At 47.9% G+C, this 70581-nt stretch overlaps 3 protein-coding genes and 2 pseudogenes across 3 annotated transcripts in view; 4 read left to right on the top strand and 1 right to left on the bottom strand.

The window, feature by feature from the left end:
- Positions 1-1905: 1905 nt before the first annotated feature.
- Positions 1906-2022, top strand: LOC136643451 (5S ribosomal RNA; annotated as a pseudogene).
- Positions 2023-19079: 17057 nt separating this feature from the next.
- Positions 19080-29218, top strand: LOC136640481 (tripartite motif-containing protein 10-like). The gene is made up of 7 exons (XM_066615647.1): positions 19080-19487; positions 21156-21251; positions 23206-23436; positions 25365-25387; positions 26313-26431; positions 28227-28259; positions 28955-29218. Exons 1-7 carry the CDS (start codon positions 19080-19082, stop codon positions 29029-29031), a joined length of 987 nt encoding a protein of 328 aa, XP_066471744.1. The 3' UTR covers positions 29032-29218.
- A 7278-nt stretch (positions 29219-36496) lies between these two features.
- Positions 36497-36616, top strand: LOC136642599 (5S ribosomal RNA; annotated as a pseudogene).
- Positions 36617-55245: 18629 nt separating this feature from the next.
- LOC136640450 (zinc finger protein RFP-like) lies at positions 55246-66279 on the bottom strand. The gene is made up of 8 exons (XM_066615596.1): positions 66093-66279; positions 65345-65776; positions 64018-64113; positions 61152-61382; positions 60465-60487; positions 59205-59323; positions 56626-56658; positions 55246-56159 (listed from the first exon to the last, which is right to left on the bottom strand). The coding sequence occupies exons 2-8, from the start codon at positions 65759-65761 to the stop codon at positions 55651-55653; spliced, it is 1428 nt and encodes a 475-aa protein (XP_066471693.1). The 5' UTR covers positions 65762-65776; positions 66093-66279; the 3' UTR covers positions 55246-55650.
- Positions 66280-66621: 342 nt separating this feature from the next.
- The window catches only part of LOC136640418 (zinc finger protein 436-like), a 13290-nt gene continuing 9330 nt past the window's right edge, over positions 66622-70581 (top strand). Inside the window, exons 1-2 of the mRNA XM_066615541.1 lie at positions 66622-67048; positions 70047-70142. Of these exons, the coding sequence (XP_066471638.1) occupies positions 66632-67048; positions 70047-70142 (513 nt within the window). The 5' untranslated portion in view covers positions 66622-66631. The remainder of the gene's footprint in view (positions 67049-70046; positions 70143-70581) is intronic.

The raw sequence follows: 70581 nt of genomic DNA, 5'->3' as shown, positions 1-70581 counted from the left end.
ACAACTGGAGAGTCAAGATTATCTGTTAATCTCCTGTGCTGTTTCTCACTTCCGATATTTGCTTGCTTATCTACTCAACTTCTACCATATCTTTCTGTTCTAAAGAGTGCTGTTTACAATTAATATAAAACCAATATTTAATACAAGTTTAAAATGAGAAATGTGTAGTAAGACACCACTAAATGATAGCGCAGAAGAAGAAAAAAATAACAAAGGTACGAGCTTAGGAGAAGAAAGCAATCCAACGGGGACTTCTGTTTTCTCTCCAGAATCAGATCAGTCGCTCCTTGGAAATAATGAGGAAGGAGAGAGAAAATACTTTACTATGTAGAGCAAAGAATGAGCAGGAAGGCCAAGACTTGCTTGTAAGTATTACTAGAATTATTCATATTGGGAAATGGAACACACATATGGAATTGAATGTAAAACGAAGAAGACTCAAGAGCCACGAGGAAACTCTGGTCCTCAGCTGTGTGCATTATTGGGAATTTGGTTGGCAACCTTCAGTCTCGAAAGACTATGGTATAAGCCTACAGCACCCGGTATTCCCAGGCGGTCTCCCATCCAAGTACTAACCAGGCCTGACCCTGCTTAGCTTCCAAGATCAGACAAGATTGGGCATGTGCAGGGGAATTGGGGGTGACCTAATCTCACCCAGGAAATGCTCATGAATTGATCTTCGGATTCTGAAGGCCTTAACTCTTCCCCTGATGATTGAGGGCCCAATCCAATATAATGGTCACCGCTGGCGCGCTATGTCGCAAACCACTTACCACCCAGCCAATGCAGGTTCTGGCTCAGCATGAACCAGTGCCAGGCAGAAGATGGGCAACCGCTGCCCAGAGCTCCAGGAAAGTGCCAGGTGGCGGAGAGGTGAGTGGGGGCATGGGGGACATGTTCTGGGATGGGGGAGGGTGGGGAGAAGGTGTGGCAGGGGAGAGAGTGGGGTGGGAGGGAGGAGGGATCCGCTGAATCCATAGCCCCACGTCAGGCCTCTCAGCCCAACACAGGAGACCTTTACTCTGCACCGGCTGAACAGCCAGCACAGATTTGAGAAGCCCCTTTGAAGGACTGCTTCCCTTACTTGGGGAAAGGGGACAAATGTCCTCTTCCCCTGAGGAGGTATTGGGATTTGCCCGGGGCTGCCCAATGTCCATAGGACGCAGTGGCAGCCATTTCGGTGTTGCTGCAGCCTTGTGTGCCAGGCAGCTCAGAATTGGGCTGTAATGCTGATACAGGCTGCAATCCTATCCACACTTACCTAGGAGTAAGCCCCATTGACTATAATAGGACTTACTGCTGAGTAGACATGCATAGGATTGGGCCCACAGTCTGCTCCAAAAGGCCCAAGTGCCCCGTGGAGTCCTCTTAACTGGCCTCCAAACACTGCAAGACTGACCTGCTTTTTCTCCTCTTCCATGTTCCTGTTGCAGAGACAAATGGAAGAAGAGAAGGAGAAGACAGCTGCTGCCTTCAGACAACTGCACCAGTTTCTGGAGGAACGAGAGAAGCTTCTGCTGGCCCAGACGGAAGAGGTGGAGAAGGAGATTTCAAGGAGAAGGGACGAGCACCAGGCCAGACTTTTCAGGGAGCTCTTCTCCTTTGACAGTGCATCCATGCAGGTAAGTCAGTGGCCTTGTCTGCCCTTGCAAATGGCTGAATGTGCTAGTTGTCTCCCATACATGAAGATTTCAGGGAAGTAAAACAATGGATGACTATATTCATCAGGAATTATCTTCTGTGTTCAGGAATCAACAGTTGCGCTCACTTGCTCCCGAAGTTGCCTTTATCCAAGTTTCAGAATGTATCTGCTGCCTTTGGGTGGTTGCTGGAAGTTATGAACAAGAAACTTGTGCCAGAGGAGGAATCAAATGCCCACATTCACTGTGCCACAAGGTCTGATTTCCCAGCAACTGTTACCCTGCACATGCCCGATCTCGTCTGATCTTGGAAGCTAAGCAGGGTCAGGCCTGGTTAGTACTTGGATGGGAGACCGCCTGGGAATACCAGGTACTGTAGGCTTATACCATAGTCTTTCATAAGAACATAAGAACAGCCCCACTGGATCAGGCCATAGGCCCATCTAGTCCAGCTTCCTGTATCTCACAGCGGCCCACCAAATGCCCCAGGAAGCACACCAGATAACAAGAGATCTCATCCTGGTGCCCTCCCCTGCATCTGGCCTTCTGACATAGCCCATTTCTAAAATCAGGAGGTTGCGCATACACCTCATGGCTTGTACCCCGTAATGGATTTTTCCTCTAGAAACTTGTCCAATCCCCTTTTAAAGGTGTCCAGGCCAGATGCTGTCACCACATCCTGTGGCAAGGAGTTCCACAGACCAACCACACGCTGAGTAAAGAAATATTTTCTCTTGTCTGTTCTAACTCTCCCAACACTCAATTTTAGTGGATGTCCCCTGGTTCTGGTGTTGTGTGAGAGTGTAAAGAGCATCTCCCTATCTACTCTGTCCATCCCCTGCATAATTTTGTATGTCTCAATCATGTCCCCCCCTCAGGCGTCTCTTTTCTAGGCTGAAGAGGCCCAAACGCCGTAGCCTTTCCTCGTAAGGAAGGTGCCCCAGCCCCGTAATCATCTTAGTCGCTCTCTTTTGCACCTTTTCCATTTCCACTATGTCTTTTTTGAGATGCGGCAACCAGAACTGGACACAATACTCCAAGTGTGGCCTTACCATCAATTTGTACAATGGCATTATAATATTAGCTGTTTTGTTCTCAATACCTTTCCTAATGATCCCAAGCATAGAATTTCGAGACTGAAGGTTGCCAACCAAGGTCTGATTTGTGGGCAGAGGAAATAACCAACCTGATCTGTGTTAAGAATGGGCATGCTGAGATCAGGCTTTACTCTGAAGTGCGTCTGTGGTGGAGAGGGGATAGAAACAGGCTCGTGTGCATCTCTCCAGGAGAACTGGCAACTAGGGCCAAGGAGAAGATGCTCCACCGCACATCTTAATGGGGGAGCACTTCGTATTGCTTTGATCAGTAGATGCACATCTATGTTTCTGCTACTGAAGTTTTTAGTTATTTTATTCATTTAATGCATACTAACCCAACTTGCAAGTTATATCATCTTCTTAAGGGCACAATCCTATCTAACTTCCCAGCTCCAGTATAGCCACAATTAGCCCTTGGTAAAAGAACACATGTTCCCATACCTTGAGAAGACCCCAGTGACTGCCCCTCCACCACAGGATGCAGTGTACACCCCACTGGCACAACTGCACCAGCACTGGAAAATTGGATAGGATATCCAGTTTTCCAGTGCTGGTGTAGCAGTGCCACTGGGGCATGCACTGCTTCCTGTGTTGGGAAGGCAGTCACAGAGGCCTTGTTTGTTCCGTTATCTGGGGGCTGTATTGTGGTTGCACCGGTGCTGGAAAGTTGGATAGGATTGGGCCACAAGGATCCAATCGTATCCAATTTTCCAATGCCAGTGCAACTATGCCAGTGGGGCATGCACTGCATCTTGTGGTGGGGCAGCAGTCACAGAGGCCTCCTTAAGGTATTTCTCCAGCTTCCTGTATCTCACAGCAGCCCACCAAATGCCCCACGGAGCACACCAGATAACAAGAGACCTCATCCTGGTGCCCTCCCTTGCATCTGGCATTCTGACATAGCCCATTTCTAAATAGCCCATTCCTATAAATGTATATAGGATTGCCCTAATGCCACCAGCTGCTCTGCTGGAATGTCTTCATTGTATGCTCGGAGTGAGACAAGGAGTGAGTTTGATGGATGTCCTCAGGGAGGGAGCTGCACCGTGTGGCATTGCCCCTAAGAAGGTTCTGTTCCTGGAGCCCAGGAAACATACTTGAGCTGCAGATGGGTCAGAAAGCAGCACATGCAAAATTGATCTTCAGCCTCTGGTAAAGATTTTTTGCTGCTTAGCCAGATTTCATTGTCTCATAAAGATTTTCTTTGCGCTGTGACAGGTGCTGAGTTTTCTTTCTTTTGTTTCTCTCTAGAATATTGGGGATACCTTGGAGAGGTGAGTGGAACCCACAGTTGTCTCCATGTGTCTCCTCGATTCAGGGTATGGTCTAATTCACCCCTGTTAGCTGGTACAAATGGGCAGAGAGGCATCTTTTAAAGTAGTGCTCCTCTTATATTTATCAGGGTGAGAGCAACTGTTGCTCTTCAGCCCAGTATGGCATCTTTTCCAATGGTTGCTACAGGTATCTCTCCTGTATTTTTTTTTAAAGATTGTGAGCCCTTTGGGGACCTTTAATGGAAATGTGCAAGATCCCTCGAAGGGATAGGGTATGGTCTCCACAGTGGTCCCTTGCTTTGACGGTTCTGGGAAGCATGGAGTTAATACCAGGGCATGTGCTGCACAGCTGCAGCCACTTGGAGGCAGCAAGGCTCTCCAGGATAAAAGCAGAACCTGGAGGAAGGAGAGATTATGGGTGTAGAAGGAAGGAGCTTGGAGGAAAGAGGATGGGTGAGCTAACTGACCAATTGGCTGGCTGATGAACTGAACAGAGACTGCTGGAGACTGGTGTGTGGCTGGCACACCCAAAAACTTCTGAGAACCAAGGCTGCAGTGGCTGGAGAAGCTGCTGGTGGGAGAGGGGAGGAAGGAGGACCTCTGCAGGTTAAACTGGTGAGTTTCCCTGGTGGTGGGGTCTAGCAGTACTTCTCCAGCTTGTTTGCTGGAGAGTAAGGGAGAGAGTTGTTTTACCTTCACTCCTTGAGATAACCAGCAGCAGTAGCAGATCTTGGGCAACACCAGCTCTTGAGGGCAGCTTTAGCCCGGTTAGGATGAGACTGCAAACTACTAGGAAATGAGATACCAAGTCATGCTGCAGAGACCCAGCTGTGGCTTGGCTCTCTGGAGGCCAGTCTTACAGAATGATGTAAGGCAGATTAACTTGGCCAAAGTTCATCCCAAGTGGGGATTTTGCTCCTTGCCATATAATGCTCTCAATGGATATATCAGAAAGGCAAAATGAGGTCTGTGTGCTCTTCTGTAGCCCATACTTTGGCCCATTTCACAGATTGGTTAAAAGGTTTGCATTAAGGGGAGGCTGGAAGAAAGACTTCCACAGTTACTGCTGAAAAATAAATCCAGCAAAGCATACTATCTGAAAGTAGTACACACCCTAGACTAGAAACATCAGTCTGATGTGACTGATTTAGGGGAAAGATGAAGATAGCTGGGAAGGGCTCTGCAGTTAGGTACAGCGAGCCCTCCTTATCCACAGATGTGTCATCCATAGATTTGAACCACTGCAGATGCCTCCCCACTGCTCAGAATACCTCCAGGAAGTGACCGGAAGGAACTTCTGGTTCGCTTCTGCAACTTCCGCTTGCGTCTGGGAGGCATTCAGAGGTGCTGGGAGTACAACAAAGCCCCAGTGCAATCTCTGAGTAAGTTATTGCATTGATGTGACTCTGCCCTACCTTGGGGTGCCAGGATCTGTGGATTTGGGTATCTGTAGCAGGTTCTGGAACAATCCCCTGCAGATACCAAGGGCTCACTGTGTAGTTCTGCTGTGATATCTAAGGGAGTCCCACAGGCCCAGGTAGCTGAGTTTCCTGTGCCCCCATCCCATTCTATAGAGCATGTCTAAGGCTACTCACCAGAGAGCATACACTCCTCTGTGCTACACCACTCTGAGCCTTTAGAATTCCTGCTCTTTTCTTCCACTTCCTTCCTTCTTTTTTTCTGCACCTAGGAATTTTGGACTGTATGGAGGAGGACTTGACAGTATATCTCTCCACCAGGTGGATGAATGAGTGGTCTGACAATCCCGTGGCATTTTGTGCTGCACTGAAGGCCAGGATTCGTGAATTGCTGTGCTGTAAATCCCTGCCTGGAGGCCTTCATGAAGCAGCTGAAAGGTAAAAACAATGGCTACATTACTCTGGACATTACATAGGTGAAGATAAGGACATGAAAGGTTCCTAGTTGCTTGTAGTGTCAGAGAATAACAGGAAAGTCAGTGCTAGTTGATAGTACAATAATCTATCCCCCCACCTTCCACTGGCACAAAAAAGGCTACCACAGCAGTCTGTGGGGTGGGGCAGTCTTGGAGGTCTCCTCTGGGTAAGGGAACATTCCTTCCTCGACCAAGGGTGACAGATGTCCTCTTTTTCCAGGACATGTCCTCTTTTTTTAGTTCTTGTGTCCTGGAAAAGAACTTAAATGTTCTCCTTTTCCCTTTGAGAGGCCCTGCATGCAGCGCATAGCCTTCTTGGAATTAATAAATTATATGTAATATAGTTTTAAATTTAATAAGTAATATTGTGTTTTAATTAACCACATGAAATTCATATACAATTGTTTTTAGCTTTTGTCATTCCCTACATTTTTCTTGGCTGTCCTACATTTTGGAGTGCCTTGCTCTTTTTTACGGTTATGACATCTGGTCACCCTGCCCCTACCTGGTGGTAAGCCTCTGCATTTCAGGGGAGGCTACTCAGACTTGCACCAGTGAAATCGCTGGTGCAAGTCTGCGTTAACTCAGGATGGTGGATCAGGCCTGGGAAGATGGTTAGGATTCAGCTGATGTCAGCATGCACGCACGCATGCACACACACACACCAGCACTGCCCTTTCCTGCCCACCCTGCTATTCTATTCCATTGGCAGGTCCAGGGCTCTTTGTATGGGATGGCTCCACCCCAACACTGGCACTCTGTGTGCTGCTGGAACTGATTTTCTGACCTATGTGAGGCAGGCTGTGTTGGTGAAACTCTAGTTCCACCAGCGCTAACATAAGAAGAGCCCACTAGATCAGGCCAAAGGCCCATATAGTCCAGCTTCCTGCATCTCACAGTGGCCCACCAAATGCTTCAGGGAACACACTAGACAACAGGCACAACCTGGTGCCCTCCCCTGCATCTGACAGTCAGAGGCAGCCTATCTCTACCTTGCACATACCTACCATGACTTGTAATTCGTGATGAACTTTTCCTCCAAAAGTTTGTCCAATCCCCTCTTAAAGGCATCTAGGCAAGACACCATCACTACTTCCTGTGCCAAGGAGTTCCACAAACTAATTACACGCTGGGTAAAGAAATACTTTCTTTTGTCTGTCCTAATTCTCCCAACACTCAACTTTTGTGGATGTTCCCTGGTTCTGGTGTTATGTGAAAGGGAAAAGAGCATCTCTCTATCCAGCCCCTGTATAATTGTGTATGTCTCAATCATGTCCCCAGTCATGTCCCTGTGGGCTACGAGCCCATAGGATTGGGTGGTTATTCACTCAGAACTGGTCTCCAGGGGCACTATTCCAACTGCATAATTTTATGTGAGTTTCTTCATTTTCCTCTTTGGACACTTGTAACCTATGATGCTTACAAGTCCGTCGTTATTTAACGAAGAGGAATGGATAGAACAGTATCAAGAAGGAAGTCTGGGAGTCTTGGGGCCGAGAACATATTATGAGAACATATTTGTGGCATTGCCCATATTTTAGCAGCTGTTTTGGTATGAATGTGACCAAACTGAGTCCATCAAAACTAGCCTATGTGACTAACTCCTCTGGCTTGAATGTGTCTTAGTTGGGCCTCATGATTGGACTGATGGTGACTGACATTTGACTTTGGGGTTGGAAGTTCCTGGGAATCATGCTACAGATGATCCTGTCCACAGTTTCAGGCCCGACAAGCTGAAAAGAATCAAAAAGAACCGGACCCACAGATTTCCCAGAGCCCTCAGTGGGACTTGCAAATACAGAGTGCAAGTCCTGGTGGATGCAAGTGATGTTTATCTTCAGAGTGCCTGGTGCACCTGTTACAGTGGACTCTTCTGTGTTCCGATCTCTCCACCATTGGAGGCAAATTGAACAGGCCCTGCACTAGGCAGAATAATTCTGCTAGATGCATTTGTGGGGAAAAACAAAACAAAAATATCAACCTTCTTCACTGCCTGTCCCCACCATGGAATAGGCCGTCAAATCGGCTCAACTTCTGTTTGGTTGGGCTTGTTACGACTCATTCTGCATTGTCACTCTGAGAGCATCTTCTCATTTTGTAGCCCTCAACTCCTCAATATAACCTCAGTAGATCAAGGAGTTTCCCTAGCTCCACAGGACAGGAAAGGTATTGAGAACAAAACAGCTAATATTATAATGCCGTTGTACAAATCGATGGTAAGGCCACACTTGGAGTATTGTGTCCAGTTCTGGTCGCTGCATCTCAAAAAAGACATAGTGGAAATGGAAAAGGTGCAAAAGAGAGCGACTAAGATGATTACGGGGCTGGGACACCTTCCTTATGAGGACAGGCTACAGCATTTGGGCCTCTTCAGCCTAGAAAAGAGACGCCTGAGGGGGGACATGATTGAGACATACAAAATTATGCAGGGGATGGACAGAGTGGATAGGGAGATGCTCTTTCACTCTCACATAATACCAGAACTAGGGGACATCCACTAAAATTGAGTGTTGGGCGGGTTAGGACAGACAAAAGAAAATATTTCTTTACTCAGCGTGTGGTCGGTCTGTGGAACTCCTTGCCACAGGATGTGGTGCTGGCGTCTAGCCTAGACGCCTTTAAAAGGGGATTGGACAAGTTTCTGGAGGAAAGATCCATTACGGGTTACAAGCCATGATGTGTATGTGCAACCTTCTGATTTTAGAAATGGGCTATGTCAGAATGCCAGATGCAAGGAGGGCACCAGGATGAGGTCTCTTGTTATCTGGTGTGCTCCCTGGGGCATTTGGTGGGGCCGCTGTGAGATGCAGGAAGCTGGACTTGATGGGCCCATGGCCTGATCCAGTGGGGCTGTTCTTATGTTCTTGTGTTCTTATGACAGCAGACGCCACTCAGGATGAATCTGATTCAGGGCCCAAGTTGAACTTGGGGTCAACCAAAGTCTTAGATGAATATCTGGTTAGGAAGTCACTTAGGGAAACTCATGTTGGCTCCTGTCAACTCCATGGAGGAAGAATGGGAGAGAACTATAGAAAATGGTTCACCTCTGCTAATAACAAACACTGATCACTTGAGCAAATCACTTTGGCATAAGAAAACCACCAGAATTTCAGTTTGCAATGTTCACTTACATATGCAGTTGGACAACCCTCTGACTGAGCTGGGCAGAACTGGCTTCCTTCTCTGACTTCCAGACAGCACATGGTCAGATTGGCATCTTTCTGCAGGCAGTCTTCCTGGCTATTCTCCCTGAAGGTTCACCCTGGCTTAAATGGCTCTGGATTGTTCCTGAAAACCCCAAACTTGAGTTCTGAGGTCCCAGCATGGAGTTTTGCCGAGATGCAGCTTGTGCTTTTCAGGCTGGACTTTGGAAGGGACTTGTGTAGGACCCCAATTCAGCTAAAGTTATTGACTGTACCCCATTGAGCTGAATGGAAAAAATTCTTGTGACTAATTTAGGGTGAAATTAATGGTTTCAATTCTATTCAATCATATTATGTTTATCTCATTTGAACCTTTAGACCAGTGTTTTTCAACCTTTTTCATCTTGCAGCACACTGGCAAGGCACTAAAATGGTCAAGGCACACCATCAGCTTTTTGACAATTGACAAGGCACACTGTGCTGTCAATGGGGGCTCACATCCCCCAATGGTCCTATTGATAAATGACCCTCTCCCAAATTCCCGCAGCGCACCTGGGGACCATTCGCGGCACACCAGTATGCCACGGCACAGTGGTTGAAAATGGCTGCTTTAGACCTTGGTCCTTACTATGAATTGTACCAAATGAGTCCAGTTCCAGGGGATTTAACTTCCAAGTAGCCATGATTAGGTTGATCTATAAATGCTTTAAGTCTATAATTTTAAGTGTTGACAGGCCAAAATTTGATCATTTTCCTCTTGGTTTTCCTTGTAAATTCTGGCTGAGGGATCATAGGGATAGTTGAAGAAATATCCCTTAAGAGAAGACAAGTGTGATTATCTCAAAAGAAATCAGAATTTGGGGAGGGTTTTGCCCCTCCCCCATCATTCTTAACTTTGTGATTTGAATTAAGAGAAATTAGATGCTATCATCAACAGCTCTTTTTTTCTGCATAGCATGTGTTCTCAGCACAGAGATATGATACTTCATCTCTGTTCTCTTTTCCACCCCAAACTCTCTGGTATCTGGACTTCAACTTCCAGGAAGTAAATTGTGGGGTGAGATGGAGACAGAGGGGGATGCCTCTGGAGGGTGTCTGCAAGCCTCGGTAAGTCTAACAACAACCCTGTTTACCCCAGAGCCAGCGCAATTGCAGGAGCGCCGGCACTGCCCCTTCCCAGGCCCGCGAGGACTTGCAATGTCCCAAACTCTCCCAGATTAGAATCAGAGCCGCTGTTCTAATTGACTAATGATAGTTCCATGTTGGTAGCCTGAACTGAGAAGAGATGATAGTTGGTGTTGGTGCAGATTCTGGCCTGGTATGTCAGGAAGGGAGGTGGGACAGATCCCTTGCAGCACAAATGGGGCTTTAGCAGGGCTGTCAATATCTTGCTTCCCAGTGCTACAGAGCTGGTCTGCAGTGATGCTGTTCCTAGTCCAGGTCACTGCAACTGGGGGGGGGGGCTGCTTTCTGTTTCCCAGTACTGGAGCTCTTTGACTTTCCCTTGGAGTCACAAGAGTCCCGTTTGTGCAGAAGAGGGAGTGTCAAGGGAGAGGGAATGCTTTTCTCTTCTGCCCACCTCTCTCCCTTTGCTAACTTCCTTAAGAAGCAGACCAGAAAAATAGTTTTAAATAAGCCAGGTTTTGTTTCCAGGCTCAGTATTTTAAAGATTTATTTACCACTGCCTTTATCAAGGCAATTAACAATATTAGGATGTCAATCAGTCTCTTAGCTAATTCTGCTTCTCTTCTCTTCCCTCCTCTTTCTGCAGAGAGCCCCATCTTTGATTATTTTGAGGATTAGAAGGCCACCTAACCATCTGTCCCCGAGACACTCAAGGACTGCGGAGAACTTACTTCCTAAAGAGGCGCCAACATATTTGTAATTCTAAACTCTGATTGGGTCTGGCACTCTAATAAAAACCACTGATGTTAATTAAAGGCTCTGGTTGAATACAAAGGATTTAGGCTGGGGTCTAAATGAGAACCATTCAAGTTCAGGCAAACCTCAGGAGGAAGGGAATTCCAGGAAAGGGGAGCCATGGCAGAAAAGTCCTTTTCTTCAGTTTTCCCCCCTTTACTTCTAAGGGAGTGGAATCTGGAAAAGGGACCCAAGAGATTGTGGGTCTAATTCTAAATAAAGCATGCCAGCTCAACACTAGTGCGCATTGTCGCAAATGTGCCATAAAGTATGTTTGCGGGCCCTAGTGCCAGTGGAGCACTGGCCCTCCGCTGCTTAGTGGTCGCACGGACTGCTGGGCAGAGGAGAGGTAGATAGGGTCATGGGGAAGGCAAGGAGGAGGTGTCCCAGGGTGGGAGGTGGAGGGAGGGTGGGGAGGAGGTGTGCCAGGGGGAGGTAGTGGGGTGGGAGGGAGGGAGGCAGGATCCTGAGCTTCGTTCTATGCCAACCTTTGGGTGGTCATAGAATTGCATAGCCTCATTGCAGGGCTACTTGCTGTACCTAGGGCAGGTGTGTCCACAGTTTTTGGCAGGAGGGCCACATCATCTCTCTGACACTGTGTTGGGGGGCCAGGGAAAAAAGAATTAATTTAAATTTAAAATTTGAATAAATTTGCATAAGTTTACATAAATGAATATATTAAAGATGAACTTGTATGAATGAATGGAGGTCTTGCAATAGCTCAAGACCTATAAAAGGCCTTGCACAAAGCAAGGCTGGCCTTTCCTTTGCTGCCTTGACTGCATCACAGACGTGAAACAGCAAGCAGTGGAGGGAGCCCTCGTCTCACAGCTCATGCGAGAGGTCACACAGTCGCCCTCACGCTGAGAGCAGTTGCGTTGGGCCAGTGCGGGCTCCAACAAATCTCCGGAGGGCCAGAGGCTCATTGGAAACGGGGGGCTCCCTGAGGGCGGCTTCTCTAGATTGCAGAAACTTCACCTCCTTTTTTGCCACTGATCTGCTCGTTACACTTTCTGGAACCAGAAAGTGAAACTTTCCCAGCTTTGGGAAGTTCCTACTTGCCAGAAAACAAATCTGCTAACATCTTGGTGTCAGGCAGGTGGTTCTATGTATGGCTTGCATTAATGCAACAGGACCTATTAATTTTTTGTGGTTTTATTTGAATGCTGGTCAGGCAAATGGACAAACGTTGGTCAGGGAAATGAAAAATAAAATTTTAGTGGCAACCCTGTCCTGTGACATTTCTGGTGTAAGAAAGGAATCCTAATGTGTGGCGTTGTGGACCACAGTAGGTGTTTAGCTGCATTTATTATTACATATTCATCTTATAATCTGATAGTTTGAGCAGGAGTTGATTTATAGTAGCATCCAGAGTTATCCCTCCTTTGGTGCAAGAAAGCTCATTGCTACGCTGGCTGCCCATTCATTTCTGATCCCAAAGTGCTGGTATTGACCTTTAAGGCCCTTCATGACTTTGGTCCAGGCTATCTGAAGGACTGCCTTCTCCCATACACCTCAGCCTGCCCTCTTAGGTCACTGGAGGGGGCTCTTCTAACAGTGCCACCTCTGTCCCAAGTGAGAAGGGTGGCGACTTGGAGGCAAGCCTTCTCTGTAGTGGTGCCACAACTATGGAATTCCGTTCCAGGGGAATTAAGAACCACCCCCTTCTTCATGGCTTTTCAGTAAGGGCTCAGACCATACCTGTTTCTTCTAGCATTTGGTTTCTGAGTGGATATTTCCCCCCCGTGCCTCTGAAATAGTGGTGTGGCTTGACTGCATCCCTGGACTAATTTGTCCGCACCCCCATATATGTTGGGTTTTGATTTGTTTTAATTTTTTTATGTTAATGATTAATATTAAAATTAATAATGGTCTGTTTTAATTGTTTTCTACTTATGGTTGTGATACATTTGCACTTTTATTATGGAGCTATGCAAGCTGCCTTGGGCATTTGCTTTGGCATGGGAAAGGCGGGATATAAATTTTTCAAATAAAATAAAAAAACTCCTCTCTATTTGGCTGTGGAGTTCAGTGATGGGCCTTGGACAAGGGACCAGTTTTTATCCTTGCAAGGTTGCTGTGAGGCTAAACAAAACTCTTCTTCAATGGACAAAAGGTGGAATAGAAATGAAATGAAGTCTCGTCAATTTTTGTTCTGCAAAATGGGCTTTGTGAAGAGGCAAAGGCACTCTGCATTTAGACAGAGGAACCCTTGCTCTTGCCCACATTTAAGGGCTGCAAAGAGTTGGCATGTGTGACACTCCATTAGAGAAGATTGGTCTTGACAGCTGGAGGTGCCACTGGAGAGCTGCAGAGTGATATGAACAAAGGAATGATGGAGTCCCACTGGCCATGCATTTGAACTTTCCCTTCCCAAGCCCCCCATCAGCCTTCACTCCTTGCTAGAGGGGGTACTCTACTAGGCTGTGATCCCTTACACGTTTACATGGAAGTACGTATATTGAAGTCAGTGGGGCTTCTTTCTGAGTAGACATTCATAGGGTTGCGCTCTAAATCAGAAAACATGGCATTTCCTCTTTGGACTACAGGTATCAATGTTTCACCATGAAGAACCATACCTTGTGTGTGTTATCAAGTAATCTGCAGGTGTCTACCTTCTAACATCATTTGGGAGTGATGCCACAAAGTCACACATGATGTTGTTCCTTTTCCTTTTGAGAACACCTACCTAGTAGTGCTCTCATCTCTGCACTGGCCAGTGAATCCTGCTATTGTGTCATTTGAACACACTTCGTTTGTCACCTAGGCAGGCAGGCAGGCAGACACACAGGTGTTTCCAAAGTGTTAAAATATCCAGTGCATAGATCTCCATGTTCTAGCACGGTGCCCCCATTTCACCATGAAAGACTAAACAGGAGCAACTTGGTGTCAGTAACAATTGTGCTGCTCCCACAGGATAGTGTTCAGAGACCAGTTATGCAGACAGTATATTGCTTAGGCCAGGCTATCTTTGAGAAGCAGTTGCACACTGCAGCAGGCACAAAGTACTGCATCCAAGCTATTGGGTGCCGCACAGAGTGAGGGTGTCACTCCAATTTGGATATAGCAGAATTGGCTCCCCAGATACTTCAAGGTGCTGGTTATGATGTTCAGAGCCCTCAGTGGTCTGGACCCTAGGAGTATTAATACCGCTCCCCAGTGATATGACCCAGCAATCAAAATACTCTAAAGAGGCTTTTCCATGCACACATTCAAGCCACGGCTCAGTTGTGGTGCACTCAAGACAGGGCCTTTTTGGTGGTTGCCCCTAGACTTTTTGGGAATTAAAATATCTGTCGTGCTGGAGGCAAGTAACAGCCACCCTTGACACAGGACTCAGCAGAGTTCCAAAGGAAGAAAGAAGAGGGGGTGGTTGTAACTGGGGGTGGGGGAAGGAGAAGAGTGCAGTAGCCAGAAATGAGTCTGAAATTGTTTCCTTATATGGTTTCAGACCTGAAAGGGGGGTTTGTTAATCAGTCACCTGGTTTTCCCTCCTCTGGTCCCTACATTCAGGCAGTTGGCTAATGAGGTCCCTCTGATCTCAGCTTTTAAAACTTACTACCCCCTGCACCTGCCTCCTTCCTCATTCCTCTCCATGCCTGGATTCCCCTGCCCAGCCTCCGTGGAAACAGAGATGCTAGAGCCACTCAGTGCAAGTCACAAGATGTGTCTCTCTGTCACTTCCTGTAGCAATAACATGAGATATGCTGCAGTTTGGCCTTCCTGGATTGAGACCTGGTTGAAGACCAGGAAACAGAGAGTGGGTGTCAATGGGCAATTGTCACAATGGAGAGAGGTGAAAAGCAGTGTGCCTCAAGGATCTGTCCTGGGACAGGTGCTTTTCAACCTGTTCATAAATGACCTGGAGACATGGTTGGCAGTGACGTGGCAAAGTTTGCAGATGACACCAAACTTTTCTGAGTGGTAAAGACCAGACGTGATTGTGAGGAGCTCCAGAAGGATCTATCCAGACTGGCAGAATGGGCAGCAAAATGGCAGATGCTTTTCAATGTAAGTAAGTGTAAAATCATGCACATTGGGGCAAAAAATCAAAACTTCACATATAGACTAATGGGTTCTGAGCTGTCTGTGACAGATCAGGAGAGAGATCTTGGGGTGGTGGTGGACAGGTTGATGAAAGTGTTGACCCAATGTGCGGCGGCAGTGAAGAAGGCCAATTCTATGCTTGGGATCATTAGGAACAAAATGGCTAATATTATAATGCCGTTGTATAAATCAATGGTAAGGCCACACCTGGAGTATTGTGTCCAGTTCTGGTCGCCGCATCTCAAAAAGGACATAGTGGAAATGGAAAAGGTGCAAAAGAGAGCGACTAAGATGATTACGGGGCTGGGGCACCTTCCTTATGAGGAAAGGCTGCGGCGTTTGGGCCTCTTCAGCCTAGAAAAAAGACGCCTGAGGGGGGACATGATTGAGGCATACAAAATTATGCATGGGAATGATAAAGTGGATAGAGAGATACTCTTTATACTCTCACATAACACCAGAACCAGGGGACATCCACTAAAATTGAGTGTTGGGCGGGTTAGGACAAACAAAAGAAAATATTTCTTTACTTGGCGTGTAGTTGGTCTGTGGAACTCCTTGCTGCAGGATGTGGTGACGGCATTATTATTATTATTAACAGTATTTATATACCGCTTTTCAGCTAAAGTTCACAAAGCGGTTTACAGAGAAAAGTCAAATAACTAAATGGCTCCCTGTCCCAAAAGGGCTCACAATCTAAAAAGATGCAAATGAATACCAGCAAACTGCCACTAGAACAGACAGAGCTGAGGTGAGGTGGGCCAGTTACTCTCCCCCTGCTAAAAAAAGGAGCACCCACTTGAAAAAGTGCCTCTTACCCAATTAGCATCTGGCCTGGACGCCTTTAAAAGGGGATTGGACAAGTTTCTGGAGGAAAAATCCATTACGGGTTACAAGCCATGATGTGTATGTGCAACCTCCTGATGTCAGAATGCCAGATGCAAGGGAGGGCACCAGGATGCACGTCTCTTGTTATCTGGTGTGCTCCCTGGGGCATTTGGTGGGGCCGCTGTGAGATACAGGAAGCTGGACTAGATAGGCCAATGGCCTGATCCAGTGGGGCTGTTCTTATGTTCTGCCGGCACCAGCGTCACACTACCGGTAGTCTGGCGCTGCCTCGGCGGCCACCAGGGGTTGCGCTCCTTGCCCTCTGCCTGCCCAGGCGGCCCGGGGGAGGCGAACTCCTGAGCTCAGGAGCTGAACCTCCCCCGCTGGTGCGCCACTTGCCTGCCATTGCTGCAGCCTATTCAGGACTCCCCTTTACCTGTCGTGAGGGCGGGGCCTCCCTCCTCCAATGGGCGCTGCACATGCAAATGAGGGCGCTGCTGCCTGCATCCTCACCTGCATCCCTCTGGCTGAGCCTCCCCTGGACCACTCGCTGGCTGGGCAGAGCCACACTCAGGGCAGCAGGCGGAAGGCAGCCTCTTCTTTCCAACCCCCTGAACCCCCCCCAGCTCAGAGGCAGAAAGAGGGGCACCAACCATGAGGAGCAGATCCCCATCCCCGTTATCTCCCTCTGTTCTTGTCTCTTGTTTGGTTGTGGGAACCAAAACAGGAAACGCCTGTGCTATCAGGGACAGATTGAGCATCTAGTCCAGCCATTTTCAACCAGTGTGCCATGGCACATTTGTGAGCCACGTATGGTCCACAGGTGTGCCATGGGAATTTGGGGGAAGGTCATTTATTAGTAGGGCCAATGGGGGATGTGAGCCCCCACTGGCAGCATGGTGTGCCTTGTCCATTGTCAAAAGCCTGATGGTGTGCCTTGACAATTTGAGCACCTTGTCAGTGTGCCATGAGATGCAAAAGGTTGAAAATCACGGATCTAGTCCACCTTTCAGAGTGGTTGCATTCTCACATCATATCAACGCCTGCGCAGTTGCAAGGCCTGGGGTATTTCGGCCCAAGAAACAGAGAAAGGCAGAGCTGCAGCCCAACCCTGTCAGTTGATCAAGACGTTGTACCTTCTGCTCCTTTCCAGCCTTGCAATGCAGGACGACGAGGTCTGGTTTACAAGCACTCCATCAGTGCCATGAGGGAAACCAGAGGATGAAGCAAGCAGCAGTGAAAAAAGTTGGGGGGGGGGGGAGAGAATCCAAAGTTCACTGCAATCATCACTGATGCTGAGAAGGAAGGACTGATGCTGAGCTCTTCTGCTGAGAACAGGTAGAGGACACCTGGCTGGATAAGCCCCCATCCTGGGTATCCTGCTGACTTCCATTGCTGCCTCCAGCAGTCGTCTGAAGGCTTTTGTGGTCTGACCATCTCTTCTCATGTCCTCTCCCTCTCTCATCATTGGACAAACATCCTGGGGGGAATGCTTACCACGGTAGGAATCATATCCAGTGTGATTTATTGCATGATGCTTGCAGATGCCCCATGCCCATGTGCCATTTGTTTTGGGGGGATGATATTCTTCCAGGTTCTTTGGAGCCCAGGCATTCCTTGGGAGGAGGAGACCAGGGGACTCAACACCAGAATGAGGGGACATACACTAAAATTGAGGGTTGGAAGAGTTGGGACAGAGAAAGGAAAATATTTCTTTCCCAGTGTGTGAGTGGCCTGTGGAACACCTTGCTACAGGATGTGGTGATGGCATCTGGCCTAGATGCCTTTAAAAGAGAAATTGGAGGAGGAAATTTCTGGGGGAAATGTCCATCATAGGTTACAAGTCATGACGGGTATGTGCAACCTCCCGATTTTAGAGGTGGGCAACCTCAGAGTGCCAGATGTGAGGGAGGGCACCAGAATGCAGGTCTCTTCTTGTAGTTTTGTATGCTCCCTGGGGCATCTGATGGGCCACTGTGAGATGTGGGAGGCTGGACAGGATGGGTTTGTGACCTGATCCAGCCGGGTTTTCCTTATGTTCTCTCTGTTGCTGCCTTGGTCTCCCCTGGAACTTTGCATCCGTGACTTGTGACTGGAACTGTCGCTTTTGTTTTCTGCTCTTTGTATCTCTGCGACTAATAAAATGCACAGTTGCAAATCAAAATATGAACTTTTAAAAGCACATTTGTTATTTTGTAACCAGGGTATATCTACTAAAATTGAGTGTTGGGAGAGTTAGGACAAACAAAAGAAAGTATTTCTTTACCCAGTGTGTAATTAGTCTGTGGGACTTCTTGGCCCAGGATGTGGTGATGGCATTTGGCCTAGATGCCTTTCAAAGGGGGATTGGACAGATTTCTGCAGGAAATGTCCAACATGGATTACAAGCCATGATGGCTGTGTGCAACCTCCTCATTTTAGAAGTAGGCTAAATCATGAAGTAGGCTAAGAATGCCAGATGCAAGAAGGAGGCTTAGATCGCCAGATGCAAGGGAGAACATCAGGATGCAGGTCTCTTTGTGTGCTTCCTGAGACATCTGGTCAGCCGCTGTGAGATGCAGGAAGCTGGACTAGATGGACCTTTGGCCTGATTTAGCAGGGCTGTTCTTATGTTCTTATACACTCCTTCTGTATATTGGAAATTTACAGAGCTGTCTCTTCTCCACAGTTTTGCCTGTACCATAGAGGAGGTCCAGGCCTAGGAGAGAAATGCATGTCCCTATGCACCCAGGATGGTTAAAACTGGCAGAAGCACATAATACATTTATCCGACTGTTAAAGTTTTCTAAATGTAATTAAAATAAAGATCACAGGTGTTTTTTTTTTTTTTGGGGGGGGGGGCTGTAGAGACCATGGGTCCCAGTGAGAGAAACTTTCACATACGTACACATTTCACCTGAAATTTGCAACTGGTAGCTGTAAGTGACATACATTGGCCTCGCCTGGGTGAGTTCTTACACTAGTAGACACAAGGCTTTCCATGCTGGGGAAAGCTTGTCAGGAAGGCCAGGTGGCCCTCCACTGAGAGAGACTTCCATACAGCACCATGACAGAGATGACAATTGTATTCAGGCCCCTGAATCCCAAGGAAGGATTGTGACATGGTTATGACCTATGACACATAGGCTGCCATAGCCACTATCTTCCAGGCATTTCTTCCTTTTCTAGCCTATCTTCCAACTGCACATTGCACAAACCGCTCTCCTATCAGCAAAGCCACTGAAAGTCCATCTGTCATGGCCTCGGCCACGCCATCCTCAAGCGTCGAACAGGAAGTCATATGCCCCATCTGCCTGGAGTGGCTGACCGAGCCGGTGACTCTGGACTGCGGTCACAACTTCTGCCGGCGCTGCAATGTCAAGTACTGTGAGAAATGGGAGCATCTGGGCGACCTGGAGTGTCCCGTCTGCAAAGCTCGGATGAAGAAAGGGAACATACGACCAAATTGGCAGCTGGCTAACATATTAGAAAGGATTAAACTCCTGCCGTTCAAAGTTGAGTCAGATACATGCATAAAGCACAAGGAAAAACTCAACCTGTTCTGCAAAGAAGATAAGGAATTGGTGTGCGTGCGTTGTGAAAGATCTCCAGAACACAAATCACACACAATGCTTCTGCCAGAAGAGGCAGCCCAGGAATGCAAGGTAGGAGATCGCCTGAATCTTGGGGTCATGGGATCCTTTCATTTCCTGCAGAATATGTACATGCTTCCCAGTATGAATGGTAAGCATCACCTCCTGGGGTTAAAACAAGATATTTTGTGTCCTAAGCAATTGCACTTACTCTTACACCACCACCCCCCATACACACACAAAGAGAGAGCAAGAGCGGACTTGTTCAAGTCTACTCCCCCCATATTCTGTACCCACAAATCTTCCCCTTCCACCAACGCTGAGTTAAGCTTGAAGAACCCCAGCAGAGAGTCAGCACCCTCAGAGCCCACCCGGTATCTGGCCTTTCCTCTTAAGGGAGATGCCCCAGTCCATAAATCATTTTGGTCGCTCTCTTCTGCACCTTGTCCAGTTCCACGCTATCCTTTTTGAGATGTGGCGACCAGAACTATACGCAAAACTCCTTACAGGTCCAGCCTATTTATACACGGATTTTTTATGCACGGGTTTGACTCAACACGAATGGCCTCTGCAAATGAGAAGGAATGTGTTGATCCCTGGAGAAGAGGAAAAATGCATCCCTTTAAAATCAGTTTAAAAAACTGAACAGTCCTTTAACAACAGCCTCCTTAATGAGAGAGAGAGGGCAACTGGCTGACAATCCATCAATCCTCCTCTCTCCAGGCAACCCCTCCCTTCCCCCTGAGCATGGAAAGAAAGGTGATCACTTTGCAACAACATACAACATACCTATAACAAACCTTTATTAGGCATATAGTGATCACTTTGCATTGGTGAAGGGAGGGAGGGAGTGAAGCGCTTGGAGGAAGACTGATTGATGGATTGTCTTCTTAATGACTCTTATCTTACGTCACAAAGGTCAGCAAGGCTTTTTTAAATCACTGGAGCAAAGAAACTTTGTTTTTAAATTGATTTGCTATAGTGCGTTTTTTGCCATCCACCTGAGTGTTTGGAACGGAACCCATGTGAATAATGAGGTTCAACCTGTATGTGACCTTACCATCAATTTGTACAATGACATAATCATATCAGCTGTTTAATTCTCAATCCCTTTTTTAATAATTCCAAGCATGGAATTAGCCTTCTTCACTGCCACTGCACACTGGGTCTTTCATTGATCTGTCCAAGATCTGATCTGTCACAGACAGCTCAGAACCCATCTATGAAGTTTTGAATAATTTTGCCCCAATGCGCATGACTTTACACTTACTTACATTGAAACGCACCTGCCACTTTGCTGCTCCTTCTTCCAGTTTGGAGAGATCCTTCTGGAGCTCTTCACAATCCTTTCTGGTCCTCACCACCCGGAAAAGTTTAGTGTCATCCGCAAACGTGGTCATCTCGCTGCTCAACCCTGTTTCCAGGTCATTTATGAAGAGGTTGGTTGAAAAGCACCGGTCCCAGGACAGATCCTTGGGGCACTCACCTCTCTCCACTGTAAAATTGCCCATTGTCACCTCTGGTCTTCAACCAGTGCCTGCTCCATAAGAGGACCTGTCCTCTTATTCCCTGACTGCAGAGTTTTCTAAGCAGGAGGTTGGCACCAGGTAAGGACGGCAGCATTTGGCATGCCATCTCAGGGCCTTTCGCTGACCCTGTATCTGTATCTAAAGATGCAGAATCGGTATCTGAAGCACACCTCTAGAAGAAACCCATCTCAAAGTTTTGTTTTCTCTTTAGGAACTGCTGCTGAATAACCTGCACGTTCTGAGGAAGGATAAAGAGGAAATGATGGCGTATAAAGCAGACACAGGGAAAGAATACCGATACCTGCTGGTAAGGGCAAATATAATCACGAGGCCAATAAGTATTTGACTAGTTAGAAATAATAATAATAGTAGTTGGCAACCTTCAGTCTCGAAAGATTCTGGTATACATGGGTATACACTCTGGTATACCTCTGAAAGGTGGTTCTGGAAAAGCGTCTAGTGTGGCTGAAAAGGCCGATTCGGGAGTGACAATCCCTTCCACACTGGGGAGCAAGTGCAGTCTGTCCCTGGCCTGTCTCCCTGGCTATGGGCCTTCCTTCTTAGCCTCTTAGCCTCAGACTGTTGGCCAAGTGTCTCTTCAAACTGGGAAAGGCCATGCTGCACAGCCTGCTTCCAAGCGGGCCGCTCAGAGGCCAGGGTTTCCCACTCGTTGAGGTCCACTCCTAAGGCCTTCAGATCCCTCTTGCAGATGTCCTTGTTTCGCAGCTGTGGTCTACCTGTAGGGCGCTTTCCCTGCACCAGCAATATGGAAAACTGAATATAAATGCAGAAGACTCCAGTCACGAGGCAGCCTTGCTCCTCGGAGCGCCTCTTATCTCTCAAAGATTGGGGGGGGGGGTGAAGTTGTCTCTTTTTACAAGAGGAAATAAAAGTTAAATCCCAGTAATATTTTAAATACTGTTAAAATCCAGATTTGGACAGGTAGTCTTCTTTCCAAATTGTTGTGACTTGCTAAAATAGTAGCCATTGGATATATAAACATATGAAGCAATGTTTTGCTAAGTCCAACCTTTGCCTCTGTCCACCTCTGAGGATACACTGATGGGTAGCGTCATTCCAAAGTGGTGTGTCCAGGCTGCAAGTGGAGGCCTATCAAGGAGAGACTGGGTGGGTATAGAAAGGGGAAGACAGATCAGTGTCACAGTACCATGAAAGGCTCCAAAGGGACAAGTTGCTCAGACAAGGGTCAGATGCATACTGACCCTTTATATACATCTGCCCTTAGACTATCCTTCCTGGACTTGACCTCCCCGCCTAGAAAATGGAGGTCTTAAAGAAGCAGCATTATGACCTCAAAACATACACTTCTCTCCTCTCTGCCCTGCCTAGACCATTGCCAGCATGGGTGCTGGGAAGTGTGAAGTCCTGACATAAGAGGGGCTCTGAGGGTGTGGCGGTGGCATCATTAGGAGGGTGCGGGCTGCACCAGGTGACACACACAGAGGGGGTGACACCACTACTTGCCAAAATTTTAAAAATATTTGTATGTTACCCTGCACATGTCCGATCCTGTCTGATCTGGGAAGTTAAGCAGGGTCAGGCCTGGTTAGTACTTGGATGGGAGACTGCTTGGAATACCGGGTGCTGTAGGCTTATACCATAGTCTTTCAAGACTGAAGGTTGCCAACCAGATGATGCCACCATGGTATATATCATTCAATGCGTAATTTCATGCAGAATACAACGAAACAAATGATGTTGAAATATCTCTATTCTATGACACGTTACAGCAAGAAAAACAGTGGGGGTGAGGCAATGGTACATCACCATGCCCACTGCCTAGTGTGTTGCCCTCTCACTGCATGGGAAGAAGTCCATCATAGGGATGATGCACTGGCCTTCCATACTGGGTGATACTAACCCTAGTGATGCCACTGGGGTGCAATCTGGGTTTCTTCAGGCTTGGCTCCGTGTTGGGGCATTGAACTGAGTACAAGGGTGGGTCCGCCTCCTTGGGAACAGACTCAAAGGCGCTGCTCACCTTTCTATGCTGCAAGTATCTACCAGGAAAGGCTAGTGTTTTGCAAGGGGTAAGAGAGTAGCAGAAAGATACAGGCATCAAGTTATCTTGAGTATTCCCTGAGGCATCTGGTGGGCCACTGATCAGGCAGGGCCAGCGAGAGAGACATGGGGAGGCATTTGGCTTGTCTCCATCTCCGTCTCCTTCTTGATGATGCAAAGGCTGAGCAGATTCCTTCCTGACGTGGGCCTGCTTTCCTCTTTCCATCCACTTATTGTAGAGGCAAACGGACAAAGAGAAGCAGAAAACGGTGGCTGAGTTTCGACAGCTGCGCCAGTTTCTGGAAGTGCAAGAGAAACTTCTGCTGTCCCAGATGGAAGAGGTGGAGAAGGAGATTGTGAGGAGGAGGGACAGCTACATGGCCAAAATCTCCAAGGAACTCCACTGTCTTGAAGGTCTCATCCAGGAGACAGAGGATAAGTGTCAGCAGTCCACGTTCAGATTCCTGCAGGTGAGCAGGCAGCAGAAACCATCCAGGCTCCCCACTGGGACAAAGCCGGCTCCAGAACTTTGTGTGCTTCCTACATTTGCAAAAGAAGTGAAAAGATCCAAATTACTATACTATGCTATACAGGCTGGCCCTCATTGTCTACAGGGGATCCACTCCTAGATCCCCCGTGGATACCGAAATTCGTGAATGTTGAAATCACACAGAACGACCCTCATAGGATCTCCAAACACCACCTGAAGTGCCTTCTGGTTGCATCTGGAAGTATTCTGAGGTGCAGGGAGGCTGCACCTGGCCTCCTCATGCCTCAGAATGCCTGCCAGAGGTCTCTGCGAGGAAGCATGAGGAGACCAGTCATGGCTTTCCTGCATTACAGAAGGCCTCTGACGGGCACTTCCAATTTTTCAAAAAAACTCAAAATGCCTCTCAGGTGCCTTCAACAGGCCTTCTGATACACAGAGGCTGGATGCAGCTTCCCCACATATCAGAAGATCTCTGAGAGGTACTTCAAACCAGAAGTGCCTCTCAGAAGCCTCCAAGAGGCCTTCTGAGATGCAAGAAGGCTGCACCTGGCCTCCCCACACCTCAAAACACCTTCTAGACATGACCAGAAGATACTTTGGCCACATCCAGGAGGTAAAGTGAAGTTCCCCAGGTGCAGGTTGGGGTCACACACACATGCACACACACTTTTACTGTGGTGTGGACCCCAAAACAGATGAGACAACCTCAGAGGAGGTCAAGTGGGACCCCATTGTTGGCCCCAGTACCAGATGATACAAAGGGAGCCGACATTCAGGGACAGCCCAAGGCAGTTCCCCCATCCAGGGAGGCTGTGATATCAGGGGACACGATGCCTTCCAGCTGGACCTGCCAGTGTCACTCCCAGAGGCCTATGGGTAAAGGCAGTGGTAGAACTGAAATGCTGCTAATGGCTTCCCTTTTCTGAGTTCCTCTGAGTTTGGGAGGAAGACAAAAGCATTAGCATTCTCTGGTTTAGGGCCCTGCTAGTCCATTAGGATGGGGTGAGGGCTCAGTGTTAAACTTCTGACTTACTGCTTTGTGACTACCAGTGCAACAGCTCCTCATGGACAGCTCTCCCCACCCGTTAGCCAGGACTCCTTACCCAGGATCTGTCCCTGCTGCTGTCAGACAGCTCCCCCCACCTCACCAGTCCACGTGGAGGTGATGACATTGTGGCTCATGTCAAGCTTTGGATGTTGGCCAGGGCTAGGGTTCCCCAGCAGCGTGCCCTGGAAACCTGGTGGTGGAGATGGCCAGAGGCTCAACAGCTAAGTGGAAAGTACTTCTGGAGTGGCTCTCCAACGTGTATCTGTGGCTTAGCAAAAATCTTGGCACCTTAGGATAACTGGAAACTGGGGTCATATGCAAGATAGTTCACCCATTTGGGCAATGCTTTCAACTTCTGACTGGCCTCTCGTGTCACTCTAAAGAATTGCATGATCATGATGAACACACACCCTGGCCCCTTCCCTTGCACCTGGATCTTGTCCCAGCTATTTCCCCTAAAAGCAGGTCTAGCAGTGCATGTGGAGGGGTTGTTCAGAAGATGCTCCTACCCACACACCCACTGAATTAGGAGAACCAACTGGGTACTAACTAGAATGGAGGCAAGCTGGGATGCATGCTTGCTCTGAGCAAGCTCATCTTCAAATACATCGGTTGGACATTTGAAGTATTGTCCAGACTGTCCCTGTGCCTTTTAGAGAGGTGTTTTTGTGTTGTTCATCTCCTTCAAATAATACATTTAGACAGACCTGTGTGTACTGCACTAAAATGGCTCCAATTGGCCTGCTGATTCCATCCACCCATAAGTTTGCCGTTGTCCATTTACACCTCCAGCCCTCCGTCACTTTCCAGCGACTGCGGGAGGCACTGAGTTCCTTCTTCTTTCTCTCTTTTCCCTCTAGGATGTCAGACACACCTTGCAGAGGTAAGTGGATGCCACTCATTCCTCAGTGCTGGGAAGGGCCTTGATAGCAGGGGAAGAACATGGCCCTCATTTCCACCGCCGGTGTCTGGAACACTTGTGATGATATCACCATCACTGCTGACTTCCAGGAAACTGAGCTCTGAGCTGCACAGGGCTTGGTTTCAAGCTGCGTGACCATGTAGCCGCACAGCTTAGCGGGAACAGTGCCCTCCAGAGCCTAGATTCCCATTTTAAACACTGCACTCATTTCTGACAAGACAAATCTTGCCATTTGGTCTCCCAGACCAAAAGCTTTTGTTGGCCCTTCTAGGACTTTGGTGGGCTTCTAATTTGGCCACTTGGGGCCAGTCTAGGGCCAAACACCATGCTGGCCCCTCTGTCCAGTCTCATATCCACCACCTTACCTCCTTCCACGGAGAACTCTTAATACTGCTCATGAAGGACCAGTTGTGGGAGTTGCAGAAACATAGCAAACTGCCTTATATCAAATCTGACCATTGGCTCAGGATTGTCAACACTGACTGGCAGTGGCTGTCCAGGGACTCAGGCAGGGATCTGATTGTTGTGTGTATCATGTTCTTGACCACCTTCCTGCCTCTACAGTAACCCTAAAACATGCTGTTCAGATCAAAACAAAGTCTATGAGGACTATCAGACTATCAGATAGCTATTCGCAACAGGAGTAAACCCCTCCACAGCAAACACACAGGTCATCTTTCAAACCACCATAGGTGGTGGTGAGGAAAGATGGAATTGCTGTAACCTTGTCCCTCAGGTGCCAGCCTTTGGATCTTAGGAACTACAGTTGTCTCCAAGGAAGCTCCATCCTTCTGTGTCATCAGGCTTTCTCTTTTTGTTCTGTTATTTTGCTCCTTTTGGGAACATTGGATTTAAAAAATGGTAGAATAACATTGATTCTCCCCAGTTTTAAGGAGAAGGAGAAGTTTGAGAATGAAGTGGTGTTTCCTCCTGAGCTGAAGCTGAGGACCTGGGAATTCTGTGACATAAACCCCTTTTTGGAAAGCATCATGAATGAATTCAAAGGTAATGAACAACAGTTGCCAATTTAAGAGATGTAACAGCTATTAAATGACCTAACGTGAATATAACAGACCTGTAACCAGAGCCACAAGAAGTATCCCGCTTTCATTTCATGGTACTGCTTTTTTAAGTCTCCAACTATCCACAATATACAAAATTATGCAGGGGATGGATAAAGTGGGTAGGGGGGTGTTCTTTTCCGTCTCACACAGCACCAGAACAAGGGGACATCCACTAAAATTGAGTGTCGGGAGAGTTGGGACAGACAGAGATTAGGACAGGTGTGGTGATGGCATTTGACCTGGATGTCTTTAAAAGGTGATTGGACAAATTTCTGGAGGAAAGTTCATCACAGGTTACTGTGCCCGTGCAACCTCCTGATTTTAGAAGTAGGGTACCTCAGAATGCCAGATGCAAGGGAGGGCACCAGGCTAAAGGTCTCTTGTTGTCATGTGCTCCCTGAGGCATCCGGTAGGCCAATGTGAGATACAGGAGGCTGAACTAGATGGGCTTTTGGCCTGATCCACCCAGGCTTTTCTTATGTATGCAATTAACTCTCTGGTCAGCATAAAATGATAGCTCTTACTTGAATGAAGCATGGCTGGGTTAAAAAAAAATTACTCAGGTGACTGGCATACATGCACATTTGAACATGATGACTGCCTTGCTGGACCAAGCCAAGTGTCCATCCAGTCCAGCATCACTTTCCCAACCAGGTGTGAAGCCCATCGCAGCACATGAATGCAGGAGCCACCCCCTCCTCTCGTCCAGCGCATCCATGAAGCAGATGACACAGCTCACCTGAGTGGCAGGGGAAGAAGCAGTTCAGTTCGCCCTTCACCCAAGTCTGGGCCTTCCCCCCAACGGTCTATATTCCATACTGAGACCAGTATGCTTAGGGAAATCTTGGGTTTGTGGTGGACAGCACAGGCCCAGCATCAACTCCATGTGCAGTAGCTGTGAAAGGGCAATATTCCATGTCAGAGATGATTAGGAAAGAGACTGAAAACAAAATGGACAGTATTGTCATGTCCTCATATAATTTGCAAAATATGCAACCATATTTTGAATGCTGTGACAGTAATAAAACTGAACTGAACTGATTGAATGCTGTGCAATTGATCCAGTTGCTGCAGTTGGAAAAGGATGTTGTAGTGCTGGAAATGTGTAGTGATTAGAGCAGAAGCACGCTTTGGTTTTAGTGAACTTGGCAACACAGGCAGACACATCTGCTTTGGCCAGAACACATTCTGAGTCACAACCTTGTTCACTGCCTGGTACCTAGAAAACTAGATGAGTCTTAGTGTTTTAGAGACGCGTCCTTATCTCAGGAATGCGTTGTGGTCAGCTAGAGCCAGCTAGTGCTATCTCTGACCGACAGTAAACTCAGCTTGCTCTGTACTGCTTGAGAGTCAATAAAAAGGCTTGGAGGAGGCTGGTCAAGGAGCTTCCAGCTTCCGGTTTCCGCCCTGCATCCACATTTGAAACCTGCCTGCCGTCTCTTCTTTGCTTTTGCTTCTGCGCCTGCACTGCATCCAGCAACTGGACTCCTGAGAGTCCAGGTTGCTTCCAGAGTCATTGCAACAGAAATGGGACAGAAAAGAACAAGCAGGATGGGGTCTAAACTGTTTAGGGTTGCTTTGGTTTGAATTTGTTTCAGCTTCTATGCAGTTCTTCCCTGGAAAGAGAGTGGGGAGGAGATGCTGGAATGCTATGAACAGATTTTTTGTTCGGAAAAAAAGAACATTATAGGCATGATGGAGCCTTATTTCATATTCACTTCTTTTTCCTTCTGCAGACAATCTGGTGTCTCGAGATCAACTCCCAAAAGGTAAATGAAAGTCCACATTGATGGAGCAGGAGAGGGAGAAAGAAGAGATTTTTAGTTTTTTCTTTGTGAGCAGATAAAGCTGCCAACCTGGCTCCTGTGAGCATCTTTCCAACCACAAGCCATCATTTGCCCCCACTGAGTCCATGCTGCAAGCTTGCTTCTGCTGTTCATGTCTCAGTCAACTGGCATGCATGTCCCCCTGCCCCTTTCTAAGTGCTTTGCAGGGATGAGGTGAACTCTCTCCTTTGGCTTCCCTGCCTGCACTGTTAGATGTTAGTGCAGTAGTTCTCAAACTTTCCAGTTACCTCAGTCACAAAGAGCTTAATACTATGCCTATCTACTCAGAAGTAAGTTCCATTATAGTCAATCGTGTTTACTCCCAGCCTTGGGCCTATGTCTTACAAAGAGCCTCCACATGTTTGGGTATCCTGAAGTTGCAATTAATTAATCAGTCACCAGTTGCTGCCAAGACTCTAGCCAGGACTGCTGTCTCTTCAAATTGAGGGGACAGATGGACGGACGGGGAGTCTGGAAGAAGAGAAGGAGGATCCCAACTCTGAAACCTGAGCATGAAAAGCCTAGTGATGGAGGAGGGGAATGTGATTATTCTTGTGTCCTGTCTCCAGCCTCAAGATACCAGTCAATCTTCCAGCTGATTCTAATTTTTTTCTTTCTTTCTTCATCCCCTTCCCCAGCATCTGCATCTGTGCGGGTAGAGACACTGTCACAGGCCTCCCACCATTCAGCTGCCTGGAAGAAAGAGGCAAATTAAAAGAAATAAACTGTGAAGGAGTTAAATGAGTTTATACTGTTGCAGCAAAGAAACTCTGCATGTGCTCAAATGCATTCTTGCTCTGCCCACGTCCAAGGGCTCAATTCTGGCAAGAACAGACCCAAACTAACTCTGCTAGGAAAGACTGACACTCGCAGCAGTATCAGTCACTCCAGACTTGAGCAAAGTAACATGATTTAACACTTAACCATTTCTACAGCATTTCCTGAGTGTGCAAAGTGTTTCATCTTGATGCACTCCTTACAGCAGTTCTATATATTGTGTAAGTATTATTATCCCCATATTACAGCTAGGGATGACTGAGAGTAAAAGGGAGAAGCTTGCCTAAGCCCACTTACAGCACAATCCTATGCATGTCTACTTAGAAGTATGTCTCACTTAAGTCAATAGGACTTACTACCAAGAAAGTGTGCATTGGATTGCAGCCTTAGTGAATTCATAGGAGTGGGGAGATGTGAACTAGGGAAGTCTGGATTCTCAGCTCAGCCTCTTAGCCCCTGCACTCCTTAAAAAACACTCCCAAAAGAGCATTACCCAGTAGTAATAGCTCAAAAATCTCCTTGAATGGGAGCCTTCTGGGGAGGGGGGTGATCAGGACTTTCAAATGCATCTACCTGAGAGGAGGAGCTATCTGGAAGAGGCAGAGCTAGTAAGGATTTGATCTGGGAGAAACTCATTTGGAAGCAAGAGGAAGAGACAGCAGATGGAATCCAGTGAGCGCTGCTCCCCCCTAGGCCATCCCACCACATGAAAAATGCTCCCTGCAATCTTATGCCACCATGACCACCTTGTTTTGGCCTCTTCTCCCAGCTAGAAAGGGCATCCATCACCCACAAATCTGCAGCCCGGGAGAGGATGAAACATGAATGCACTGCCCTCTCCACAGTAGTCACTGTTATTCCATATCAGAACATGTGGGGTGTGTTTCCTCAGTGCATATTTTGGCGTCAGAGTTTCACCATGAGTATCTTGACTTTAGACATCACCTGACATGGCTTGCAGGTGTCTCATCTGTACAGTGCTGAGGTTGATTCCTAGGTCCTACGTACAGACATAGGCACCCCTATTATCAGAAGATGGTTGGATTAGTGGAAGATGCGCAAGCGTTCCAAGTGACCTATTTGTGCAAATACATTTTAAAAATGATGGTCCCAAGCAACACATACAAATTAGAAACTGGGAGCTAAAATATTTGCCCCCCCCCCCGAAAAAAAACAACAACATTCAACAGCATAACCAAGGGCCAAATCCGTTTCAGCTTTCCAAAGCTGCTGAAGCCATACCAGTGAAGACACACACACTGCAACTTGTTTGGGGGGGGGCAGTCATGGAGGCCTCCTCAAGATAAGGGAGCATTAGTTCCCTTGCCCTACCTCAGGGCAGCATTGCAGCTACATCAGCACTGAAAAGTTGGGAGAGGCTTGGACCCCAAGAGACTCTGCTGTATGCTAAAGTGTTTGGTTTGAGGCTCTGCTTTTGCCCAGGACAGTCCCACAGCCCCTAGTTCAGAAATGTCCAGTACTTATATGAAACACCTGCATTTCTTCACTGACTGCCAACTGCCACTTCCAACTGCCATCATAAAAATGCACATGTACGAAAGATTCAAGTCGGGCTCCCCATTATACATCTCCTGTTACACGTTTCTGTAAATGTAAGCAGTGGTGTCGCTTGGGGGGGTGCAAGTTGCACCATGTGACACACTTGGGGGGTGACAGCACTACTGGCCAAAATTTTTAAAACCTTGGTGTTTTTGAATAATACCATCAAATTATATATCATTTGATGTGTAATTTCAAGCAGAATGTAATGAAACAAACCACGTGGAAATATCTATTCTATCAAAAGATATAGTCAAAAAACCAGCAAGGTGGGGCAATGGTGCATCACCACACCCACCGCAATGCCACACCCACTGCAAGGGAGGAGTTCCATCAGGGGGTGACTGGCTGGCCGCCCACACCTGGTGATGCAAACCCTAGTGAAGCCACTGAATGCAAGTCTACCACTTTTGGAAGACTGGGACATTCCTCCACTGTAGTCCTTTACCTCCTGCATGTTGGCCTTTCTTAGCCTTGCAAGGAACAGCCCTGGATCAGGGCAGCTCTGTCTGTAGGCTCTTTTCACCTCCAGGCTCTCACAGCGCTGGATATTCACATTTTGCCATTACTGTGGCTGTGTATTGAATTTTCCTACTTGATGATGTCACTTCTGATCGTGACACCACTTCTGGTGGGTCCTGACAGATTCTCATGCTTAAAAGTGGGTCCCGGCCCTAAAAGTTTGAGAACCACTGATGTACAGAGTTACAAAACAGTATTGCCAATGCTGGTGTGCATTGTGTTTTGGTATTGTCATTAACTGAAGTAACAGGGAGTGTCAGTTGGTGCAGTCATTTGGTGCAGAAATCATCTGTTTTTCAGACATAGATATTTGATTCTCATGTGGCTTGTTTTTGGTTCTGCTGCATTTTTAACTTTGATATTCACTGCACGGAAGACTTTTATAGTGAAATAGCCTGTCGTAAACTCCTGGAGTTTTGGGGTGCTCAGAGTTCTTGGTTCTCGAACCCTAGAGCCCTCAAGGATCCCTGTTCAGTAGGACAGGGGCAGTAGAGTAGTAGGGCAGGCGGTCTGGTCTAGAGGGTAGAGCCTCCGTTTGCCTGAAGATAACATCCGCAGGTCGCCAGTTCGAGGCCACCGGCAATGTGCGACCTTGAAGCAGCTGACAAGCTGAGCCGAGTTATTCCATCTGCTCTGAGTGTGGGAGGATGGAGGCCAGAATGTGAAACCAGATCAGAAAGAAACATCTGAAATGTTGTGGTTCTTGAAAGATAGAACCTTCTTTCAATTGTAAAAATTCCTATGGGGATTTAAATAGCCTGCCTATGTAAACTGCCTTGAACAAAATCTGAGGAGAAATCTGATGACCAAGAAAGGCAGTATATAAATACCTGTATTATTATTATTATTACTGCCACCACCCTATATGTGTCAGTGACTCGTCCAGGGACACTGAGACCCTCTAGGCCAGGGGTGCTCAGTACGTCGTTCGCGATCGACTGGTAGCTCACCAGGCAAAATGAGTCAATCGCGGAGCCCTGTCTCTCCAATCTAAAATAACCCGGAGTTGCACTCTGTGCATGTGCGGGTGTGACTCTAGCAATGAAGTCTATATAGCCGCTATAGACTTCATTGCTAGAGTCACACCCGCACATGCACAGGGTGCAACTCTGGGTTATTTTAGATTGGAGAGAGCGCCATAGAAGGGGGCGGGGTTCGTCATGCACCAGGCTCGAGTGTCTTTTGGAGCACGTGGTTGATCTCATCAGCGCATGCATGTGCCACCTGGCAGTAGGAGTCCCGTCTGTGTGCGCGCAGGGGAAGGAGCACCCACGCGGCGGAGGGAGGTTGGCGCGCGCTCTGCTCTCGCTCTCCCTCTCTCTGCCGCGGTCCGCCCGGGCGCCCAGCATGGCCGATTACCTGATCAGCGGCGGCACCGGCTATGTGCCCGACGACGGCCTCACCGCCCAGCAGATGCTCAACTGCGGGGAAGGCCTCACCTACAAGTAAGGCTGCGGTCCCACCACACTCACGGGAGTGGCCCCCTGCTTCCTTAAATGTTACACCAATTTCTGGGTATATTTGGGGTGCTGATTCCAAAAATGGCATCCATTTTGCCCTATCATGTCTAGTTTTGGAGATACGGCATAGCCTCATTAGTGAATGGTTCAAGCAGCTTCCTCATGAGGAAGCCTGCACCATGGCTTCCTTATGAGGAAGCTGCTTGAACCATTCACTAATGAGGCTATACTATATCTCCAAAACTAGACATGATAGGGCAAAATGGATGCCATTTTTGGAAACAAGGAAACAAATTCCCCATCCCCACAACAGCCTGGAGAACAAGTTAAATGGAACTGGTTTTTTCCTTCCATTTCCCAGAGTTCTCTGTTCACTTTGAAACTTACTTCTTCAAGAGGCGCCAACACATTTCCAATTCTAAACTCGGCTCTGTCAGAATGGATCTGGCAATCCTGTGCATGAAAATGTCCCATTGAGATCAGTGGAATCTACTTCCCAGAAAACATGAATAGGATTGCAGTCTAAGTGAGGGCAGAGCTGTCCACAGGTGTCAGGCTGGCCATCCCAGCTCCATTCTCCAGGACCTTTAACCCTGATTTGTTTCCTTCTCCTCCTCAGATGATGGTGTGAAGTGGTTAGCCATTAAGTTGATCCAGCAGTTAAATTTTCAAGAGAGCCTTTGTTTATTCTTTTGTAAAGTATATGGACATGATCTGAGGATTTGCTAATGTATTGAAATGTGACTTTTAAAATAAATATTTCTCTTCTGAGTCAAAAGATTACCCACCCCATTCATGTATTTGAGGAAATGTCTGTTCTGCTATGTCGTGAATATGTACAGTTTAGGCCTAGTAGCATGTAGAGCCTGAACCAAACTAAACCAGTAACAGAGAAGTGGCTTGCAGTTCCTAGCTGCAAGGATGTGAGTGACAACAGCCAACAAAATTAACAACTCAATGGAAGGTAAGAATGTAGCACCTATGCAGACAGGAAGGTGCCCATCAAGGATGGAATGCAGCTGTGGATCTCCAGTGGGGAGGCGAAGAAATAAGAGGGCTAGCATCGAGCCCCACTTCTGGAAGATTCTGTCCCCAAGAGTTTCTGATTGAACAGTTTAAATAAGTACAGAGTCACCTCCCTCCTGTTAACCTGAGAAGATAAGAACAAAGCCTGAGGGGTGTGTTCTTTCTTCCTTCCTGGAAAAGGTTGTGGGTGCAACATCCTGGAGGTTGAGAGCCTGGTGCACCAGGGGCATGTGGCCTCATAGGTAATCTGGAGCTGCAAGATCTACAAAAGAAAGCTGACCCAGATGAGAGGGAATAATAGAGATAGCCAGTTAGCTTTGTTATTTTAATGCTGAGATGTTTCCTAGATGTTTTATACCTCTAGCATTTGCTGCCTTTTGTAACTTTATGTAACCCTATGTACTTAATCAAGTAAAAATCCTTTGACTAAGTTGTTTCATTGTGTGTTGGAGACAAAGGTTCAGAATCCTGCCTAGCCCTTCAGCAAGCTACCAAATACTCATTGAGAACTACTAACTTGAGGACTGAGGCTTTAATTAAAGAAAGTGCTTAGTGGCTGCAAGGGATAGGATTAAGCCTAGAGGGTCTCAGTGTCCCTGGACTGAGTCACTGGCACATATAGGGTGGTGGCAGTAATAATAATAATAATAATAATACAGGTATTTATATACTGCCTTTCTTGGTCATCAGATTTCTCCTCAGATTTTGTTCAAGGCAGTTTACATAGGCAGGCTATTTAAATCCCCATAGGAATTTTTACAATTGAAAGAAGGTTCTATCTTTCAAGAACCACAACATTTCAGATGTTTCTTTCTGATCTGGTTTCACATTCTGGCCTCCATCCTCCCACACTCAGAGCAGATGGAATAACTCGGCTCAGCTTGTCAGCTGCTTCAAGGTTGCACGTTTCCGGTGGCCTTGAACTGGCGACCTGCGGATGTTATCTTCAGGCAAACGGAGGCTCTACCCTCTAGACCAGACAGCCTGCCCTACTACTCTACTGCCCCTGTCCTACTGAACAGGGATCCTTGAGGGCTCTAGGGTTCGAGAACCAAGAACTCTGAGCACCCCAAAACTCCAGGAGTTTACGACAGGCTATTTCACTATAAAAGTCTTCCGTGAAGTGAATATCAAAGTTAAAAATGCAGCAGAACCAAAAACAAGCCACATGAGAATCAAATATCTGTGTCTGTTAAAACAGATGATTTCTGCTCCAACTGACACTCCCTATTACTTCAGTTAATGACAATACCAAAACACAATGCACACCAGCATTGGCAATACTGTTTTGTAACTCTGTACATCAGTGGTTCTCAAACGTTTAGCGCCGGGACCCACTTTTAAGCATGAGAATCTGTCAGGACCCACCGGAAGTGGTGTCACGATCAGAAGTGACATCATCAAGTAGGAAAATTCAATACACAGCCACAGTAATGGCAAAATGTGAATATCCAGCGCTGTGAGAGCCTGGAGGTGAAAAGAGCCTACAGACAGAGCTGCCCTGATCCAGGGCTGTTCCTTGCAAGGCTAAGAAAGGCCAACATGCAGGAGGTAAAGGACTACAGTGGAGGAATGTCCCAGTCTTCCAAAAGTGGTAGACTTGCATTCAGTGGCTTCACTAGGGTTTGCATCACCAGGTGTGGGCGGCCAGCCAGTCACTCCCTGATGGAACTCCTCCCTTGCAGTGGGTGTGGCAATGCGGTGGGTGTGGTGATGCACCATTGCTCCACCTTGCTGGTTTTTTGACTATAACTTTTGCTAGAATAGATATTTCCACGTGGTTTGTTTCATTACATTCTGCTTGAAATTACACATCAAGTGATATATAATTTGATGGTATTATTCAAAAACACCAAGGTTTTAAAAATTTTGGCCAGTAGTGCTGTCACCCCCCAAGTGTGTCACATGGTGCAACTTGCACCCCCCCAAGCGACACCACTGCTTACATTTACAGAAACGTGTAACAGGAGATGTATAATGGGGAGCCCGACTTGAATCTTTCATACATGTGCATTTTTATGATGGCAGTTGGAAGTGGCAGTTGGCAGTTAGTGAAGAAATGCAGGTGTTTCATATAAGTACTGGACATTTCTGAACTAGGGGCTGTGGGACTGTCCTGGGCAAAAGCAGAGCCTCAAACCAAACACTTTAGCATACAGCAGAGTCTCTTGGGGTCCAAGCCTCTCCCAACTTTTCAGTGCTGATGTAGCTGCAATGCTGCCCTGAGGTAGGGCAAGGGAACTAATGCTCCCTTACCTTGAGGAGGCCTCCATGACTGCCCCCCCCCAAACAGGTTGCAATGTGTGTGTCTTCACTGGTATGGCTCCAGCAGCTTTGGAAAGTAGAAACGGATTTGGCCCTTGGTTGTGCTTTTGAATGTTTTTTTTTGGGGGGGGGGGTGGCCCAAATATTTTAGCTCCCAGTTTCTAATTTGTATGTATTGCTTGGGACCATCATTTTTAAAATGTATTTGCACAAATAGGTCACTTGGAATGCTTGCACATCTTCCACTAATCCAACCATCTTCTGATAACAGGGGTGCCTGTGTGTGTACGTAGGACCTAGGAATCAACTTCAGCACTGTACAGATGGGACACCTGCAAGCCATGTCAGGTGATGTCCAAAGTCAAGCTACTCACGGAGAAACTCTTGACGCCAAGAGATACACTGAGGAAACACACCCCACATGTTCTGATATGGAATAACAGTGACTACTGTGGAGAGGGCAGTGCATTCATGTTTCATCCTCTCCCGGGCTGCAGATTTGTGGGTGATGGATGCCCTTTCTAGCTGGGTGAAGAGGCCAAAACAAGGTGGTCATGGTGGCATAAGATTGCAGGGAGCATTTTTCACCCTGCACATGCCTGATCTCATCTGATCTTGGAAGTTAAGCAGGGTCAGGCCTGGTTAGTACTTGGATGGGAGACCACCTGGGAATACTGGGTGCTGTAGGCTTATACCATAGTCTTTCAAGACTGAAGGGTGCCAACCATTTTTTCATGTGGTGGGATGGCCTAGAGGGAGCAGCACTCACTGGATTCCATCTGCTGTCTCTTCCTCTTGCTTCCAAATGAGTTTCTCCCAGATCAAATCCTTACTTGCTCTGCCTCTTCCAGATAGCTCCTCCTCTCAGGTAGATGCATCACCCCCTCCCCAGAAGGCTCCCATTTAAGGAGATTTTTGAGCTATTACTACTGGGTAATGCTCTTTTGGGATTTTTTTTTAAGGAGTGCAGGGGCTAAGAGGCTGAGCTGAGAATCCAGACTTCCCTAGTTCACATCTCCCCTCTCCTATGAATTCACTAAGGCTGCAATCCAATGCACACTTTCTTGGGAGTAAGTCCTATTGACTTAAGTGAGACATACTTCTGAGTAGACATGCATAGGATTGTGCTGTAAGTGGCCTTAGGCAAGCTTCTCCCTTTCACTCTCAGTCATCCTTAGCTGTAATATGGGAATAATAATACTTACACAACATATAGGACTGTTGTAAGGAGTGCATCAAGATGAAACACTTTGCACACTCAGGAAATGCTGTAGAAATGGTTAAGTATTAAATCATGTTACTTTGCTCAAGTCTGGAGTGACTGATACTGCTGCGAGTGTCAGTCTTTCCTAGCAGAGTTAGTTTGGGTCTGTTCTTGCCAGAATTGAGCCCTTGGACGTGGGCAGAGCAAGAATGCCTTTGAGCACATGCAGAGTTTCTTTGCTACAACAGCATAAACTCATTTAACTCCTTCACAGTTTATTTCTTTTCGTTTGCCTCTTTCTTCCAGGCAGCTGAATGGTGGGAGGCCTGTGACAGTGTCTCTACCCGCACAGATGCAGATGCTGGGGAAGGGGATGAAGAGAGAGAGAAAAGTTAGAATCAGCTGGAAGATTGAGTGGTGCCTTGAGGCTGGAGACAGGACACAAGAATAATCACATTCCCCTCCTCCATCACTAGGCTTTTCATGCTCAGGTTTCAGAGTTGGGATCCTCCTTCTCTTCTTCCAGACTCCCCGTCCGTCTGTCCCCTCAATTTGAAGAGACAGCAGTCCTGGCTAGAGTCTTGGCAGCAACTGGTGACTGATTAATTAATAGCAACTTCAGGATACCCAAACATGTGGAGGCTCTTTGGCAGACATAGACCCACGGCTGCAGTCTTAGCTACACTTACCTGGAAGTAAACACAATTGACTATAATGGAACTTACTTCTGAGTAGATATGCATAGGATTAGGCTCTTTGTGGCTGAGGTAACCGGAAAGTTCATTTGTGGTTCTGAGGCCCATCTACATTTTAATAACCTGCTCTGCAAAAATGGACCCTTCAAGTTCACAGGCTATCATGGAAACAGGCCCATAGCCCAGCCCACATAACACCCCCCCATCTGCACAGCTGTTTTGCAGCTTCCCTTCAAATGTTTAGCCTTTGCTGAAGATGGAAGCACATGTGCTTCAGTGCAAATTATGGATTGATATCCGTTGCCTGGGAAAAGGCAACCAAACCACCCAAAGAACAAAGGATGGGACGAGATGGATACAGCACTGGACTTGCATATGGATTTCGGCCAGTTGCCAAGTTGTGTTCACACCACAGAGGAAAGAGCTGCTGTGACTGCTTTTATTGCTCCTGTCCTCTGCCTGAAAGGTGCTTAGGAGTTGGGCCCACCTGATCCCTCTGCTGTCTACTCAGAGGAATCCATGCTGGGAAGGGGAGGGGAGGGGAGGCAGAGAAGGCAAGACTGAAACTGGAGTCCCTCCAGTCCTCCTCCTACCTCTAAACACAGACATGGTGTGTATGGAGGTTTGGAAGAGATCACCAGGCAGGCTGGACCTTGGCTTTAACATTGTGCCATCCAGCGACAGCACTGGATTTTTCCCTGTTGTTGCCCAGATACAATCTGTAGCAATTTAAAAAACCAGAGACTTGGAAATCAGGCATGGAAAGTGCTCTTGCGGGAAAGGAGAAACAGCCTCAATAGTCACAGCTTCCCCAAGGCCTGGTCTGACTTTTGGCAGTAAGGTTTCTTCTGTTTCTGTGTCTAAAGAGGGTGCAGAAAAACCCTCAGGGTTTGGTGGTCAGCAATCAAAAATTTTCCTGCTTGACAATGTCACTTCCAGCCATGACATCACTTCCAAATTAATGACATCCCTTCCATTGGGTCCTGACAAATTGTCATTCTAAAAGGTGGGTCCCAGTGCTAAAAAGTTTGAGAACCGCTGCACTAGCATTTAACAGTGCAGGCAGGGAAGCCAAAGGAGAGAGTTCAGCTCATCCCTGCAAAGAAAGTGACAGGGGGACATGCATGCCAGTTGACTGAGACATGAACAGCAGAAGCAAGCTTGCAGCATGGACTCAGTGGGGGCAAATGATGGCTCGTGGTTGGAAAAATGCTCACAGGAGCCAGGTTGGCAGCTTTATCTGCTCACAAAGAAAAAACTAAAAATCTTTTCTTTCTCCCTCTCCCGCTCCATCAATGTGGACTTTCATTTACCTTTTAGGAGTTGATCTCGAGACACCAGATTGTCTGCAGAAGGAAAAGGAAATGAATATGAAATAAGGCTCCATCATGCCTATAATGTTCTTTTTTTCCCCAACAAAAAATCTGTTCATAGCATTCCAGCATCTCCTCCCCACTCTCTTTCCAGGGAAGAACTGCATAGAAGCTGAAACAAATTCAAACCAAAGCAACCCTAAACAGTTTAGACTCCATCCTGCTTGTTCTTTTCTGTCCCATTTCTGTTGCAATGACTTTTGGGAGCAACCTGGACTCTCAGGAGTCCAGTTGCTGGATGCAGTGCAGGCGCAGAAGCAAAAGCAAAGAAGAGACGGCAGGCAGGTTTCAAATGTGGATGCAGGGCGGAAACCGGAAGCTGGAAGCTCCTTGACCAGCCTCCTCCAAGCCTTTTTATTGACTCTCAAGCAGTACAGAGCAATCTGAGTTTACTGTCGGTCAGAGATAGCACTAGCTGGCTCTAGCTGACCACAACGCATTCCTGAGATAAGGATGCATCTCTAAAACACTAAGACTCATCCAGTTTTCTAGGTACCAGGCAGTGAACAAGGTTGTGGCTCAGAATGTGTTCTGGCCAAAGCAGATGTGTCTGCCTGTGTTGCCAAGTTCACTAAAACCAAAGCGTGCTTCTGCTCTAATCACTACACATTTCCAGCACTACAACATCCTTTTCCAACTGTGGCAACTGGATCAATTTCACAGCATTCAATCAGTTCAGTTCAGTTTTATTACTGTCACAGCATTCAAAATATGGTTGCATATTTTGCAAATTATATGAGGACATGACAATACTGTCCATTTTGTTTTCAGTCTCTTTCCTAATCATCTCTGACATGGAATATTGCCCTTTCACAGCTACTGCACATGGAGTTGATGCTGGCCCTGTGCTGTCCACCACAAACCCAAGATTTCCCTAAGCATACTGGTCTCAGTATGGAATATAGACCGTTGGGGGGAAGGCCCAGACTTGGGTGAAGGGTGAACTGAACTGCTTCTTCCCCTGCCACTCAGGTGAGCTGTGTCATCTGCTTCATGGATGAGCTGGACGAGAGGAGGAGGTGGCTCCTGCTTTCATGTGCTGCGATGGGCTTCTCACCTGGTTGGGAAAGTGATGCTGGACTGGATAGACCCTTGGCCTGGTCCAGCAAGGTAGTCATCATATTCAAACGTGTATGTATGCCAGTCACCGAAGAAATTTTTTTTTAAACCCAGTCATACTTCATTCAAGTAAGAGCTATCATTTTATGCTGACCAGAGAGTTAATTGCGTACATAAGAAAAGCCTGGGTGGATCAGGCCAAAAGCCCATCTAGTCCAGCCTCCTGTATCTCACATTGGCCTACCGGATGCCTCAGGGAGCACATGCCAACAAGAGACCTTTATCCTGGTGCCCTCCCTTGCAGCTGGCATTCTGAGGTACCCTACTTCTAAAATCAGGAGGTTGCACGGGCACATCAGGACCTGCAACCTGTGATGAACTTTCCTCCAGAAATTTCAATCACCTTTTAAAGACATCCAGGTCAAATGCCATCACCACACCTGTCCTAATCTCTGTCTGTCCCAACTCTCCCGACACTCAATTTTAGTGGATGTCCCCTTGTTCTGGTGCTATGCGAGAGGGAAAAGAACATCCCCCTACCCACTTTATCCATCCCCTGCATAATTTTGTATATTGTGGATAGTTGGAGACTTAAAAAAGCAGTACCATGAAATGAAAGCGGGATAGTTCTTGTGGTTCTGGTTACAGGTCTGTTATATTCACGTTAGATCATTTAATAGCTGTTACATCTCTTAAATTGGCAACTGTTGTTCATTACCTTTGAATTCATTCATGATGCTTTCCAAAAAGGGGTTTATGTCACAGAATTCCCAGATCCTCAGCTTCAGCTCAGGAGGAAACACCACTTCATTCTCAAACTTCTCCTTCTCCTTAAAACTGGGGAGAATCAATGTTATTCTACCATCTTTTCAATCCAATGTTCCCAAGAGGAGCAAAATAACAGAACAAAAAGAGAAAGCCTGATGACACAGACAGGTGGTGAGAGACACAGAAGGATGGAGCTGCCTTGGTTCCTAAGATCCAAAGGCTGGCACCTGAGGGACAAGATTACAGCAATTCCATCTTTCCTCACCCCTGTGTAGTGGCTTGAAAGATGACCTGTGTGTTTGCTGTGGAGGGGTTTACTCCTGTTGTGAATTGATAGTCTGATAGTCCTCATAGACTTTGTTTTGATCTGAGCAGCGTGTTTTAGGGTTACTGTAGAGGCAGGAACATGGTCAAGAACATGATACACACAACCATCAGATCCCTGCCCGAGTCCCTGGACAGCCACTGCCAGTCAGTGTTTACAGTCCTGAGCCAATGGTCAGATTTGATATAAGGCAGTTTCCTATGTTTCTGCAACTCCCACAACTGGTCCTTCATGAGCAGTATTAAGAGTTCTCCGTGGAAGGAGGTAAGGTGGTGGATATGAGACTGGACAGAGGGGCCAGCATGGTGTTTGGCCCTAGACTGGCCCCAAGTGGCCAAATAATAATAATAATAATAATAATAATAATAATAATAATTAATAAACAACTTTTTTTCTATCCTGCCCTTCTCTCTAAAGGGACCCAGGGTGGCTTACAGCATATTAAAAACAGATTAAAAACATAATTTAACAAACAGATAAAAACACATTAACAGAAACCATAAAAACGGTAGTCAGATAAAAGTCAGAATAAAAAAGAGCATAAAACAGCAGTTCATAGAGGAATCAGGCCTGTAAAAAACAACTAAAAGATGTATAAAAGATGTTAAAAAGGCCATGAAGTCAGAAGGCTTGTTTAAACAGCAGGGTCTTCAGGCCTCGCCGAAAAGTCTCAAGAGAGGGAGCCATTCTTAAGTCAAGGGGAAGAGAGATCCATAACATTGGTGCCACTACTGAGAAGGCCCTGTTTCTTGCCGCCACCCCACATACCTCCTTAGGCGGCGGCACTTGTAAAAAGCCCTTCTCTGATGATCTGAGAGGACGAGCCGGATTGTACGGGAGTAGGCGATCTCTAAGATACCCTGGCCCAGAGCAGTATAAGTCTTTAAAGGTCAAAACCAGCACCTTGAATTGGGCCCGGAAACGAATGGGCAGCCAATGTAGCCGCTGGAGAAGTGGACTGACAGAGTCAAACCACCTAGCTCCAGTGACCACAAGGGCCGCCACATTCTGCACTAATTGCAGTTTCCGAACCGTCTTCAGGGGCAGCCCCACATAAAGCGCATTACAATAATCTAACCTCGATGTCACCATCCATAGCATGGATCACCGTGGCCAGGTCTGCACGGTCCAAGTACGGCCGCAGCTGATGCACCAGCCGAAGCTGAGTGAAGGCCCCCCTAGCCACCTGGGAATCCAGGAGCAGCTGCGAGTCCAGGTGGACCCCCAAGCTGCGGACCTGCTCCTTCAGAGGGAGTGCAACCCCATTCAGAGCTGATAATCCAGCACCTGCATCGAGGATTTCCGAACCAGGAGAGCTTCTGTCTTATCCGGATTAAATTTCAGCTTGTTAGCCCCCATCCAGATCCTCACTGCTTCCAGACAGTGCTCCAGGCCCTCCACCAAAGCCCTAGAAGGGCCAACAAAACCTTTTGGTCTGGGAGACCAAATGGCAAGATTTGTCTTGTCAGAAATGAGTGCAGTGTTTAAAATGGGATTCTAGGCTCTGGAGGGCACTGTTCCCGCTAAGCTGTGTGGCTACATGGTCACGCAGCTTGAAACCAAGCCCTGTGCAGCTCAGAAGCTCAGTTTCCTGGAAGTCAGCAGTGATGGTGATGTCATCACAAGTGTTCCAGACACCGGCGGTGGAAATGAGGGCCATGTTCTTCCCCTGCTATCAAGGCCCTTCCCAGCACTGAGGAATGAGTGGCATCCACTTACCTCTGCAAGGTGTGTCTAACATCCTAGAGGGAAAAGAGAGAAAGAAGAAGGAACTCAGTGCCTCCCACAGTCACTGGAAAGTGACGGAGGGCTGGAGGTGTAAATGGACGACGGCAAACTTATGGGTGGATGGAATCAGCAGGCCAATTGGAGCCATTTTAGTGCAATACACACAGGTCTGTTTAAATGTCATATTTGAAGGAGATGAACAACACAAAAACACCTCTCTAAAAGGCACAGGGACAGTCTGGACAATACTTCAAATGTCCAACCGATGTATTTGAAGGTGAGCATGCTCAGAGCAAGCATGCATCCCAGCTTGCCTCCATTCTAGTTAGTTCCCAGTTGGTTCTCCTAATTCAGTGGGTGTGTGGGTAGGAGCGTCATCTGAACAACCCCTCCACATGCACTGCTAGACCTGCTTTTAGGGGAAACAGCTGGGTCAAGATCCAGGTGCAAGGGAAGGGGCCAGGGTGTGTGTTCATCATGATCATGCAATTCTTTAGAGTGACACGAGAGGCCAGTCAGAAGTTGAAAGCATTGCCCAAATGGGTGAACTATCTTGCATATGACCCCAGTTTCCAGTTATCCTAAGGTGCCAAGATTTTTGCTAAGCCACAGATACACGTTGGAGAGCCACTCCAGAAGTACTTTCCACTTAGCTGTTGAGCCTCTGGCCATCTCCACCACCAGGTTTCCAGGGCACGCTGCTGGGGAACCCTAGCCCTGGCCAACATCCAAAGCTTGACATGAGCCACAATGTCATCACCTCCACATGGACTGGTGAGGTGGGGGGAGCTGTCTGACAGCAGCAGGGACAGATCCTGGGTAAGGAGTCCTGGCTAAGGGGTGGGGGGAGCTGTCCATGAGGAGCTGTTGCACTGGTAGTCACAAAGCAGTAAGTCAGAAGTTTAACACTGAGCCCTCACCCCATCCTAATGGACTAGCAGGGCCCTAAACCAGAGAATGCTAATGCTTTTGTCTTCCTCCCAAACTCAGAGGAACTCAGAAAAGGGAAGCCATTAGCAGCATTTCAGTTCTACCACTGCCTCTACCCATAGGCCTCTGGGAGTGACACTGGCAGGTCCAGCTGGAAGGCATCGTGTCCCCTGATATCACAGCCTCCCTGGATGGGGGAACTGCCTTGGGCTGTCCCTGAATGTCGGCTCCCTTTGTATCATCTGGTACTGGGGCCAACAATGGGGTCCCACTTGACCTCCTCTGAGGTTGTCTCATCTGTTTTGGGGTCCACGCTACAGTAAAAGTGTGTGTGCATGTGTGTGTGACCCCAACCTGCACCTGGGGGACCTCACTTTACCTCCTGGATGTGACCAAAGTATCTTCTGGTCATGTCCAGAAGGTGTTTTGAGGTGTGGGGAGGCCAGGCGCAGACCAACATCCAAAGCTTGGAGGCCTCTTGGAGGCTTCTGAGAGGCACTTCTGGTTTGAAGTACCTCTCAGAGATCTTCTGATATGTGGGGAAGCTGCACCCAGCCTCTGTGTATCAGAAGGCCTGTTGAAGGCACCTGAGAGGCATTTTGAGTTTTTTTGAAAAATTGGAAGTGCCCGTCAGAGGCCTTCTGTAATGCAGGGAAGCCATGACTGGTCTCCTCATGCTTCCTCCCAGAGACCTCTGGCAGGCATTCTGAGGCATGAGGAGGTCAGGTGCAGCCTCCCTGCACCTCAGAATACTTCCAGATGCAACCAGAAGGCACTTCAGGTGGTGTTTGGAGATCCTATGAGCGTCGTTCTGTGGATTTCAACATTCACAAATTTCTGAATCCACAGGGGATCTGGGAATGGATCCCCTGTAGACAGTGAGGACCAACCTGTATAGCATAGTATAGTAATTTGGATCTTTTCACTTCTTTTGCAAATGTAGAAAGCACACAAAGTTCTGGAGCCGGCTTTGTCCCAGTGGGGAGCCTGGATGGTTTCTGCTGCCTGCTCACCTGCAGGAATCTGAACGTGGGCTGCTGACACTTATCCTCTGTCTCCTGGATGAGACCTTCAAGACAGTGGAGTTCCTTGGAGATTTTGGCCATGTAGCTGTCCCTCCTCCTCACAATCACCTTCTCCACCTCTTCCATCTGGGACAGCAGAAGTTTCTCTTGCACTTCCAGAAACTGGCGCAGCTTTCGAAACTCAGCCACCGTTTTCTGCTTCTCTTTGTCCGTTTGCCTCTACAATAAGTGGATGGAAAGAGGAAAGCAGGTCCATGTCAGGAAGGAATCTACTCAGCCTTTGCATCATCAAGAAGGAGACGGAGATGGAGACAAGCCAAATGCCTCCCCATGTCTCTCTCGCTGGCCCTGCATGATCAGTGGCCCACCAGATGCCTCAGGGAGTACTCAAGATAACTTGATGCCTGTATCTTTCTGCTACTCTCTTACCCCTTGCAAAACACTAGCCTTTCCTGGTAGATACTTGCAGCATAGAAAGCTGAGCAGCGCCTTTGAGTCTGTTCCGAAGGAGGCGGGCCCACCCTTGTACTCAGTTCAATGCCCCAACACTGAGCCAAGCCTGAAGAAACCCAGATTGCACCCCAGTGGCATCACTAGGGTTAGTATCACCCAGTATGGAAGGCCAGTGCATCATCCCTATGATGGACTTCTTTCCATGCAGTGAGAGGGCAACGCACTGGGCAGTGGGCATGGTGATGTACCATTGCCAAACCCCCGCTGTTTTTCTTGCTGTAACGTGTCATAGAATAGAGATATTTCAACATTTGTTTCGTTGTATTCTGCATGAAATTACGCATTGAATGATATATACCATGGTGGCATCATCTGGTTGGAAACCTTCAGTCTCGAAAGACTATGGTATAAGCCTACAGCACCCGGTATTCCAAGCAGTCTCCCATCCAAGTACTAACCAGGCCTGACCCTGCTTAGCTTCCAAGATCAAAGAAGATGGGGCATGTGCAGGGTAACATACAAATATTTTTAAAATTTTGGCAAGTAGTGGTGTCACCCCGTCTGTGTGTGTCACCTGGTGCAGCCCGCACCCTCCTAATGATGCCACCGCCACACCCTCAGAGCCCCTCTTATGTCAGGACTTCCAGCACCCATGCTGGCAATGGTCTAGGCAGGGCAGAGAGGAGAGAAGTGTATGTTTTGAGTTCAGAATGCTGCTTCTTTAAGACCTCCATTTTCTAGGCAGGGAGGTCAAGTCCAGGAAGGATAGTCTAAGGGCAGATGTATATAAAGGGTCAGTATGCATCTGACCCTTGTCTGAGCAACTTGTCCCTTTGGAGCCTTTCATGGTACTGTGACACTGATCTGTCTTCCCCTTTCTATACCCACCCAGTCTCTCCTTGATAGGCCTCCACTTGTGGCCTGGACACACCACTTTGGAACGACACTGCCCATCAGTGTACAGCTCAGAGGTGGACAGAGGCATAAGAACATAAGAACATAAGAACAGCCCCACTGGATCAGCCCATAGGCCCATCTAGTCCAGCTTCCTGTATCTCACAGCAGCCCACCAAATGCCCCAGGGAGCACACCAGATAACAAGAAGACCTGCAAGGCCTCCTGGGAATTGTAGTTTAAGAACATAAGAACAGCCCTGCTGGATCAGGCCATAGGCCCATCTAGTCCAGCTTCCTGTATCTCACAGCGGCCCACCAAATGCCCCAGGGAGCACACCAGATAACAAGAGACCTCATCCTGGTGCCCTCCCCTACATCTGGCATTCTGACTTAACCCATTTCTAAAATCAGGAGGCAAAGGTTGGACTTAGCAAAAGATTGCTTCATATGTTCATATATCCAATGGCTACTATTTTAGCAAGTCACAACAACTTGGAAAGGAGACTACCTGTCGAAATCTGGATTTTAACAGTATTTAAAATATTACTGGGATTTAACTTTTATATCCTCTTGTAAAAAGAGACAACTTCACCCCTCCCCCCAATCTTTGAGAGATAAGAGGCGCTCCGAGGAGCAAGGCTGCCTCGTGACTGGAGTCTTCTGCATTTACGTATATTCAGTTTTCCATATAGCTGGTGCAGGGAAAGCGCCCTACAGGTAGACCACAGCTGCGATACAAGGACATCTGCAAGATGGATCTGAAGGCCTTAGGAGTGGACCTCAACAGGTGGGAAACCCTGGCTCTGAGCGGCCCGCTTGGAGGCAGGCTGTGCAACATGGCCTTTCCCAGTTTGAAGAGACACTTGGCCAACAGACCGAGGCAAAGAGGCTAAGAAGGAAGGCCCATAGCCAGGGAGACAGGCCAGGGACAGACTGCACTTGCTCCCAGTGTGGAAGGGATTGTCACTCCCGAATTGGCCTGTTCAGCCACACTAGACGCTGTGCCAGAACCACCATTCAGAGCGCAATACCAGAGTCTTTTGAGACTGAAGGTTGCCAACTACTATTATTATTATTTCTAACTGGTCAAATACTTATTGACCTCGTGATTATATTTGCCCTTACCAGCAGGTATCGGTATTCTTTCCCTATGTCTGCTTTATATGCCATCATTTCCTCTTTATCCTTCCTCAGAACGTGCAGGTTATTCAGCAGCAGTTCCTAAAGAGAAAACAAAACTTTGAGATGGGTTTCTTCTAGAGGTGTGCTTCAGATACCGATTCTGCATCTTTAGATACAGATACAGGGTCAGCAAAAGGCCCTGAGATGGCATGCCAAATGCTGCCCGCCTTACCTGGTGCCCACCCTGCTGCTTAGAAAACTCTGCAGTCAGGGAATAAGAGGACAGGTCCTGTTATGGAGCAGGAACTGGTTGAAGACCAGAGGTGTCAATGGGCAATTTTACAATGGAGAGAGGTGAAAAACAGAGTGCCTCAAGGATCTGTCCTGGGACTGGTGCTTTTCAACCTCTTCATAAATGACCTGGAAACAGGGTTCAGCATCGAGATGACCACGTTTTCGGATGACCCTAAACTTTTCCAGGTGGTGAGGACCAGAAAGGACCAGAAAGGTGAGAGCTCCAGAAGGATCTCTCCAAACTGGAAGAAGGAGCAGCAAAATGGCAGGTGCGTTTCAATGTAGGTAAGTGTAAAGTCATGCGTATAATTCAAAACTTCATAGATGGTTTCTGAGCTGTCTGTGACAGATCAGATCTTGGACAGATCAATGAAAGACCCAGTGTGCAGTGGCAGTGAAGAAGGCTAATTCCATGCTTGGAATTATTAAAAAAGGGATTGAGAATTAAACAGCTGATATGATTATGTCATTGTACAAATTGATGGTAAGGTCACATACAGGTTGAACCTCATTATTCACATGGGTTCCGTTCCAAACACTCAGGTGGATGGCAAAAAACGCACTATAGCAAATCAATTTAAAAACAAAGTTTCTTTGCTCCAGTGATTTAAAAAAGCCTTGCTGACCTTTGTGACGTAAGATAAGAGTCATTAAGAAGACGATCCATCAATCAGTCTTCCTCCAAGCACTTCACTCCCTCCCTCCCTTCACCAATGCAAAGTGATCACCTTTCTTTCCATGCTCAGGGGGAAGGGAGGGGTTGCCTGGAGAGAGGAGGATTGATGGATTGTCAGCCAGTTGCCCTCTCTCTCTCATTAAGGAGGCTGTTGTTAAAGGACTGTTCAGTTTTTTAAACTGATTTTAAAGGGATGCATTTTTCCTCTTCTCCAGGGATCAACACATTCCTTCTCATTTGCAGAGGCCATTCGTGTTGAGTCAAACCTGTGCATAAAAAATCCGTGTATAAATAGGCTGGACCTGTAAGGAGTTTTGCGTATAGTTCTGGTCGCCACATCTCAAAAAGGATAGCGTGGAACTGGACAAGGTGCAGAAGAGAGCGACCAAAATGATTTATGGACTGGGGCATCTCCCTTAAGAGGAAAGGCCAGATACCAGGTGGGCTCTGAGGGTGCTGACTCTCTGCTGGGGTTCTTCAAGCTTAACTCAGCGTTGGTGGAAGGGGAAGATTTGTGGGTACAGAATATGGGGGGAGTAGACTTGAACAAGTCCGCTCTTGCTCTCTCTTTGTGTGTGTATGGGGGGTGGTGGTGTAGGAGTAAGTGCAATTGCTTAGGACACAAAATATCTTGTTTTAACCCCAGGAGGTGATGCTTACCATTCATACTGGGAAGCATGTACATATTCTGCAGGAAATGAAAGGATCCCATGACCCCAAGATTCAGGCGATCTCCTACCTTGCATTCCTGGGCTGCCTCTTCTGGCAGAAGCATTGTGTGTGATTTGTGTTCTGGAGATCTTTCACAACGCACGCACACCAATTCCTTATCTTCTTTGCAGAACAGGTTGAGTTTTTCCTTGTGCTTTATGCATGTATCTGACTCAACTTTGAGCGGCAGGAGTTTAATCCTTTCTAATATGTTAGCCAGCTGCCAATTTGGTCGTATGCTCCCTTTCTTGATCTGAGCTTTGCAGACGGGACACTCCAGGTCGCCCAGATGCTCCCATTTCTCACAGTACTTGACATTGCAGCGCCGGCAGAAGTTGTGACCGCAGTCCAGAGTCACCGGCTCGGTCAGCCACTCCAGGCAGATGGGGCATATGACTTCCTGTTCGACGCTTGAGGATGGCGTGGCCGAGGCCATGACAGATGGACTTTCAGTGGCTTTGTTGATAGGAGAGCGGTTTGTGCAATGTGCAGTTGGAAGATAGGCTAGAAAAGGAAAAAATGCCTGGAAGATAGTGGCTATGGCAGCCTATGTGTCATAGGTCATAACCATGTCACAATCCTTCCTTGGGATTCAGGGGCCTGAATACAATTGTAATCTCTTTCATGGTGCTGTATGGAAGTCTCTCTCAGTGGAGGGCCACCTGGCCTTCCTGACAAGCTTTCCCCAGCATGGAAAGCCTTGTGTCTACTAGTGTAAGAACTCACCCAGGCGAGGCCAATGTATGTCACTTACAGCTACCAGCTGCAAATTTCAGGTGAAATGGGTATGTATATGAAAGTTTCTTTCACTGGGACCCATGGTCTCTGCAGCCCTCCCCCCACCCCAAAAAAAACAACCTGTGATCTTTATTTTAATTATATTTAGGAAACTTTAACAGTTGGATAAATGTATTATGTGCTTCTGCCAGTTTTAACCACCCTGGGCGCATAGGAACATGCATTTCTCTCCTAGGCCTGGACTTCCTCTATGGTGCAGGCAAAACTGTGGAGAAGAGACAGCTCTGTAAATTTCCAATATACAGAAGGAGTGTATAAGAACATAAGAACAGCCCCCTGAATCAGGCCAAAGGTCCATCTAGTCCAGCTTCCTGCATCTCACAGCGGCTGACCAGATGTCTCAGGAAGCACACAAAGAGACCTGCATCCTGATGTTCTCCCTTGCATCTGGCGATCTAAGCCTCCTTCTTGCATCTGGCATTCTTAGCCTACTTCATGATTTAGCCTACTTCTAAAATGAGGAGGTTGCACACAGCCATCATGGCTTGTAATCCATGTTGGACATTTCCTGCAGAAATCTGTCCAATCCCCCTTTGAAAGGCATCTAGGCCAAATGCCATCACCACATCCTGGGCCAAGAAGTCCCACAGACTAATTACACACTGGGTAAAGAAATACTTTCTTTTGTTTGTCCTAACTCTCCCAACACTCAATTTTAGTAGATATACCCTGGTTACAAAATAACAAATGTGCTTTTAAAAGTTCATATTTTGATTTGCAACTGTGCATTTTATTAGTCGCAGAGATACAAAGAGCAGAAAACAAAAGCGACAGTTCCAGTCACAAGTCACGGATGCAAAGTTCCAGGGGAGACCAAGGCAGCAACAGAGAGAACATAAGGAAAACCCGGCTGGATCAGGTCACAAACCCATCCTGTCCAGCCTCCCACATCTCACAGTGGCCCATCAGATGCCCCAGGGAGCATACAAAACTACAAGAGACCTGCATTCTGGTGCCCTCCCTCACATCTGGCACTCTGAGGTTGCCCACCTCTAAAATCGGGAGGTTGCACATACCTGTCATGACTTGTAACCTATGATGGACATTTCCCCCAGAAATTTCCTCCTCCAATTTCTCTTTTAAAGGCATCTAGGCCAGATGCCATCACCACATCCTGTAGCAAGGTATTCCACAGGCCACTCACACACTGGGCAAAGAAATATTTTCCTTTCTCTGTCCCAACTCTTCCAACCCTCAATTTTAGTGTATGTCCCCTCATTCTGGTGTTGAGTCCCCTGGTCTCCTCCTCCCAAGGAATGCCTGGGCTCCAAAGAACCTGGAAGAATATCATCCCCCCAAAACAAATGGCACATGGGCATGGGGCATCTGCAAGCATCATGCAATAAATCACACTGGATATGATTCCTACCGTGGTAAGCATTCCCCCCAGGATGTTTTTCCAATGATGAGAGAGGGAGAGGACATGAGAAGAGATGGTCAGACCACAAAAGCCTTCAGACGACTGCTGGAGGCAGCAATGGAAGTCAGCAGGATACCCAGGATGGGGGCTTATCCAGCCAGGTGTCCTCTACCTGTTCTCAGCAGAAGAGCTCAGCATCCGTCCTTCCTTCTCAGCATCAGTGATGATTGCAGTGAACTTTGGATTCTCTCCCCCCCCCCCAACTTTTTTCCCTGCTGCTTGCTTCATCCTCTGGTTTCCCTCATGGCACTGATGGAGTGCTTGTAAACCAGACCTCGTCGTCCTGCATTGCAAGGCTGGAAAGGAGCAGAAGGTACAACGTCTTGATCAACTGACAGGGTTGGGCTGCAGCTCTGCCTTTCTCTGTTTCTTGGGCCGAAATACCCCAGGCCTTGCAACTGCGCAGGCGTTGATATGATGTGAGAATGCAACCACTCTGAAAGGTGGACTAGATCCGTGATTTTCAACCTTTTGCATCTCATGGCACACTGACAAGGTGCTCAAATTGTCAAGGCACACCATCAGGCTTTTGACAATGGACAAGGCACACCATGCTGCCAGTGGGGGCTCACATCCCCCATTGGCCCTACTAATAAATGACCTTCCCCCAAATTCCCATGGCACACCTGTTGACCATACGTGGCTCACAAATGTGCCATGGCACACTGGTTGAAAATGGCTGGACTAGATGCTCAATCTGTCCCTGATAGCACAGGCGTTTCCTGTTTTGGTTCCCACAACCAAACAAGAGACAAGAACAGAGGGAGATAACGGGGATGGGGATCTGCTCCTCATGGTTGGTGCCCCTCTTTCTGCCTCTGAGCTGGGGGGGGGGGTTCAGGGGGTTGGAAAGAAGAGGCTGCCTTCCGCCTGCTGCCCTGAGTGTGGCTCTGCCCAGCCAGCGAGTGGTCCAGGGGAGGCTCAGCCAGAGGGATGCAGGTGAGGATGCAGGCAGCAGCACCCTCAATTGCTTGCACAGCGCCCATTGGAGGAGGGAGGCCCCGCCCTCACGACAGCTAAAGGGGAGTCCTGAATAGGCTGCAGCAATGGCAGGCAAGTGGCGCACCAGCGGGGGAGGTTCAGCTCCTGAGCTCAGGAGTTCGCCTCCCCCGGGCCGCCTGGGCAGGCAGAGGGCAAGGAGCGCAACCCCTGGTGGCCGCCGAGGCAGCGCCAGACTACCGGTAGTGTGACGCTGGTGCCGGCAGAACATAAGAACAGCCCCACTGGATCAGGCCATTGGCCTATCTAGTCCAGCTTCCTGTATCTCACAGCGGCCCCACCAAATGCCCCAGGGAGCACACCAGATAACAAGAGTCCTGCATCCTGGTGCCCTCCCTTGCATTGGCATGCTGGCATAGCCCATTTCTAAAATCAGGAGGTTGCACATACACATCACGACTTGTAACCCGTAATGGATTTCTCCTCCAGAAACTTGTTCAATCCCCTTTTAAAGGCATCCAGGCCAGATGCTGTCACCACATCCTGCGGCAAGGAGTTCCACAGACTGACCACACACTGAGTAAAGAAATATTTCCTTTTGTCTGTCCTAATCCTCCCAACACTCAATTTTAGTGGGTGTCTCCTGGTTCTGGCGTTATGTGAGAGTGTAAAGAGCATCTCCCTATCCACTTTATCCTTCCCATGCATAATTTTGTATGTCTCAATCATGTCCCCCCTCAAGTGTCTCTTTTCTAGGCTGAAGGTGCCCAAACGCCGTAGCCTTTCCTCATAAGGAAGGTGCCCCAGCCCCGTAATCATGTTAGTCGCTCTCTTTTGCACCTTTTCCATTTCCACTATGTCTTTTTTGAGATGCGGCGACCAGAACTGGACACAATACTCCAGGTGTGGCCTTACCATAGATTTGTACAACAGCATTATAATATTAGCCTTTTTGTTCTCAATACCTTTTCTAATGATCCCAAGCATAGTATTGGCCTTCTTCACTGCTGTCGCACAATGGGTCGACACTTTCATCGGCCTGTCCACCACCACCCCAAGATCTCTCTCCTGATCTGTCACAGACAGCTCAGAACCCATCAGCCTATAGCTAAAGTTTTGATTTTTTGACCCAATGTGCATGACTTTACACTTACTGACATTGAAGCGCATCTGCCATTTTGCTGCCCATTCTGCCAGTCTGGAGAGATCCTTCTGGAGCTCCTCACAATCACTTCTGGTCTTCAACACTTGGAAAAGTTTAGAGTTGTCTGCAAACTTTGCAACCTCACTGCTCAACCCTGTCTCCAGGTCATTTATGAAGAGGTTGAAAAGCACCGGTCCCAGGACAGATCCTTGAGGCACACCGATTTTCACTTCTCTCCATTGTGAAAATTGCCCATTGACACCCACTCTCTGTTTCCTGGCCTTCAACCAGTTCTCATTCCATGAGAGGACGTGCCCTCTAATTCCCTGACTGTGGAGTTTTTTCAGTAGCCTTTGGTGAGGGACCGTGTCAAACGCCTTCTGAAAGTCCAGATATATAATGTCCATGGGTTCTCCCATATCCACATGCCTGTTGACCTTTTCAAAGAATTCTATAAGGTTCGTGAGGCAAGACTTACCCTTACAGAAGCCATGCTGATTCTCCCTCAGCAAGGCCTGTTCATCTATGTGTTTTGAGATCCTATCATTGATAAGGCATTCCACCATCTTACCCGGTATAGATGTTAGGCTGACCGGCCTATAGTTTCCCGGGTCCCCCCTTTCCCTTTTTAAAGATAGGCGTGACATTTGCTATCCTCCAATCTTCAGGCACCGTGGCCGTTTTGAGGGACAAGTTGCATATCTTAGTCAAGAGATCTGCAACTTCATTCTTCAATTCCTTAATAACTCTTGGGTGGATGCCATCAGGGCCCAGTGACTTATTGATCTTTAGTTTATCAATGAGATCTGAAACATCTTCTCTTTTAACCACTATCTGACTTAACTCCTCGGTCAGGAGGGGCCGTTCAGGCAGCGGTGTCTGCCCGAGGTCTTCTGCCGTGAAGACAGATGCAAAGAACTCATTTAATTTCTCTGCCATCTCTAAGTCTCTTTTTATCTCCCCTTCCCCTCCCTCACCATCCAGAGAGCCAACCGCTTCTCTGGCGGGTTTCCTGCTTCTAACATATTTGAAGAAGCTTTTATTATTCCCCTTAATGTTGCTGGCCATGCGTTCCTCATAGTCTCGCTTGGCCTCCCGTATCACCTTCTTACATTTCTTTTGCCACAGTTTATGTTCCTTTTTATTCTCCTCATTAGGGCAAGACTTCCATTTACGGAAGGAAGCTTCCTTGCCCTTCACAGCCTCTCTAACTTGGCTGGTTAGCCATGCGGGCACCCTCCTGGATTTAGTGGAACCCTTCTTTCTTTGCAGTATACACCTCTGCTGGGCCTCTATTACTGTTGTTTTAAGCAGCCTCCATGCACTCTGGAGAGATTGGACTCTTTTTACCCTCCCTTTCAACCTCCTTCTAACCAGCCTCCTCATTTGAGGGAAGTCCGCCCGTCGGAAGTCAAGGGTTTTTGTTAGAGATTTGCCTGGTATTCTTCCCCCAACGTGCATGTCAAAATGGATCGCAGTATGATCACTGTTCCCCAATGGCTCAGTATCATTGACATCTCTAACCAGGTCCTGCGTACCGCACAATATTAAATCCAGAGTCACCTGTCCTCTGGTGGGCTCCGTGACTAGCTGATCTAAGCCACAGTCATTTAGCACGTCAAGAAATCCGGTTTCCTTATCGTGACCAGAACACAAATTGACCCAGTCAATATGAGGATAATTGAAGTCCCCCATGATTACAACCCTGTCCCTCCTTGTCACCTCCCTGATCTGTTTCCTCATTTCAAGGTCCCCATCAGATTTCTGGTCTGGAGGACGATAGCATGCCCCCAGTATTACATCGCTGCACAAGCCTGGTAATTTAACCCACAGAGATTCTATGGTGGAGTCGGACCCACCTTCAATCTCTACTTTGCTGGATTCTATCCCTTCCTTAACATAAACGGCCACCCCACCTCCAACAAAATGGATGGTGGATAATCCATTCACTTCTTTTGAATACAGGCATCAATGACTGTCTTCACCAAGCACTGGAGCTTCAGCCAAGCAGATCCTATATTGTATTTCCATGAACACCACTTCTGGTGGATATGGAGCAGCCCCCTTTGCTATAAAAGGTGATCTTGACAAGAAGAAATGTCTGATTTCGTATCATGAATCATTCCGATCTGGAGAGTAAAACTAGCAGAGCTGATGAAGAAGATCATGACAGTGTGAGGCGGGCTTTTCCATATAGGAGAAAGAAGGGATAAAGGGTCTCTCCAGAGAATGAGGTATCCAAGATAGTGTACAGCAGGGTTGCTGAATCAGCATCAAAAAAGGCCACTCGCCTCCCAGCATGGTTCAGAACCACTCGGACCCTCTGGGGCTTGGCACTTTGGGACAAAGAAAGGCTATTAGGGAGCTTGAGAACCTCAATTGCCCACTTTTCCAAAAGCCAGATTCCTTCCTCAGGACTGAAGTCAAAATAGCCCTTTCTCCTCACAGACTTTCTGGCAACCCCCATAGCCCATGTTCCCTCCCTTCCCACAGTGAACTCCCAGAAGTGTCTGCCTGCTGTGAATCCCTCATGGCCCAGCACAGCAGGCCATGAGTTAAATCTCTCAGGATTGTTGGGCAGAGCTTGAAGTTCGCCTCCCTCTCTCATGCTTTTGTGATCTTCAGACAGGATGAATTTGGGATGAGCCGTGCCTGGATCCAAAGTCACATTTGCTGTGGGGGGTGGAAGAGAGGGGAGGAAAGAGAAGAAGAATCTGTTGAGAGGTGGACTCATGTACTGACCCTCAAAATTCAGATCAGTATTTCCTCTTCTCCAAGACCAACAAGATTCCTGTTTACTGATTTCAGGGTTGGGAAGTTCCTATTCTTCCAGATCTCCCCCATCTTTTATCAGGGAGACTGCCAAGGACACCAGGACAAGCTTGCAGCAGGCCAATCAAGGACTGGAAAAAGAAATGTAATGGTGGCCCAGCTTTGATTTACTTATTTGTGAGGGCATTCCAAACTGCCCCCTGTAACAAGGTGTAGCTGTCCTTGCACTGGCTCAGAATGTTGCAAATGTGCCATAAGGCACGTCTTATGTTCCTAGAGCATTTTAAAAAATGTTCCTAGAGCATTTTAGCATAGAAACAAACAACTACAGGGGACATCCTCTCTCTCCCCCTTCCTGTGAATTTACCTTTCTGCAGCTGAAGTCCAGCGACCAGGGTGTCTGGGGGAGGAAAAAGAACAAGTTTTAACATACTGAGCCTGACTCCATCATTCCTATGCTGACTTTGGAACAGCAATATCTGTTCATGACATTAGAGCCTCGGTCTCCAAACTGCGGCCCAAGGTGCATCAGATTAATGATTCCAGGCACAGCTGGTTGACATCTTCCTATTCCACGCCACAGCCAGCAGTTTTTGCGCCCAATCTTCTGTATTGGAATCTCGGTAGATCTGGCAAGGAGGTAGGGTGTGGTGTCAGCAGTGGCCCCCTTTAAGGGTAAGGCCTGGGCATCCAGCAGAGTGTGCTGCACAGCTGCAGCCACTTGAAGGCAATAGAGCCCTCAGGGATATAAGGAGCACCTGAGGCAGGATGGGCTTGTGGGTAGCAGAAGGAGGAAAGCTTGAGGACAGACTGGATTAATGGACTTTGGAAGCTGCTGGAGCAGAAACTACTGGAGACACTAAGACTGGTGTTTGGCTGCTGTGCCCAAGACCTGCTGAGGACCAAGGGGCTGCTGTAGTGGCGGGAGGCTGCTGGCAGGAAGGAGGACCTCTGTAGGTTAAACAGGTGAGCTACCCTAGTGGTGGCGTCCAGCAGTACTGCAGGGCAGAACCAGGGTCATTTTTTGAGGAAAGAAGGGGGGCTAATTAGCTAAAAGTGGGTGTAATTCTCCAGGCAGAGCTTGGACTGGGAATCTGGCAGAACATCTTCACACAGCTGCTTGCTGGTAAGTCACTTCCCCCAGGAAATCTGGGCACAGAGCCTTCTGGGAGAAGCCACTGACCGATATGCGGCTGTGTGAATACTGGGTGCAAAAAACCGCTGGCTGTGGCGCAGAATGGAAAAGACTTTGCCGTCATTATTCTGGTGCGTCAGATCTGGCCCATGGGCCAAGGTTTGGCAGCGCATGTGTAAGAACTTTTTTGCTGCCCTTATTCCAAGGAAAGAACTAGTCAGAAGCAGAAATATACCTTTTCACAATTCTACCTGCTTATGAACAAAAGGGGAGACAGAAGAGAGCAGCAGGGGTGTTGAATTGTACGTCTGCTTCCTCCAGGCATTCAGAGGTGCAGTGCTGGAAGCCATGCCAAGCAACAGCCTCAAGACGAGCCCCTACCCTTGAAGTACTTTGCCCACATCCAGCTACTCTGGCATCCCACTTCTGGGTGCTCAGTTCTTTAGTGAGGCTCATGCAGGTAACACATCATCACTGAAGGGGTGACACTAAAGGAACCACCCACATTTCAAAAGCCCCTTCAATTGCGTGTGAGGGTAGGGACCACCTCTTGTTTTCAAGTTTCTGAGCAATCTGCTGAGAGAATCCTTTTGCATTCTGAAATAGCTGTGATGACTGTGGAGCATGAAATTTTGCAGGAGGGCTCCTGGATGTGGAAATGTGTGGCTAGAAGTTCATGACAGACTACTCTTTTTTGGCTATTTTAATACATATGTTCTCCTCTTCTTGTGGGGGTGTCACAAGTGGTGATGGGAGTGATAGTAAGATCAGGTATTTTGAGAGGAGTTGGAGGAACATGATATGCAAAATAATAGAGGCAGCAGGGGATCCGTGGTCAGGCAATGCCAGGAGAGGGAGGTCTGGCTGCTACTTGGTCATCCCCCTTCCTGACTGTCTCACAACCAAAGGGATTACAACTGCTCTACTGACAAGCTCCCGGTTATCAAGGTCTTGCTACTGTATGACAGATTGACATTCGTGACAAAGCATTCACCAGTTAAGGCCGGATGAGCATGCCAGATTGGCACCGGTCTTGGAGATCTGGTTGGATGAAGTGGATGGAGTGAACTTTTCCCAGTTTTGTCTTCCTGGAAGGACCACCAGGCTATCCCCATAGCAGCAGGCTGTGTGCAATCATAGTGATCTATCACAATTCCATCCCCCAGCAGTCTTCCAGAATGGCACAGTTTAGAAAAAGAAAAGAAAAATGCCCTAACCCTATTAGCACCTAGTGCCACCGGACCGGCAGGGCTTACTGCTTTCTGGCTGTTGCAAAAGGTGACACCCCAGAACACGTAGGCTGGTTGCTGCCACAACCAGTGGGTTCTATGCCAGCAGACTCTGGATGCCAGCAAGCCCAAGTAAGGTCATGCAGGGAGTGGGAGAAGGATGGATTGAGACTAGGCAGGTAGTGATTTTGGCAGCAGTGGTGCATGCTGGAACTTAACCCTCTTCCTGACCTTGATCCATCTTCCTGGGTCCATATGTATCACTGGTGCAGGTCAAAGTAGACCCAGTGGGCTGTCAGGGGCTTTCCTCAGGGCAAGCAAATACATCTTCCCTTGGAGGACATGACTACCTGTAGGATGCAGTAGGTGCCATGTTGGCACTGCTGTGTCTCTTTGCGGGGAGTTATGGTGGATTGGGCTTTCAGGGGGCACTTAACAGAACTATTTAAACTTACGCCTGGTGTGGACAGAGCGAAAAGTGAATTTTCAATGGGCCTGGAACAAACCCAGAGCGCCAACAGTTCCCCATCTGGAGATGGCAAACAACCTGCCACATTTTTGAACCAAGCTATTGTTCATTACCTTCAAATTGCCCCATAACACTTGCCAGAAAGGGGTTTAAATCCCAGAATTCCCAGATCCTCCACTTCAGCGCAGGAGGAAAAGTCACAGAATTATCAGGCATCTCCTTCCTCTGGCACCTGGAAAAGAGACAAATGTAAACCAATCATCCATCCCAAAATATTTAATTTATACCAGATATGAAGTACTGTAATATTACATTTTGTATAATAAAAATACGTTCACAATAATAAATCATATGGTGAAAATTGGATTGATGTTGTTGTAAAATAGTTGCATATTTCAGTTGTCTGAGGAAGAGCCTGTAGGATCTGTAAAGGTATTTGTGCTTATTCAGATATCATTATTATTAATAATAACAACAACAACAACAACAACAGCAGCAGCAGCATTTATATATCGCTTTTCAACAAAAAGTTGAAAATCTTAGAGGAGTATTGGACAAGGAGCTGTAGATTTTGATTTTGTTTATAAAGCACAAAGTGGTTTATAAACAAAATCAAAATCAACAGCTCCTTGTCCAATACTCCTCTAAGATTTTCTCCCTTTCTGAGTATATGGCAGAGAATAAGACATACCAAGAAAACATGCTGGGGGGTGTGAGCATAAATAGAATGCTAGATGCAAGGAGATGGCAGCAAGATGCAGTATCTTGTGGTCTTGCATGCGTTCCCTGAGGCATCTGGTGGGCCGCTGTGAGATAAAGGAAGCTGGACTAGATGGGCCCTGGGCCTGATCCAGCAGGGCTCTTCTTATGTTCTTATGTAAGCAGATACATTAGAACCTCCAGCACCATGTGGCAAAAGAGAGAATCCTCTGACAATGATACTTGTTGTGTGAATCACAAGTTGCACATTTCCATCTGTGATGTGCTGAAGGGTATCAAGTCCGATATTCTCTTCCCAGAACTCCCTAAAAGCCACACTGTTCACATACAAGACCAGCAATTTTCAACATTTTTCTTCTCATGGCACACAGACCCCTCTGGTCTTCTCCTCTTGTGATGTCACTTCTGGCTTCCAGGAGTTTCTTCGGTACTGAGTCTCTGTTTCTAGGGCAATTATCTGTAGAAAAGCGTTTGCCTTTCCTGCACCAGTTGCCCCAGAAACAGAGCCACAGAACATAGAAGTGATTTTCAGCCATTGTGCTCCAAGCTCCCACAGCACACCTGTGGACCTTTGGTGGCACACCAAATGAAAATCGCTGTGCTAGAGAGACCCTTCCCAGCATCATGACCGGGAATGAGTGAAATCCTCTTACCTCTGCAAGGTGCTTCTTACATCCTAGAACAAAGAAAGAGAAAGAAGGAACTCAGGACCTCAGTGTGGATAAAATTGTTATGAGATAATGAAGCCCGCAGGCAATATGGGCCATTTCAGTGACGTGCAAGGTGTTCAGTTACAAAAAAAACACAACCTTGATAGCTGAGGCTGATAAGTGGATATGCTAGCCACATCTAACAAAGCACTGCTCCACAATGTGCAGTGAAGCACCTAGTCCTGCATCCTGTTTCCAAATACTATGGGGCAGAACCCGCAAGGCAGAAGCTTCTATTTAAAGGCACAGTAGCCCTGAGAAGTCTCCCTACTGCTCTGCCAATTCAAGCTGTATTGGCTGGCACTGCAATTGTATATAATGTGAAAAAATGCCACAAATCAGATCTGCAAAGAAAGACAAGACACTAAGGCAGAACACACAGGAATGCAATGGACACACAATGATGTTTGCATTCTCCTTTACAACTGAGTGAACAAAGCTAGTAACTCCAGACTAAAGGGCTAAGCAGGACAAATTGCTTTATTTCTCTGAGAGATGCCTGTATATAATGTATCCGGCTACCAGCACTACAAACAAGGCCCCGTCACTTCTTGGGTGGGTAAAGGAGGCACACCAAAGTTTGGAGACAGCCCTTTCTGGAGAAGAGCCTGGGCTGTTTCTGCCACCTACCTCCAGGAATTCACTTGCTGGTTGCTGACACTTCTCCTCCATCTCCTGGATGATCCTTTCAAGAGTGGAGAGTTCCTCTGAGAGTCTGTTCATGTGCTCGTTTTTCCTTGTGGCAATCTCCTTCTCCACCTCATCCACCTGGGCCAGCAGGAGTTTTTCTTGTTCTTCCAGAAACTGGTGTAGTCGCCTGAATACGGCCACCATCTTCATTCTCTCTGCTTCTGTCTGCTTCTGCAACAAGCAGATGGAAAGAGGAGAAACACAGGTCAGTCTTTGCAACGTCAAAAGAAGGATCATGTGAAATCCACTGGAAGGACAAGCCTGGCTGAGATCTCATCAAGATCTCATCAACATTCTGCAGGGAAAGAGTGACTTGGGGTGCAATCCTAACCAACTTTCCAGCACTGGCATAGCTGGGGCAGTTGGGCATATGCTACATCCTGCAGTTAGAGGGTAGTCATGGCGGCCTCTTCAATGTTTGTTCCCTCACCTTAGAACTGCATTGCCCTTATGTCAGTGCAGGAAAGTTGGTTAGGATTGCAGCCTTGAAGACGTACAAGGGCCCAGGCTTAAGATGCCCTCTCCTAACTTTTCCTATAAGAAATCAGGCCATTCCAAAGAATGAAATGTTTCTCTACCTCATGACTGAGTTTTATCATGAATGCAATATTCATTTTTCCCAGATACCAACTCTATTATTTCAAAAACTAACGTACTAGTTTTTTTTAATAGTTAAGAAGAGATGAATCAGCATCAGACTCCGCTAACTGGGCAAAGTGGTGGTTCTGATCTATTGAGCTGAGGGAGAGCAAATCAGGGATGTCAAACTCGTTTCATACAGAGGGCCAGTTAGCATTCAAGGTGCCTGCTGAGGGCTGGAAGAGACATCATTAAACAGGAAGTGATGTCATTGAGCAGATGATGGCCAGAAATAAGCACTTTGTTCTCACATATAAACTCATTAGCTGCAGATGACAGAAGAGAAAATGTGCAAATCTTGTCCATATTTTCAATATATGAGAGAGCCCAATTGTCAATTTGAGAGAGCCCAATTATAACGTGGGCCAGATAAATTGCTTCCAGGGGGCCACATTTGGCCCACAGGCCTTATGTTTGATACCCCATGTCTATTTATTCCAGCAAAGCATCTTTTCCAGTGGCTGTTTTCTCTTTGTTAAAACCAGGGCTCTCCATACCCCACTCCAAGGGCCAGTTCTGGCACATGGCCGGATCTGTCCCCCAGTGAACAGCACTTACCATTCCACCAGGGAGCCGCTGTTCTACGCCGTCAATCTCCCTGAAAAGGCGCCTCGGCCAGCCACTTCTGGGTTCTTTCACCCCAGCAGCCATTGCACCCAGATTTCTGGGCAGATGTGGCTGGCCAGGACTCAGTTTTGGGGAGACTGGCAGCATGGAACAGTGGCTCCCTGGTGGAATGGTAAGCACCATTTGTGCCAGGGAAGCCTTTCCCAGCACGCAGCGGTCTCCAGTTTGGAGACCACTGGTCTAAATAGAGAGCTACTTGTCAAGTGCCAACTGTGCAAATGGGCAAATTTCTCCAGATTGTGCAAATGATGAGCAAAGAGATATCCTGATGATGGTTTAAAAAGACAAAAATGCAGCACAAAAATGTGCAATAGCCACAGGTTTGAGAAGAGGATTCTTAGCCAAAAGAAGAACCAAACCATGCCAGCCCATTTTCCTAGAAATCCCCTCCCCTCTTGCTCCTGGTCTCCCCAAAAGGAACATACACACCACCACTCACATAGAGCTATATACTGCTTCAACAGTGTTTCTCTTACTTAATGAAGCTCCTTATGAGATTTAAAAACGCCACCTGGTCATCCAGCAACTGAGATGGATCCGGAAGTATCCCCCTGATTTTTAGGGGAAGACAACCCCATCCAGATGCATTCCATCTCCAGGGTCCATGCCACCTACCTGCAGAACCTCTGACTTAATTAAATTCAGTTTTTAACCCTCCTCCAGCCCACTTTTAACTCCAGACATGTCTTCAGGATCATCCATCACCTCTTCTGGATTAAATGAAAGGGAGAAGCAGAGCAAGATTTTCAGCAGTTGGTTGATGTTGCAGCCCTGCAAATCCATTGATCCAGAGTTCTGGCACTTTCATGAAGATGTTAAGCAGTATGGAAAGCAAAATGGAGGCCTGTGTAATATGACAGCATAAGTGCCATGACAGAGCAAAAAGGTCTCCAGGCGTGTCTAGTAACCTGCCAGATAGGAGTGGAGTGACTAGAGGAGTGGAGCCACTGCAGCCACTTATCTTTCCTAGGCAGGGGTTGACCTTTGTTCCCTCTAAGGGGTCTGCACCGCTGTGCTGTGTGGCTTCACAAATACATAATGATACTGTCTCTGGACACCTGGCAATGACATCAAGCATCGTTCAGGTTGCCAAGCTTGGCTTCGACCCATACGGTTGCACAGCTTAGTGGGTCCAGGGATCAGCGCCATCCAGAACATCTAGAGTTGAACAACCACCACTCTCTTGAGTGCCTAGACCAGGAAAATGTGTGACTGACCTGTAGTTGGGCAGGTTCCGGGGCAGCTCACCCATGAGGCTGCCTCATATGGTTGCTTCAGGCAGCCGATTGGCAAGAGGCACCAGCCTACACTGCTCCGTCCAGGATCCTGGATTCAGAAAAGAAAAGGGGGACAGAGCATCTCTAATTCTCTAGTCTGCCTCTCCAGGCTCTCTCTTCTGCTCTGTCCCCCTCTACCTTTCTGAATCTAGGTAGCACAAGGAGCAGACAGAGGTAGCAGCTAATGCACCACCAGGTAAGGGAGCACCAACCTTAACAGGACATTCTAGTAAATCTACTCTCACGTTAAGAGCGACACTTACAAGCAGGTCTTGGCTTTCCTTTTCTGTGTCTGCTTTATACTTCAGAATTTTTTCTCTCTCCTTCCTCAGAACCTGCAGCTGGCTGCAGATCTGATCCTGTAGGAGAGAAAAGATTTCTGATTTTATTAGTGTTTAGAGATTTGGTAATGATGGGGATCAACACCGTCATTGAGAAAGAAACTCTCTGCTTGCTCCCTGCCCCACATCTTGGGTGGGGCATGGGGACGTCCCAAGTACTTTTTCATACTTTGTCTCATGAAAGCCTACAGGACAACTGAGCTACCAGCAGCCCAATCCTAACCTGCCCCAGAGTAGGCAGGCTGACGGGCCTGCACTGCATGCAAGGCAGGATTGCAGCTGAAAGTATTTGCGGCTGAATCACTTCCCCTTACCCCAGGTAAAGCCACAACAGTCCCAATGGGGCTACTTGGATTTGCGCCGCCTCAAGAGGTAGTGCAAATTTGAGCAACCTGGGTCTGCCCCAGGGCACCCAGAAACAGGGTTAGGATCCAGCATAACTGCCGGATCCTGGCCCCACTTCCCACTCCCTGCCTACCCACCTCCGGGAACGCCTGCCCTCCCCATGCCCTGAAACGCTGCCCTCCCGTCTCCCCCCATGTCCTCCCCATGCCCCCCCAGACCCCTGCCAAGCTCAGTCAATGCAACTCACCCAACCTCCAGGGCCTGGAGCAGCACAGGGAAGCCCGTGCATGTCTGTGTGCCCGCCTAACTCTGTTTTGAGTGATGCAAAAGCGATTTACAGCACTTTTGCAACACTCTCGAGCCAGTGCAAGAGACTTGCACTGGCCCATGTATGAGTCTGGATTGTGCCCTAAGGGCACAATCCTATGCATGTCTACTCAGAAGTAAGTCATACTGTGTTCAATAGGGCTTACTCCCAAGAAAAGGTGGACAGGATTGCAGCCTAAGTCATTTCAACCTTTTTCATCTCATGGCACACTGAGAAGGTGCTAAAATGGTCAAGGCACACAATCAGTTTTGGACAACCTCGCAGGCACACTGCACTGCTGGCTGGGGGCTCACATCCCCCAATGGCTCCATTAATATATGACCCTCTTCCAAACTCCCGTGGCACACCTGCAGACCATCTGCGGCACACCAATGTCCCATGGCACAATGGTTGAACATTGCTGAACTAAGTGGACCTCAACTTGGAGGCCAATATAGTGACTTCCTTCAAGGATGCTCTCAGCTATTCTGCTTGGACTGCAGCTGAGTGGGGAAGGATCAGTCACTTCTTTTCCCCACTTCTCTCTGTGATTCCCCCCCCCTCCCAGTTCTGCCCTCCAGTGGAGCCCCCAAGCACCTTGTACTCCTGGGCAGCCTCTTCCACAGGCACCACCAGGTGCGGTCGGTGCTCCTTGGACCGGTCACACACCACACAAATAGGGGCTTCATCATCCTGGCAGAAGAGCTTCAGGGGCTCCTGGTGCCTCTCGCAGACCCTCCACGCTGAGGCTTCCAATTTCAGAGACTCACTCAGTTCCTTGACTGCTTCAACCACACTGGCCAGCTGCCTGTTTGGCCTCAGGTTGCTGGTCTGGACCCTCTCCCTGCACTGGGGACAGGCAGCCTCTACAGGCGACTCCCCCCAGCTCTGGAGGATGCAGCCCCTGCAGAAGTTATGCCCGCAGTCCAAGCTCACTGGATCCCTGAAATAATCCAGGCAGATGGGGCACGTCGCTTCCTCCTGCAGCCTCTTCCTGGGGCTGGGTGCAGCCATGGCTGGAGAGGAGCCCTGCAGAGCAAGGAGGAGACTTTTACTTTCAGTTTTCCCAGAAGTCTCTTGTTATCTGGTGTGCTCCCTGGGGCATCTGATGGGCTGCTGTGAGATACAGGAAGCTGGACTAGATGGGCCTATGGCCTGATCCAGTGGGGCTGTTCTTATGAGAAGACCAGTTGCTGAGCCACTTTTTCCAGTCGATCAGCAGAAGGAGGTGAGACAGTCGAGGGGCAGGAATCACCTCCTTCTCTGGAAAGCCTAGAGGGGAACTCAGTCGAGGGGCAGGAATCACCTCCTTCCCTGGAAAGCCTAGAGGGGAACCGGTACTCACTCAGGGGGGCTCAGGTGAACCTCAGGAGCAGAAACTTCTCAGATCTGTGCCAGCAGCACCACGGACTGTCTTGACACCTGCTCTGCTTTGATCCTCAGTGCGAAGAACCAGGACAAGGGTGGCTTCTATAGGGCTCCCATTCCAGGGGAAAGAACTCTGACTACCTCTTCATTGCAAGCCTGCAAGCAGAGCTAGAAACCGAAAGCAGAAGGAGGAGTCCAACTCTGCGTAACAACTAGGGGGATGCTCCTAGGGTTTAACTCCTTGATGGCCAGGTTGCTACAAACAGTTCCGCAGACACGCCTCAGCCCCAAACCTCAAAGGCTTTGCCTGAATAAGGGCCGAGTGCCCCAGCACCCATGGGTGAAGTAAGCATGAGGAGTACTTCTGGGCATGTGCAGAGTGCATCTACTGCCTTTGAGAGCTCCCGCCCCTCCCTCGCTCACCCCCCAGCTCCTGGGGAAAGGGAAACGCCCCCGCCCGCCTCCCGCTTCCCTCCCAGAGCCGCTGGAGGGCGGGAAGGGGGCAGACGCTCAGCCATGGCCGGGGAGAGCTGCAGCAATAGGCCGCGGGAGGAGTTCACGTGCTCCGTCTGCCGGGAGTCCTTCGCGGACGCGGGGACGCTGAGCTGCGGGCACCGCTTCTGCGGGGGCTGCGTCCTCCAGAGCTGGGGGGACGCGCCCGCGGAAGCCCCCTGTCCCCAGTGCAGGGAGAGGGTCCTGGCCGAGGGGCTGCGACCCAACAGGCTGCTGGCCGGCGTGGTGGAGGCGGTCAGGGGGCTGGGCGAGCCTCCCGGGCAGGGGGAGGCAGGGCAGGGGGTCTGCGGGAGGCACCGGGAGCCCCTGAAGCTCTTCTGCCAGGACGACCGAGCCCCCATCTGCGTGGCCTGCGACCGGTCCGGGGAGCACAGGGAGCATCGAGTGGTCCCCGTGGAGGAGGCTGCCCAGGAGATCAAGGTGCTGGGGGGCTCAGCATCCCCCTGTGTGTGCATGGGGACAGCTGTGGGGGCGGCAGGACTTCTGGGGTGGGGTGGGGGGTTTGCACCATTCCTCTTCCCAGCTCCAGCCCCTGCTCAGGAGATCTGGAGGAAAATTGAGGTACTCAGAGTGGGTGCCCTGTATTTGGGACATATTTGGTTAGATGGTGGGGGGAGCATAAGGTCTACTTGGCAGGTAGACCTGGGCTCCCAGGTGAACTGGCTTCTTCGGCAAAGGTTTGCTAGGTGGGTAGACTTGGGCTCCTGTCTGGACTTGGGGCCGAGATCTACCTGCCAGGTAAACCTGGGCTCCCATTCTGTCTGCCTACTGGAGCAGAGCAACCAAAATGGTTACTGGGCTGGGGCACCTTTCCTATGAGGAAAGGCTACAATGTTTGGGCCTCTTTAGCCCAGAAAAGAGGCTCCTGGGGGGACATGATTGAAACATGCAAAATTATGCAGGGGCTGGGTAGAGCAGATAGAGAGACACTCTTTTCCCTTTCTCATAACAGCCTGGGACATTCACTAAAGTTGAGTGTGGGGAGGACAGACAAAAGAAAATACTTTTTTACCCAACTTATAATTAGTCTGTGGAACTCCTTGCCACAGGAACTAGTGACAGCATCTTGCTGAGATGCCTAAGAGGCAATTGGACATATTTCTGGAGAAAAGGTTCATCACGGGTTACAAGTCATGGTAGGTATGTGCAAGGTAGAGGTAGGCTGCCTCTGATTTCCAGATGCAGGAGAAGGCACCAGAATGCAGATTGTGTCTGTTGTCTAGTGTGTTCCCTGAAGCATTTGGTGGGCCACTGTGAGATACAGGAAGCTGGACTAGATGGGCCTTTGGAAGGGGCAGGGATCCAGTGGGACTCTTCTTATGTTTTTATGTTCTAGGCAGGTAGACCTGGGCTCTCACCCAGACTTGGAGCCCAGATCTATCTGCCTCATAGACCTGGGTTCCCATTCTGCCTTGTCAAGGTGGGTACACCTAAGACTTGACCCTAACTCTTCTCTTAAGTAATGCTGATACAATCTGTTTAAGCCCTATTGGCCAGCCCATAAGTGTATACATTTGATCCCTTTTGCAACGTTATGGCTTAAAAAGGCCAAAACGCCCTTTCTGTGGGGTCCTCATAACCTGCCTCCTGACAGAAAACCTTGAGAAAAATGGAGGTAAAGACTGGGTGCCTGAACCAGGCTGTGCAAGCCGTGGTCTCCAGAAGGAGCGTTTGGACATGGCAGTGCAGACTGTGTCTCCCTCATCGGTTGCAGGGAGGATCAAACATGGCCTGGATGTAGGACTCTGTGCAAGGAACTTGCTGGTTTGAATGGGGCTTGGGGGAACCCTAAGTCAGTGAAATCAGGGCCTCTGAAAGGAATTTTATCAGGGAGTACAAAGTTTCTTTTGGACCCGTTCCCAAAGGTGGATGTGAGGGGTGAAACAGAGCGGGGGAGGGTGGTGACAAGGATGAGCAGAACAAGGGGGGGGGCAAAACTGGGCAGAGGGAGAGTGGCAGCAGCTAGAAAAGTCTTTAGTCTACAGGGCTTCCAAATAGAGAGCCCAGGTCTATCTGCCCGTGCAGCATCAGCAACTGGATACAGTAATATGGAAAACCAAACACTCCTGAGTCTCTAAGATCTTTGAAATATAGAAAATCATTGCAGAAAATTAGCATCATCCTATTTAGGCTCAAACTGGAATGGACTAGTGTGGTCCTGTCTGCACTAAAAAATACTTCTGCAGTAGCTGTAGCCCTTCAGCTGTGTTCCTATACACTCCTTCATGTTAAGCAGATCTACATGCCAAAGAGCTAGTGTAGCAGGCCGGTTTCCTCCCAGATTTGACACTGTGTAAGGAGTGTCACGTATGCATTCCTTGTCCCAGCACATATGGCTTTTGGTAGCAGTGGCAGCCATGCACCCAGCATTCCACATGGGCAGCAAGTTGTTGTTAATAATAATAATAATAATAATAATATTTTCTTGTTGGCAACCTTTAGTCTCAAAAGACTGGTATCGCGCTCTGAAAGGTGGTTCTGGAACAGCGTCTAGTGTGGCTAAAAATGCTGATTCGGGAGTGACAATCCCTTCCACACTGGGAGCAAGTGCAGTCTGTCCCTGGTCTGTCTCCCTGGCTATGGGCCTTCCTTCTTTGCTTCTTTGCCTCAGACTGTTGGCCAAGTATCTCTTCAAACTGGGAAAGGCCATGCTGCACAGCTTGCCTCCAAGCGGGCCACTCAGAGGCCAGGGTTTCCCACCTGTTGAGGTCCACTCCTAAGGCCTTCAGATCCCTCTTGCAGATGTCCTTGTATCGCAGCTGTGGTCTACCTGTAGGGCGCTTTCCTTGCACGAGTTCTCCGTAGAGGAGATCCTTTGGGATCCGGCCATCATCCATTCTCACAACATGACCGAGCCAACGCAGGCGTCTCTGTTTCAGCAGTGCATACATGCTAGTATTATTATTAACAGTATTTATATACCGCTTTTCAACTAAAAGTTCACAAAGCGGTTTACAGAGACAAATCAAATAACTAAATGGCTCCCTGTCCCAAAAGGGCTCACAATCTAAAAAAATGCAAATGAATACCAGCAGACAGCCACTAGTTCAGGTGAGATAGGAAAATAAAAGATCTCAGGAAATTTCTGTGCCCCCTTCTTTGTCTCCTGGGCCCCCTTTTTGGCCCTGGGTTTGGGTACACTTTACCCCCTTCACCCCTCGCATGGGCCTTGAGTGAAATGCAACTCAGACGTCAAGACTCTCTGTTAATCTGACTGTCTGTTTCTTCCTTCCAGTTCTGATATTTGCATACTTCCTTATTTATTAAATTGCACCATGTTTTTTTACTTTAAGTAGAATGCTAAAGGCAATTTCCAATTCAAATTAAAATGGTAAAATCATGTTAAAATAGTACAAAGTTATAGCACAGAAGAAACCAGTTCATTCCAGTTCAGGAAGTTGGTTATTTTTCTCCCCAGGATCAGATCAGTCGCTCCCTGGAGATCCTGAGGAAGGAGAGACAAAACGTTTTGCTGTATAATGCAGAGAATGAAAAGAGAAGTCAAGAACTGCTTGTAAGTATTAGTATTACTAATTATTAATATTGAGAAAGAAATACGAATCTGAACTCTATTTACTTTTTAAACTGCAGAAGACTCAAGAGCCCTGAGGCAGCTCCATTCCACAGATTGTGCATTACTGAGAGTTTGGGATTCCCTAATCCCCCCCCCCTCTGGAAATATTCATGGATTGATCTTCATATTCATCTAAGACAAGGCCATAACTCTTCTCCTAAGTAATGCTGATACAATCTGTTTAACCCCTTTTGCCTAGCCCACAGGTGTATACATTTGATCCCTGTTGCATATATGCATCGTTAGGTGCAAATGACTTTCTTGAGAGTGGTGACCAGGTCATTGTAGAGTTTGTCTTTAGCTTCTGCTGGTGACGACTGAGTTGGTGCATATGCACTGATGAGAGTGACACGTCCTGCTGATGACTAGAGCTGCAGGG

The sequence above is a fragment of the Tiliqua scincoides genome, chromosome 2 (genome assembly GCF_035046505.1).
Source record: "Tiliqua scincoides isolate rTilSci1 chromosome 2, rTilSci1.hap2, whole genome shotgun sequence".
Classification (NCBI taxonomy): Eukaryota; Metazoa; Chordata; class Lepidosauria; order Squamata; family Scincidae; genus Tiliqua; species Tiliqua scincoides.
The sequence above is the reverse complement of the archived record's forward strand: the minus strand, read 5'-3'. Positions and strand labels throughout refer to the sequence as shown.

Coding starts and splice junctions, on each gene's coding strand:
- LOC136640481 (XM_066615647.1), top strand. CDS start 19,080: ATGGCCTCGGCCACGCCATCCTCAAGCGTCGAACAGGAAGTCATATGC. Junction 21,252..23,205: donor AAGAATACCGATACCTGCTG/GTAAGGGCAAAT, acceptor CACTTATTGTAG/AGGCAAACGGACAAAGAGAA. Junction 26,432..28,226: donor CATCATGAATGAATTCAAAG/GTAATGAACAAC, acceptor TTCCTTCTGCAG/ACAATCTGGTGTCTCGAGAT.
- LOC136640450 (XM_066615596.1), bottom strand. CDS start 65,761: ATGGCTGCACCCAGCCCCAGGAAGAGGCTGCAGGAGGAAGCGACGTGC. Junction 61,383..64,017: donor AGGAAAGCCAAGACCTGCTT/GTAAGTGTCGCT, acceptor TGCTTGTTGCAG/AAGCAGACAGAAGCAGAGAG. Junction 56,659..59,204: donor TGTTATGGGGCAATTTGAAG/GTAATGAACAAT, acceptor TTCCTCCCCCAG/ACACCCTGGTCGCTGGACTT.